The sequence below is a fragment of the Schistocerca americana genome, chromosome 2 (assembly GCF_021461395.2).
Source record: "Schistocerca americana isolate TAMUIC-IGC-003095 chromosome 2, iqSchAmer2.1, whole genome shotgun sequence".
In the NCBI taxonomy this organism is placed as follows: Eukaryota; Metazoa; Arthropoda; class Insecta; order Orthoptera; family Acrididae; genus Schistocerca; species Schistocerca americana.
This window is the reverse complement of record NC_060120.1, coordinates 368,387,144-368,459,232: the sequence shown is the minus strand read 5'-3', so window position 1 is coordinate 368,459,232 and position 72,089 is coordinate 368,387,144.

Here is a 72,089-nt window from a genome sequence, read left to right as displayed (position 1 = left end):
GCAACATACAAAAACAGCAGCTGTTAACAATACACCAACAAGCGACAATGCAAACACGGTCCAGGGAAAAAATGTCTAAAATCGGCCGCAACACTCAAAAACAGCATTTGTTAACAATACACTTACAAGCGACAATGCAAACACCGTCCATGAAAAAAAGTCGATGTGCAAACAAAAAAATAATAGAAAAGAAACCTCACTGGCCTCGGGCAATGCTCGGTTCCGGCAGGAACCAACTGATGGAAAATCAAAAGTACACACACACCACTATAAAAAAAGAGTTTCTGCTGATAGTATGCATGTAAAACACGAGGTATCTAGAAAAACCGGGATAACTGCAATCTTTCCTGAAGCTCAGAGCTTGCCGAATAAACTGATAAAACAATAATGCAAACTCGAAATATATTCGTCTGTAATGTTCATTTTGACCTAACATGGACTGAAACTGATATTTACAGGGTATATCCTTGAATTGCTCTTCAAGCTTTTCATTGCATTGCGGAGAAAAGTGCAAAATCAGCCGTACTGTGCACAACGAGATTTATAGACAAAATACGAAGCGCATTCAGTGCGTTTTTCGTTTACCGATTAAGCAGAAGGGCGCATAAAGGGATGTCACACTTCGTGAAATAATGCAAGTTGGAAAGCGTAGCTGCATAGGTAGTTCCAAACTTGCCCATACTTTCAACTACTCTGTACCAATACACAAATTTGTACCTTACTCCTTGATATTGCTAAGGATGTTATTTCAAAGGAAAAACACAAACCTTGAGTAAACAAGGCAAACATCTGCTCTGAAATGGCTGGACGAAGCTCCCGCTATCGTGGGAAGACGAGTGGAAAGGACCTCTTGGAAATCCAACCAAAATTACAACACTAATGATAGTACAGTTGTTAAATTCGAAGAAATATCGAACTAACCCTGAAGAGATCAGTGCTCGTAATTTAATCATAGCAGGTGAACAGAAGTCTTACACCTGACAAGAATCGCTAGAAACCCAACAATCAGCGTATTAACAATTTTTGAAGTTTTGTACATTGTATTTAGTTTGTATGCTTTACATTTTTCTTTTGTTTGTTGTTATATACGGAAGATAAATTTACAACCTACAACGGACAATGTTCTTTTATGAAATACATCGAGGCTGTGAACCCACAAACAGACAAGGTTATATCACATCGTTGTTTATTGTCATGTCTTCTCACATAAAGGCTTTTGCGTTTTCATATTGCCTGTCCAGAACGATACACTTTAGACGTGGTTAAGCAGATTCTAGGTTCCATCGCAATAACTTCTTCACAAATAAGTAAAATACTGCGTGCGTCAGCCCGAGAGAAGAACTGTGAAATGTAATTTATCAATCTAATTAACCTTTCTAACAATCATTGTTACCGCTGGGTGCGTCGAAATCCTTGAATTCATATATTAGTAATTTATGGGTGAAATTCAGACAAATTGCATTCAATTCCTCTATTGTTTACTTCCTAAAAGGACCATCTTCAGATAACGAACGACTAGCGTCGATAAATACACTGTACAAAAAACTAAACGATGGAAACTGAACACACAAATAAATGAATCGAGCCGTTGGTCGTAGCATAGAAAATTTCCTACCGATGATAGCCTTTGTTTATTATAGATTGGTGTAAATGTAGATGAAATAAGGAAACTGATTGGTTATCTTAAAATTACAACGTTTATAAAGATCGCTATATAATGGACACACCAACAGTAAATTTCAACTCGCACACCGCATGGTCCCTTATTTCTATTATATCGTACACACAGACACAATATTGCACTGAATGATATGTAGTAACGTAACAGTAGTGTCGATTCTCAAGTATCGCATACTGTAGTCAAGAGCTGCAAAACCAAAGCTACATTCTGTGAAGAAACTTTTTCACGAATATCATTGCTAACGAAATCGTTTATTTCGTTTTTTAGGCCGTAGGATATAGAAACATTTGTATTACTTACATGCCCGGTCTTTCTTTTTTCAGCTACAGTTCCCCAGATGTGTAGGCTGGGGACCATAGTGTAGGTTACCCTATCTGTCAAAAATGCTCTGAAAAGAATAGCTGGATTTCAGGAGACAGTAGGATCTACACCACACAAATGACTCACTAACTTTTCCCTCTATGGCATAGATCGAACTGTCAAGGAGAGACATACACTCCTGGAAATGGAAAAAAGAACACATTGACACCGGTGTGTCAGACCCACCACACTTGCTCCGGACACTGCGAGAGGGCTGTACAAGCAATGATAACACGCACGGCACAGCGGACACACCAGGAACCGCGGTGTTGGCCGTCGAATGGCGCTAGCTGCGCAGCATTTGTGCACCGCCGCCGTCAGTGTCAGCCAGTTTGCCGTGGCATACGGAGCTCCATCGCAGTCTTTAACACTGGTAGCATGCCGCGACAGCGTGGACGTGAACCGTATGTGCAGTTGACGGACTTTGAGCGAGGGCGTATAGTGGGCATGCGGGAGGCCGGGTGGACGTACCGCCGAATTGCTCAACACGTGGGGCGTGAGGTCTCCACAGTACATCGATGTTGTCGCCAGTGGTCGGCGGAAGGTGCACGTGCCCGTCGACCTGGGACCGGACCGCAGCGACGCACGGATGCACGCCAAGACCGTAGGATCCTACGCAGTGCCGTAGGGGACCGCACCGCCACTTCCCAGCAAATTAGGGACACTGTTGCTCCTGGGGTGTCGGCGAGGACCATTCGCAACCGTCTCCATGAAGCTGGGCTACGGTCCCGCACACCGTTAGGCCGTCTTCCGCTCACGCCCCAACATCGTGCAGCCCGCCTCCAGTGGTGTCGCGACAGGCGTGAATGGAGGGACGAATGGAGACGTGTCGTCTTCAGCGATGAGAGTCGCTTCTGCCTTGGTGCCAATGATGGTCGTATGCGTGTTTGGCGCCGCGCAGGTGAGCGCCACAATCAGGACTGCATACGACCGAGGCACACAGGGCCAACACCCGGCATCATGGTGTGGGGAGCGATCTCCTACACTGGCCGTACACCACTGGTGATCGTCGAGGGGACACTGAATAGTGCACGGTACATTCAAACCGTCATCGAACCCATCGTTCTACCATTCCTAGACCGGCAAGGGAACGTGCTGTTCCAACAGGACAATGCACGTCCGCATGTAACCCGTGCCACCCAACGTGCTCTAGAAGGTGTAAGTCAACTACCCTGGCCAGCAAGATCTCCGGATCTGTCCCCCATTGAGCATGTTTGGGACTAGATGAAGCGTCGTCTCACGCGGTCTGCACGTCCAGCAGGAACGCTGGTCCAACTGAGGCACCAGGTGGAAATGGCATGGCAAGCCGTTCCACAGGACTACATCCAGCATCTCTACGATCGTCTCCATGGGAGAATAGCAGCCTGCATTGCTGCGAAAGGTGGATATACACTGTACTAGTGCCGACATTGTGCATGCTCTGTTGCCTGTGTCTGTGTGCCTGTGGTTCTGTCAGTGTGATCATGTGATGTATCTGACCCCAGGAATGTGTCAATAAAGTTTCCCCTTCCTGGGACAATGAATTCACGGTGTTCTTATTTCAATTTCCAGGAGTGTATTTAATATACAGCTGGAAGCACTTCTGGTATCAGTCATCAATTTATCTCTATGGGAGGACTGTTAAAGAGTTTTATAGCTGCACATTTCAGCCCTTTCTGAGTCACAGTTGCTAGCCGCTGTGGCAGAGCGGTTCGAGGCGATTAATTTTAGTTTGTTTTATTACTTTTAAATGTCAGTTGAAAAAAGGTCCGGAACCGCGCTGCTGCTCTGGTCACAGGTTCGAATCCAGCTTCGGGCATGGACGTGTGTGATGTCCTTAGGTTAGTTAGGTTTAAGTAGTTGTAAGTCTAGGGGACTCATGACCTCAGATGTTAAGTCCCATAGTGGTTGGATCCATTTGATTTGAGTCACAGTTATAATCATTAAAGAGTAATGCAGAGCATTTTTCCTGCTAGTATAGTATCTCCGAATATGTCCGATACTCTCAAACTGAGATGATCTGTTGAAAACAAAATTTCAGAGGTGAATAAACGTTTGTTAGGCTGTGGGTAATATTTCCAGCAGCCTAAAGAGACCCCTGCATGATATGCGTGTGTGAATCCGACACATTATTCTAATTACTTTCTTTTGTGTAATGAATGCCAATTGCGTTAGTGGTGAATTATGTTAAATTATTACCCGTAAGACACCGGTGGCTGGAAAAATACGAAGTTTACTAACTTATTGACTTCCATAACTCTTAAACTGACATTTATGCGTATTGCAAAAGCAGTCGAACGTGAACGTTTTAGTAGGTATTATGTGTGGTCTTTCCAGTTTAAGGTTTCATCAATATGCACACGTAAGAACTTAGAACCTGTTTGTGATTGCTCGTTCCTATCAGTCGACCCCAATATTATCGCACCTGTGAGTGAGTGTGCTTTAGTCGGCTTATCGCCACGTTTTATCGTGATATTGCACGAGGACACGCTGAAAATCTTGACTATACGTGCACAACTCTCTTGAAATAATTCACAGTGGCATGCGTTTTCCTTACACGCCAGTGTACTTGTTTACTGTAAAGTCACCGCTGGTTTCCCTTACGGCCACGGGATGCCACGTGCAATAACATCTACTAGGTTAATAGGAGGGGAGCGTTTTTGAAGTGCAAGCTTGATGAGCAGCACTTTTTCCAAAGTTTATAGTCCATTCGTTTGTGTAAAACCAGTCAGTAACTTCCACAAAAACATCATCTACAATTTTGTTTGTTGTTTCTTCTTTACTCGGCTGCCCAAGGATGTTTTATCATCTGTAAACAGGACTAATGCAGCTTCCCGATTCATATGAAATGGCAAATCATTAAGATAAAGGAGGATCAGTTGTGGGCTAATGATCGAACGCTATAAGACTCCCCACTGCAATTTCATCCCAGGCAGGTGATGTGGCGTCCCTGTTTGTATTTCTCGAACAGCCTATGGTAACTTGCTGCGTTCTGTTTCTTATGGGCATTATCATTTTCCGTTCCTTCTAAAATTGAGGTTGAACTTAATGTTGCACTGGGGCCACGCCCGTCAGCCAGTTTGAAGTGCGTCAGAATACGTGATGCATTATTTTGTTCTCCGTTTTTTCCGTCGTTAGTTACGGATCGTTAACACAGGTGTATTCTAGAAGGCACTGACTCCCTTAACCAAAGTACAGGTTTGTGTAGAAGGCTATGGCTCGAATGTAAACAAAGATCTGAGAACATACGATTTCGGAATTTCATACGCATGTGGTTTTCCTAGTTATTGTATGTTGTTTTGTTTCTGGGTGTGTGTGTTTACTGCGCTACAAATGGTTCAAATGGCTCTGAGCACTATGGGACTTAACTTCTGAGGTCATCAGTCCCCTAGAACTTAGAACTAATTAAACCTAACTAACCTAAGGACATCACACACATCCATGCCCTGTGCTACTAACGCCGAGAGTAAATAAATTTATCACCAAACGAAAGTTTCGCGGCATCCAGTTCCAAACACAACCGAATAATACACATCAGTTGCTTCGAAAGTCGTCTGCGGAAACTGTGTCTACAGACAGTGCTTCTCAACGTAAACCTTCGCTTTTTGAATGTAAGGCCGGCCGGAGTGGCCGAGCGGTTCTAGGCGCTACAATCTGGAACCGCGCGACCGCTACGGTCGCAGGTTCGAATCCTGCCTCGGGCACGGATGTGTGTGATGTCCTTAGGTTAGTTAGGTTTAAGTAGTTCTAAGTTCTAGGGGACTGATGACTTCAGCAGTTAAGTCCCATAGTGCTCAGAGCCATTTGAACCAGTTTTTCTGAATGTAAGAAGAACAAGCCTAGTAGTATTGTGAGCAGCAATAACGACGGAGATGTTATTGTGAACCTAAATATGCTGTCAAGACTTCTGAAGAGTGCTGTGAAATGTAAGTACTACAATTGTGATGATAGCACAGACGTTTCCGAGGACATTTCAGCAAGGGAGGGTCTTTCAAGTCGGTTAGTGATCGCTTGTAACTCATGTAAAATGGACAGTGATACTATGACGTCGCCAGTAACGGATAGTCGACATTACAGTGTAAATATTCAGCTTGCTTATGCAGTGCGATGTTTTGGAAGGGGAAGGAAAGCTGCCCAGACTTTTTATGCAGTGATGTATTTGCCTCCACCTCCACTGAGGTTTGACAGATACAATAAATTTATACATATTGCTTTATGTGGTGTAAGGGAACAGATCAGCAGAAGAAGCAGTAGCCTTGTCTGAGAATGCCGACATTGTAGCAGCATTTAATCGATCTTGGCAGAAGAGGGGTCATACTTCTCTGAATGGGGTCGTAACTGCCACATTTATTGAAACTGGTAAGATACCAGATTATGAATGTCTGCCAAAGCACTGCTAGGGTTGTTCAAGTAAATTTATTGTCACACATGTTTGTGTAAAGAAATTTCGATAGCCCAAGTGGAAACATGGAAACGAAAGAAGTTCTAAACGTTTTTAGAAGATCAGAGGTCAGCCATGGTGCGAGGTTTGTAGGCTAACTTGGGGATGGAGACTGTAAAGGACATACTATTGTTGTTAATGACAGACCATATGGGGACACTGTGATAGGAAAGGTTGAATGTGTTGGGCATGTACAAAAAAGAGTGGGAGCTCGGCTGAGAAAATTATGTAAAGACTTCAGTGGAAAAAACTGTCAGACAGAAAACACATAGGTGGTCCAGGTCATCTTACAAAAAGTGAAATTGATTCTTTGACTCTATATTATGGACTAGCAAATGGTTCAAATGGCTCTAAGCACTACGGGACTTAACATCTGAGGTCATCAGTCCCCTAACTAACCTAAGGACATCACACACATCCATGCCCGAGGCAGGATTCGAATATGCGACCGTAGCAGCAGCGCGGTTCCAGACTGAAGCGCTTAGAACCGCTCGGTCACAACGGCCGGCAATGGACTAGCACTAAGGAGAAATGTAGGAGATATGGAGAACATGAGACGAGCTGTTTGGGCAACATGGTTTCACAGAGTGCCAACATTTGAAACGCCACAATATGGCTTGTGTCCAAAAGGGGAAGATTCGTGGTGCAAGTACTGGTTGAGCAATGCTATAGGCATGCAATATACCCACAAGCATTCCTTACCACTTGCTGTAATGGAGGCAATATATAGGGATTTGGCAAATAAAAATCTACTTAGGAAATGTATCCATGGTCTCTCTCAGAATGCAAATGAAAACTTCAACAGCTGTATATGCGAGAGAATATCCAAAACTGTATTTGTTGGGCTGGCAGTGCTGAAGATTGGTGTAATGGATGCAACAATAACATTCAGTGATGGTGCAATTTCAAGGATCAATGTTATGAAGAAATTGAACATCCAGACGCGAAGGAAATATGGCTTCAGTTGTAACTGCTATTGATAAGTGGCGGGTAACCGAAGCAGAGACAGCTGCAGAAGCTGCTACCATGGAGTCAAGGAAGAGAATGAAGAGAAAGAGTATGGAGGATAAGGAAACAGGAGGACAACTGGAGTGTGCAGCTGGAATGTTCTCAAAGAGCGTAGTGGTAAGTTAATATATCTGTAAATCTTCTTTTGCGTTTTACCGAAAACTTGAGTTTTCGTCATTCAGGTACACTTTTCTCCTAAATGATTGAAGTTAAACGCACAAAAATTGGTGCAGATATTTATAATGACCTCCTCTACCTCCGTTGCCTACTATTTACTGAAAAACTTATATATAACATCATGATGATATCGGTGATATTTGAGCTACATTTTTAAATATTTGCTTGTCTTTTTGACACATCATCATCAGGGAAGGAAATTGGATGCATAAAACACTTACGTGAATGTTGTCTGTACTCTGACTCTTTTTCCAAACTGTGCTGTCAGTGGTTCCAAAGAAAATTATACCGCAGTGAAATAGTGTTCCGTTTTTTATACTATTATAAGTATTGTTGTCAGTACCAAAATATAATACATAGCTCAATGAATTTTTGGGAATGCTTTGACTAATAGCCCTAATTGTTTGTAAGAGTTTTGGGCTATCCCTCATTTATAGATCAGTTGCACTATGAGGGTGAAGATAACGCTAAAAATGCAACACGTTCAGAGGCGTGTAACCTTAAATAAGAACGAAACCAGACATGTGTTAAATAACGTACTACACAAAAAGTTCTCCAATAGAAACTTATGACTGACACAATCTAACACAATCGAGAAGTCACAAAAAATTACAAATTTTGATTTTATTATCTGCTCAGTAAACGTAAAAATAGATGTCTCAGTAGATTGGTTCTTTTGAAATCCAAAGCGTGATTGACTGTGTATCCCATTATTAGGCAGGTCGATGCAAATCCTGGAGTACATTACCTTTTCAAACATGTTAGGAACTGATGGAAGGAGTGATACCGGGCGGTAGTTATTGACATATATGGGGAAACTCTTATTATATAGAAAGAGATGTGCACAAAACTAATCACCTCTCACTGATTATGTTGTAGGCGCTTAAAATGACCTCCGGTGTTACCGCTGGCGAACATTTTAGCTGAATTTAACATGGGGACGCCACGACGTTAAAACCGCAGATTTACTTCAAACTTTCTACACCTTTAGTAGGCCGTTAAAACAACATAAAGCACAAGTAGTAAGATGCACTACTCTGGCAATAACAAGAATATCGCAAGAGAAGTTTCACGCGTCTATTGCGTGCCTTATGTTTCTGTGCTTAGGTGCCGGTCGTAGGAATTCGTGGTGGTCAAGTTCGTAAGACGAATATATATAAGATGACGGTTCGACTTGCGCTCAAACTTAATTATTAATCAGTTTTTTCATCGCTGGTCACATTATTTATTTTATGTGACATTTGAGAGGCAATATAATTGTTAAAAAACGACGTGTATCTGCATTACGTTTACTTCTATTTTTAATTAAATTTAATTATTAGAACAAACATACTTATACCTGTAAACAGTAGACGAAAAAATGCATAGAGTTGTCCTGAAAATGTGTGCTTGTCGTGATTTGCGAAATCCCTCATGCTGTCTGGTAAGGTACCCGGAACTACTTTGCACCTCGACGCGACGAAGAAAGAGAAATTTTTCGAAACGTCAACGAGATGTGTTTTCCCTTAGAAACTCTGAACATTCCCTGTAGATGTGGGAAAACTGCATTCATTCGATGTAGTAGATACCGTTTCAAATTACGTTTTGCATGCCTGTATGACAAATACCATCCTGCAACGTGTGATGTCGAGAGCACATCCGACGAGTAATTGTACATTACCCTTGGGGTCTGGCACATTGTGAGTCACTATATTACTGATTGCAATTAACCGCATTCGCATCATCGAGGTTGGTCTTCGGCTTTCCAAGCCTTTAATTAAAAATAGTAAATAGTCAAGTAACATACGAAATTCATCACAACTTCATGAAAATGCACGTAGTTTTTTTTCATTATATTACCTTTCAAAGGTCATATAAATTAAATAATGTCACCAGTGCTGAAAAAAAATATAGAAGAAAAAATAGGTGCTAGCGGGATTAGAATCGTGGCCCCGTCCACAACCTTCTTGCGAAACGCAAACGTTAATCACTTTTTTTTTCCTTCCCATTTTGTTCGGTATTCTCCGTCGCGTGTGGTCTGAGCGAACGTCACATAACCTCCGTTCAAATTGGCCGCTGATTCCTTTACCCAGTTTTTTGTTACAGACGGCAGCCAGGCCTCTGACCGAACACGCTGAGCTATCGTGTCGGCTGCCACTCCTCCACAACACCTACACACAGATACGTCACATTATAGACGCGTAAAACTTCTCTTGCTATTTTCTCGGAATTGCTAGAATAGTGCACCTTACTACTTGCACATTATGCAGTTTTAATGGCCTACTAAATGTGTACAAAGTTTGTAAAAACATCCGTGATCCCAACGTCCTGACCTCTTCTCGTAAGTGTTGAGTCCTCTGTGCACTTACATAAAAATAAACAAGCTTCCTCAAACTTTGAGATTGTTTTTTAATATTTTATTCAATGAAGCTGTACCTGCGAGAAGCCTGAGTTGTACCTGTATATATTCTGGACGGTAACAATGGTATTCAGTTTGCATGACGTGTAGGTTGCACTTTGCACACTCTGCTTTAACTATACATGAATAACATATTGCGAATGCTAAGAGGTGGACGTTTTTCGGTTAACGTTTTAACATAAAGCCATAAAAATATAGAGTGTGCGATAAGTAAAAGATGCTTTAGTTGTGTCACTAAGCCGGCCGGAGTGGCCGAGCGGTTAAAGGCGCTACAGTCTGGAACCGCACGACCGCTACAGTCGCAGGTTCGAATCCAGCCTCGGGCATGGATGTGTGTGATGTCCTTAGGTTAGTTAGGTTTAAGTAGTTCTAAGTTCTAGGGGACGTATGACCACAGCAGTTGAGTCCCATAGTGCTCAGAGCCATTTGAACCATTTTTGTGTCACTAAAAAGGTTCACATATTTTCATCACATTGTACGGAGAAATTGATGTTTTTTTACCTATTTCACCAATTTTGTCCTTGTAATCCGACATTTTAAAATTATATTTGGGCTCTTGTTTCAAAATTTTTATTTAATTTAGTAGACGCAGATCATTTCATGGAAAACGTCAAAAATTGGCACATTATGCAGCGAACGAATAATTCACAAAAAGTTTCAGAAGACGACGCCAACGATGCTGCTTAAATTTCAATCCAGGCATGTTAGTTTTACACAATTCGCTTGCATACTTATCAGGTTAAGTATTTCCTTTTTCGTGTTTAGTTAGAAATAGAGAATGACACCATGAACATGACGTTCTTTTCAAATGAGGAACACCTTTTCCAGCGTTGCATCTCGTGGTTGTTGGAAGTCAATTGTCTACGAAACACTACACGTCTTATTAGTACCGGCACGACGTGCGCATCATTTGGTGCTGATTCAAAAGCGCTGTGCTACGGAAATCTTTATTGTAGCCATGGATCGGACAAAGGCGTGAGTTTCCTATTAACATTTTCCGCTCATGAACGCGATAACGTTAATGAGGGTTATGTACGATACGTGGGGAAACCATTGCATGGCGCTCTGGTGGAAAACTGTCGACATGAACACTCCAGCGAATGAGAACGTGCGACAGATTGTACAAGGCTCTATCTGTCGATCTCTGCTTGCAAAACTTGCGGTTGCGGCACTCAGGTCGAAAGTAGTGACGGTTGTGGATATTGTTCAACAGCCCGTACACACTTCTTTAAAGACTTTATTTTTGTTGTAATTGCTTCATTACCTACTTGTGTAAAAATTCCAACTGGGATAAAACTGACACTACCTGACTAAAGTTTGATGGCAATGCATTTAGAAATTATTTTTCGGAAGAGCTGGGATACGAATGCAGGACGTAGTGCATGCGAAGCAGGCACTCCACCGTTTCTTCCCCCCTCCTCCTCCACTCCCCCACTCTCGCTCTCTACCTTCTTTTTTTCTTCGTGAAAAAATAACATAACGCTTAGATTGCTTCTTCGTGTGATTTTGGATTTTGGCCAACATTGTAGCCCTGTGGCTTCCTGTTTGATGTACGTCGGGAAGACTGTGCTGAGTATTTCTGTGCCTTTTCTAATTGTGACATATTTCTAATTGTGACGTATTTGTTTCAATCAATTTACTGCTTTATTTTTTGTGCTAGGGCGAAGTTTTTTCTTAGGTTTAATACCGCTTGCATCTATATGTTGGAACTTACTTTGAATTTTCTTCTGCCCCTGAGGACATGGAAGCCGTCTACTACTACCAAAATCTGAAGAAGTAGCGTTAGGATTATCTACCACAGAGGTCACACCAGTAACCTGAGAAGATCGAGGAGGAACAGCCGTCGCCTGCTTAATCTCCGCCTAATTCGGACCATAGGAGCGGTCCGATTGTCAGCGACCAGCGATCTGAGAGGTTTGGCATTGTTTACTGGTAGTAAAATGTATTTAATTTAGCTTTTCCTTAGTTGCGATTTTCTCACTGACTAGCATGTGTCAAGTGCTGTAAATTGTACCAAGCAACAGAATAGCGCGAAGTCACTCGTTTCAAACCTAGGAAAGAGATTTTCTAGGTAGCAGCCAAAACGAATGCCATATGCCGCTTCTTTGGAAATGATTGTGAGAATTTTAGCAACGTTTTCATTTACCCAAATGAACTACATATACAAATACGTGATTAATCTGCTATTCACAATAAAGTGCCTGGTAGAGGGTTCAATGAACCACTTTCAAGTTGTAGCTCTACTGTTCCACTCTCGAACGGCACGCCGGAAAAACGAGCACTTATATTTTTCTGTGCGAGCCCTGATTTCTCTTATTTTACCGTGATGCTCATTTCTCCGCAATAGAACAAAAGATATATTTTCCTATTGACTTCCTCTTTTAAGACGACATTTTCACCTTTTCTGCGCAGTTTTAACGCACACACAATAAAAGTTACTTTACTCTTCTGTAGAGAGCTGCGCATTGTTTTACACCTAAAACTTGCCTACTCTAGATTTTTGCAATATCATAACTAAATCATCACAACAGTGGTGTAAAGCAGTCAGGTATCCCATCTACAAGCTCAAGAGTGTGACTACAGCCATCGCGAAGGAGCAAGTGTCACCAGACCGGAGGTTTGCCAGTTGGAGCTTACGTGTCTTTTCCCTGGAGACTCATGGCCCCGCTAAGCATCTGGCTGTTTGCTGTGGTAGCAGCAGCGTAGCCAACGTGTCTTTCTCGGACAAGGCAAAGAAATTCGTACCCTTTGTGTAGTCATTCGACAGTAGTTAAGTTGGTGGCGGGAGAGACCCCTCTGGTGTCTTCCGGCTACCTGGGGTGAGTTCGCTGCAGCGAGAGCGTGCTCTCGGCCACGCGGGACTAGACCTTTGGCGAGTGAAACGGTACTCCTACGAGTGACTTGGCGCTGATGAGTGTATTAATGCGTTATGGTGTGTAGCTACTGTGACTGATGTACACGTTTCATCTGCTAGTTCATTTGTAAGTTCGATAATCGAATTCTTATATTTTTCAGAGTGTAGTCACGGTATATTTTCTGTATTTAGTAAGTTGTTCCGATCCTTGCTTTGTGCGACTAGATCACCAGAACACGTGTTGTGTTGTGAGTAGGCCGTTATTCCAGCACAGATTTAAAATTCAGTTCTCTGACTTTTCCTTTAATTGGAATGCATGTGTGAACTTTTCGCGTGTGTATGTGTTTTGTTTCTCCTACTTTTAATTTCGTTTCAGTTTTAAGATTGGGTAGCTTTGTTCATGCAACATGGCGGTAATTTCACCGTGTGTAATTTCAGTACCATCTCGAATAAGTTTTATTCTTAATCCCGCGTGATATTTTACCGCTATTTGTGTCTATACGATTTACATTTGTGTTCTTGAAGTTTTCACGAGTGTTAATAATTTTGTTTGTTTATGAATATTCACAGCAGCTTAATTTGATATGCAAGGTGATGTAGATAAGTTTCTTCGTCGGAAAGTGTTCCATAGTATTGTTATTCACATTAATTCAGTCGCAGCGACAGGATGAACCTCTGAGCCTCTGACTTACTGTGATGGGCAAAATTCTTTTTACCTCTGTTCTTGTGTGTGAACGGTGTATGTTTGTGTGAACTTCTCCCAAGCGCGCCGACGATTTCCTTCTCATTCATCAGCGCAATGAGCCACAGCACTCAATATAATAATAACACAAGTGCGGTGAGTTAATAAATTAGGTAACGCACAATGACATCATAGTTTAGAATTATCTTGTGAATTGTTAGTTTGATGTTTTATTTTAGTAAACTATGTTAAACGGTGATGACTGTTTCTTGGACAGATCCATCCCCTTTTGTAAGATTATTTTTAATACATCTCACCCGGCGTTTCCGAAGCGCAAAAGGCACGCCTTGTGTTTGTAGACTTTGTCTGATTATCTTATTCTATTTGTTGAGGCTTAAGCTCTTGCTTGCTCTGAATTGAATTGTTCCCATATGTCCATTCCATATATCCACTTGGATCTTTTTATTAATGTTAACACGTTAGTTATGCTTATCAATCCTGTGATTAATTCAGTTGTTATATTAAATTTCCCCAGTTTTAATTAAATTTGGTAGCGACCCAGAAAAGTTTTGTGGCTGGGAAACTTAACAGTAGAGTGCATAGTTTCACATTGGCCAACTTCCCCCAGTTTTTCTTTGCAAATCACGCTCCAGATAACCATTTATCCGTTAATAAACATTCACAACTACCTACACTTGAGATGACCTAATCTGTGATAACAAACTCATTGTAACATAAGTCATCCAATCGATTATTTCTCTTCTTCTTATGTATTTTTCTAAATTGTTTCCACCTTACGTTCTGTTTTATTTCTCAGCTGCGGTTTTCTTATTTTACTGAACTTTAGATAAAGCAATTGCGGGACGATAAGACTAACAGGAACAGTAGAGTACATGAGATTTTTCTTTGCTGCATATGAAGACACTTATCTGAGAGGGGGGGGGGGGGGCACATTGTTCGAGGCAATGAACATAAGGGGATACTAAATTCTTTCTTTCTCCCTTCTTTTGGAGCGTCTTCAACAGTGATTTCATGAAGATATCATCCATTCTGATCTTCAAAAGTGAACAGTCTCTGGGTTCAAAACACCGTGTTCAGACTGAACATGCAGTGCCGTTCAAGTAACACAATTGTGGAGATACACGGATGATCAGTTAATCGAACACTATTTACATTGTATTCGAAGCGAATTTCTGCTTTCGGAGGCATTTTAAAATGACTTCCGACTACCTATGGCGTAGACTGCTCAGTTTTGAACAAAGGGATCTCATCATAATGAACCGAGCGAGCGCAGCGGTTAGCACACTAGACTCGCATTCGGGAGGACGATGGTTCGAACCCGCGTTCGGCCATCCTGATTTAGGTTTTCCGTGATTTTCCTAAATCGCTTCTGGCAAATGCCGGGGTAGTTCCTTTCAAAGGGCATGGCCGACTTCCTTCCTCATCCTTCCCTAATCCGACGGGACCGATGACCTCGCTGTTTGGTCCCCTCCCTCAAATCTACCAACCATCATATTGTTGGGAATTTTCACTTAAGCTCCTTATAAAGACTTGGTACATATGAATGATTTTTCTGATGATCCGTGCCTCCCATTTTCCATTTTACGTGAAATATGTGAAGTTCGCTAACCCATACCGTACATGGAAACAAATTTCCAGTATAACTGCGATAAGCGTACCTTACAAGCTACACAATAAAAAAAGCTTTGAGGGTCCAAAATAAAAAGATATGCAGAACATACAAAGTTCCGAACGATCGAGAACATTCGAAAATTATAAAGACAAAATTTTAGATTTAATGCGATTATGACGAAATTATTGTTACAAATCATTATGTTTCTGTGTCTGGCTCGGTGAACATCACCACCTATTTTTCTTCTCTCCTCTCGAGGGTGTTATCAAACATATCTGTCGTTGATATCGTGAACAAGTCTTGACATTAAGGCAGTTCTGTGGACGGAACTATAACAAGGAAGTTTGTGAGCTAAGTGTACGTAACTTGAACGTTGTTTGGTTGTGAAAAAAAGTGAGTATGGCAGCTTCGTTGGTCGTGGCTTTCTCTTCCAGTGTATGGCAGTTCAGATATTGCATCTACACTGCTAATTTTAGACTTTGAGCTACTGTATAAGCACTAAATTCTGAACAATTCCTAAAAACAGTCTCTAAATTTGAGTGAATTATGACAGATGTTGGAAATCAAATGTTTTGCGATGATGCGTTTTAAAGTTTCACTTTATTACTGTTGTTTAATTTAACATATGTAAGAAATAAGTTCTGCATATATATTGCCATTAAATGTCTTGCCAAATGGCAAAGACTTTTTTAAGTTGGCATTTCACATTAAGTGATTAATCCTTACAGACATATAGCATATTACAGTGTACAAAAATTTAATACCAAATTAATTGGCCCCAAATTGAGCAAAATTAGCTTATGCTCCACAGCACTTTTTTGGTAAAAATTGGTATTTGTATGGTATTTTTTTACCAAATTATGATTCCGAAGCCATTACAGACCCGAAACCACGTAAAATTTTGAATTCACAAAATTCCCATAAATAGATTACTGAGACTCCATATTTTATAGTGACCAAAGAATTTTTATTTTGTACTTGTACGTCTGAATGGGTTCAAGATGGTTGACAAACTGCGTTTCTGCTTCTTTTTTTCTGGATATCTGGCTGGTCAAGTTATTCCTCAGGATCTTCACTGTTACTGACTTGAGGTTCTGGTTCATGTTCTGGTTCTACTTTAGGACACAGAATGTCTTTTTATTTGTCTTTGAAATAAGTCCTGATGTTTCATTTTAAAAAGATATTCTTTTTGCTGTCTTGTCATCGCTGCCGGAATTACTGCAACAGGAAACCCAACGGGTCCATTTTCTTCGGGAAAGATGCAGTGCACAAATTCATTTTCATCAATGTCCATTTTGCAGCGTATACTACACTATCTTTGTAGCCAAAGAATGAACTCAGAAGCGGAAATGTTTATTTATGTGAGTTACTTTGTCAGCATTACTATACTACAAGACATTTAACCAGTCATATGTGTTCAAAGCAGTTTCATCCTTTTTATTTCTAGCAGCAGTGTTAATATGTGTTGTAGGTGTAGGTTTCTGTTGCTGCAGTAATATCTATCGTTTTAGGACTGCCAACTGAGAATTGGTTACAATTGTAGGCATTTATAACAGTCATGTGAAAATGGACCACTTTTCTTCTTTGGCATTATTGTATTCACAAAACATTCTTCTATTATTCAAAACTACTCTGAGCTTCTTAAAATGCGTATTCAGATTTAGGAGACACTTGAAGTTTTAAATTCTTGAACATGGCTGCGTGGTCAGTGACTGTTTACAAAGTAAAATTAAAGCAATAGTAGCCCTCTGTCGCAAAAAAGAAGTCTTTTTGAGCTAGGTTTCGGCACTGCTACGAGTGCCTTCATCAGAAATAAAACACTCAAATTGGCCTATAACCTAATTACAAAATTTTAGGAAAAAATTTTAAGTGTAAGTACCAATCTTTAAACCAATAATAGTTCGAAAAAAAAATTTATTCGTAATTTAAAATCGGCCTGTTCCACTTTGAAAAACTCTGGTGTCTATAAGATTTTTTGCGACACTTGCTCTTCTTACTACGTAGGACAAACAGGACGTGCCTTTACAGTCAGATACAAAGACATATTTTAAGAACAAACGGCACTAGCATCCAGAATTCGTCTTTTGCCGACCACCTTCTGATTACAGGTCACGCGCCGAAACCTGTTCACGATATCAACATTTTGCACACTGAGAAGAAAGGTCGTAGATTAGATGTTCTCGAAGAACTAGAAATTTTTAAACATCTTTTCGGAATGATGGCCTCATTCTTAATGAGCAGCTACAATTACGTAATAAAAGCCGTTACTTAATCTTTGATTTCGTGTTCCCTTGTGCAGTTACCGAAATATTTTTTATATCCAAGTCGACTCATATTTTTTGTTTATTAAATGGTTTATACCAACTAATTTTCATATTATACCACGTTTCTGCTCGCTGAGCTATTCAGCTGCCTTTGCATTTCTAAAATGGCCTTTAAACTGTATTTATGAGCTCTTATGTAGACAAGTTGTTGCTATGTCTGCTGCTGTCAGATAAAATTATTGCCTTTTTCTTCATGTACTAAATAATGTTAATCGTAACATTTGTCTGTCTGTGTAACGTTCACCTGCCCGCAATATTGCTAACGTCGGCGCCTCAGTCTGATGGTACCGTAGCTCGACACGTGTGAGCAGCACACAGTGGCTTCCCTTTGCCTCCTATGTTTTCTGTTTTCAAAAATTTGTGACTAAAGCTTTATCGGTTGATATTTAATTTTATACGTGACATGTAAGTACTGTTTCGTTTCTGTACTACTAGTTAGCACTCAAAATTTTTTTCCTAAAATTTTGTAACTATGTTATAGGCCAGTTTGATTGTTTTACTTCTGATGAAGGCACTCGTAGCAGTGCCAAAAACTAGGTCAAAAGACTTCTTTTTTGCGACCGAGGGCTGCTATTGCTGTAATTTTATTTTAAGAGACACTATTTTGTTGAGCATTGCATACGCAGCTGCGAGGTTTAGAAAAGAGGCCTCTCGCCCGGGCAATTTTATATCCCCATAATCACAAAAGGTTCGTTTTCAGAAGACTGACATCGATTGCTTTCGAATGAGGTTATTGAATCCTTTTGGATACAAACAATTTTCAAATCGATACGAGCGTATACAGAATGAAATAAATTACTACAATATACAAAAAATGAAAATGATACCTTTTTACTTGTCCGACGAGATGTCCCTTTTTCGCTTTCCATCTCATAATCACTGTGAAGTGCATGGCAGAGAGTATTTACCATTGTATCATACGCTAGAGTTTCTTCCTGTTCCATTCTCATACTCTATGCAACACACGAAACCAAAGAGAAAACTGTCAACGCAGCAGTACAATTTTGTGTTTTTCAGGTAAAAATTGCATTTATATACCACCAAGCCCCTCTTAGGTCAATGCACTTGTCCTGCGTTTTCCTAGTGAGTCTCCATCCCTGAAGTGCCATTGCGGAATATATGCGAAAAAGCTAATCTACTGCAACCACAATCTCTGCATCTGCCCAACACGTGCGAACAGCTGTAAAAGCAGAAGAGTGCCAAATCCTGTAAACGGAATGGCTTTCGAACAGTTATCACTTCAGGTCAGTCAGTTTACCCGTTACTGAAGCAACTTGACAGTCCTGGCGCTTTTTCAGATCCATTCCTCGTCTTACTCATTTGATCCATTTGGTCCTGAAGACTAACTTCATATTCGCCGTTCATTTTTTTCTCTTTAAAACGTAATCAGTAAGAGGAGTCGCTTCTGAATGACAGAAAACTGGCTTTAACCTTCTAGCAGAATAAGGTGACTTAGTCTTGCTTTGACGCAGGGCTACCAGCTCCCATCCATTGCTATGATCACCGTTTCATTTCTGGCGTGAAGTAGTGGACCTTAGTCCTATAAACACAAAGTGGGCAATAAAATCAGTTGCAATTTTTTGAAAAGTCTAAAAATTATTATTAGGAATATCGTTTTCGGATTTAGTCTTGGTTAGCATTAAACAAATTATTGTCTAAATCTTTTTCACGTTAATTTTTCGTGTGAAATGTACGTACCCTTTCTTTTAAAGTACCAGTGATGTATGCTACTTCTGATACCTTTAATCCCCAATAACGAAGTACCGTATGTACATTTGCTTAATGTTTTCACCTGTGGCCCCAGTTTTGAGACATGCTAGGTTCATATACAAGGAAAATAGAATAACGTGTAGTCCATTTCTTACTGATTTTAATTGTTGAATTAGAAAGTTTATACCGTATGTAAATGTTCACAAACTGTGGATGAATGTCTTTTGACCATCAATTGTCCAAACCAGCACATCAAGTTTATACGTTAATGCGTAACATTAACAACGAAAACAGAATTGCATTGTTATCGACATGATTTCTATGCGAACGTACCACTATTTACTAAAGAACACTGTCGTTACTACCTGGTACGATATACATCGAAAGACTTAATAGCTCATGTTCTGGAGTACCAGAAACAATTGAATTACTGTAGCTAAGTTGCACCTGTTGTTTAACTCAGTCATGCTTCTGGAATTAATTAATGTATAGACTGTCTCCTAACGTTACTCGTCTTTCATTGCTTTGTTGCAGAGTGGGACGAACTGAAAATTCCAACGCAACAACAGAAGACCAACACCTGAGTGCAGAAAGCCATTTACCGTTCAGTGATATCGTGATCAGTATGGAAGAGGTCCTTTACATCTGAACTCAGCACATTATGTCGGGTGAAGAAATATTAAGAAAGACATGTACTTTGCAATTACAAATCTGGATTATTCTATGTCTAAATCTGGGTGTAAAATAAATGTCTTATCTAGAAAACTGTTTAAATCATTTTATTATAATTATCAGTTTTTGCCCTAAAAGTAAAGAATTAATATATCAGCACAGGAAAACCAAACAAGACAGAAATTATAACTAATAAAGATACAAAAATCAAGGAATGAAATAAGTTAAAAACATTGTATATTGTTCCTAGTGGTGCTCTTCCGTACCAGTGGCTGTTTTAAAGTGACTTCTGATTTGCTATTTCCGAGTGGAAGACACTATACAATACTATCCACTTCTACTCCGCTGTGGTATCCAAACTGTGCTTAATGTGTTATCTCAGCACTAATAGCCGTGTAGCTTTTTCCGTGGTACAAAACTTCGAGCAATGTATAAAAAAAGGCTTTGAAGATTAGACGCATTATCCACTTTCCTATTTCAATAAGTAGAATGAACTGAAATCTAATTACGTACATTTATGTTGCATTGAACACATCTAGGATGTGACCGAACGTGGCGTCAAAGCTCATCGGCCCCCTTCCCGGAACTTGCGGAAATTAGGTGATTTGTGTATGCCAACTCCCTCCAGCGACCTAACAAGACCTCATTGCTTCCATGCCACAACGCGTTGCTGCTGTCTTCCGTGCCAAAGGTGGACATGCCGGCTATTACGTTGATGGTCGTAATATTCTGGCTGATCAGTGTGTGGCCATCCGAGTGGAGGAATGGTCCTTTCGGAGAATTGCCACACAAGTTGGACGTTGTGCTAATTTATATAGCAATAATGAAGGGTACATAAATAAAGAGATTAATAGAAATCAGTTATTTTCAATTAATGCCCAAATTTCTGGATTTTTATAGTTTCTCTCCATGGAGTCCGTTTTAACGTGAACTTCTTCCATGTAGTCGAAATTACACTCTCCTGTTAGGTGCTTCTTCTTCCGACGCCGCTAAACTTTTCATTCTTGACCGTGTAGGTAATGTAGTTTTCATTTATCGGACTTCTTCCTTATATACAGACAGCACTCGTGACATGACGTTTACGTATTGCGCGGAAAATAACTGAATAGCTTCTTGGTTTTGTTCCAATAATAATTATTATTCAGACAACACAAATGGCTACCACACACATCTTACAAAAAATACGTCTTCTCAACTCGAGAACTAAAGACAGAGTCTTTCTAATGAGCGATAAAAAAAAGATTGAAAGGAATTTTTTTATCATTTGTTATTCGCCTTCTGGCGTAGAAAAATATATCTTTATCGACGTTTACAGCGGCCGCTCTAATAATTATTATCATTGGTTTTAAATTTTTGTCATAGCTTGTTGTGGATTTCCCTTATGTACCTATACAACGTGCTGCGTCAGTTGTGCGACGGTGCCGGTGTCAGTGGTCACGTTGACATTCCCGCACCTGTAGACCAGGATTTGGACGTCCATGCAGCACAGGCGTCCACCAGGACCTTCGCGTTGTAAGGGCGGCAGTGGCAGATCGTACAGCTACCACAGGACAGATAGAGGGTTTGTGAGCCCAGACGTGTCAACACAAGCTGTTGCGAACCCGTTATTAGTAGTAGGACTACGGACACGCACGTATCTAGTCTGACTTCCGCTCACGCCACAGCATCGACATGCACGGGTCGACTGGTGCCGTCAGAGGATCACATGGAAGATACAATGGCGTACCGTGGTCTTCAGCGATGAAAGCAGACTGCCTGCACGCAAGTCATGGTCGCTTGCGCGTACGATGTACACCTCGTGAGCGCTATCTCGTAGAGTGCATTCTTTAAGACACAGCGGCCTCACCCGATCTCAGACAACACTCATTAAGCTTTGGTGTTTCTGGAGAGGACCCTAACCAGCGGTCGGTACGTGTAGAATGTCATTAGACTCGTTCTTCTGCCAATATTGTGACAGGAAGTTGATGTATCGTTCCAACAGGATAATGCTCGCCCACACACAGCCAGTGAAAATCAATGTCCTCTGCAAGGCGTGCAACAACTTAGGTACATATCAACTTGAATTATTTATATATATATATATATATATATATATATATATATATATATATACTTGACTTATATATGTAATTGAATTATATATACATATATATCAGCTTGACATATATACAGGGTGTTACAAAAAGGTACGGCCGAACTTTCAGGAAACATTCCTCACACACAAATAAAGGAAAGATGTTATGTGGACATGTGTGCGGAAATGCTTAATTTCCATGCTAGATCTCAATTTAGTTTCGTCAGTATGTACTGTACTTCCTCGATTCACCGCCAGTTGGCCCAATTGAAGGAAGGTAATGTTGACTTCGGTGCTTGTGTTGACATGCGACTCATTGCTCTGCAGTACGTGGCATCAACAGGTTAGTGTTCATTTGAAAGCTCTTGTCTACGCAACCCCGGTACCAAATGTAGAGACTATTCGAGCCTGTATTGTGGACGGCTGTGATACAATACACCATTCTCCAGGGCTGCATCAGCACATCAGGGATTCCATGCGACGGAGGGTGGATGCATGTATCCTCACTAACGGAGGACATGTTGAACATTTCCTGTAGCAAAGTGTTTTAAGTCACACTGGTACGTTCTGTTGCTGTGTGTTTCCATTCCACGATTAATGTGATTTGAAGAGAAGTACTAAAATGAGCTCTAACATGGAAAGTAAGCGTTTCCGGACACATGTCCACATAACATATTTTCTTTCTTTGTGTGTGAGGAATGTTTCCTGAAAGTTTGGCCGTACCTTTTTGTAACAATATATATATATATATATATATATATATATATATATATATATATATATATATAATTCAAGTTGATATGTGCCTTTCAAAGAACTCAGAATCAAACTTTAAGCGAGTTAGAGACATTTCATTCTTCAAATTAATTAATAACTAGTTAAACGAAGAAACTGTGTGTAACTCTGTGGCTTTCCTCGCAGGCTTTCTTGTTGACTGTAGGGAGTTTTGGAAAATCCTGGGAGAAAGTAACACCCTAGCACACATCATAAAAGTAATTCAGAACATATACAGCCAAAATGCAATTGTAATCAGAAACAGAGAATATCTGTCGGAACGGAATCACATTGAACTAGATCCACTACTGTTTGCAGATAACTGGCTGCTTTTTGCAGAATTCAAGGATGATCTACAGATTTCAGTATATTATCTGCAAACAATAGTAAAATTGTAGAGTATGGAGATTTCCCTCAATGAAATCAAAATTATGGCCCCCGTCGGGAAATCCACAAGAGAACCAAAATTTTAATGGGGCAAGTATCGACACCGAGCGAGGTGGCGCAGTGGTTAGCACACTGTACTAGTATTCGGGAAGACGACGGTTCCAAACAGCGCCCGGCCATCCTGATTTAAGTTTTCCGTGATTTCCCTTAATAGGCTCAAGCAAAGGGCACGGCCGACTTCCTTCCCCATCCCTAATCCAAAGGGACTGATGAACTCCCTGTTTGGTCCCCTCCTCCTAATCAACCAACCAACCAACCAAGTATCAACGTTTAGATATCTAGGATACAACTTCGGGTACATTCAAAAAATCGATATGCAACACAAAACCACAGACTTCACAAAAGTCAGTGGAATACTAAATACTATCTGCAGACCATCCCTTGTTCAGCATCACGTTAGAGTAAAACTATACAACACTGCTCAAACCTACTCTTTTGAATGGCAACGAAGCTTGGATACTCCGTACCGACAACGAACGGTGATTAATGAGCACCGAGATGCGGTTTATGAGGAGAAGACAGTACAGAACTACAGAACATCTTGCAAAGACCATATGCTACGGATGAAGACCAGCCTGATACTCCGAAAAATCCTCAAATACCAACCCAGAGGTAGAAGAGATGCAGGAAGACCTGTAAGGAGACGGACTGAGACCTTAATAGGCCGTCGGACCTAATATTGTTGAGAATAAGAAGAAGTTAAGGTACTTGGTTTGTACTCGTATATGTTTACTCATAGACGTATACACGTGTATGATCTTGTAAGAAATAAATCAAGTTTGTTTTGAAATCTTTCACTTCTCGGATTATGGATCTAGTTTTTCAATTGCGATGTCAATAATAATTACAAATTTTCAAATAGTTAGATTACTTAAGCACCACGAAACCAACCTGAAACGACAAATTGTGCGCATGAAGGCTAATGCGTGATGTGAAGCAACTACATTTATCTGACGACGAAATCCTCGTGAAACGCGACGTGATGAAATAAAAAGATGCAAGAAAATAATTGATTCCTGTGTTAATTGTATTTCAGTTATCAAAAAATTGTTTACACATTTAAGGTTATAGAGCGGTTATCAAACCACTGTGTTTTGTTATATAATAAAAAAATTTGCTCCCTTTGCACATTTGTAATGATTCTTAATGAAAATTACTGAATCATATCCCAACAGAAAAAGAAATGAATAAACGGCAAGGATAGACGGCGTCAGATGTCAGAGCCTCTACAAACCTACCAGTCTAAACAAAGAGAAAGAGAAGTTAGACGACCGAAGAAAATGTGATTGCATCAAGACTTCATAGGGCAGAACAAAACAAGACATTTACAGTTTTATCCTTGATACTGCTGCTGAGCTGCTGATGGTTAGTAACTGCAGCGTCTTTCAGGAAAAGACCACGTAAATCCGTTGCGGAGGCAACAAACAGAAGAGCCATTTATAGGCAGAATTCTTAGGAAGTGTAATGCAAAGCAAACAACAGGCTAAATTCGTGCACTCTCTTCATAGGTGTCGCTCAAGTGTCTGTAATGCCCACAAGACTTTTAATCTTAATAGACGGGGTTGACGGGTTCATTCGGCACAAGAGTTACGGAGATACTCAGCGAACTAAAAAGGACTCTTGTCGTGAAAGGTTGTTGGTTAACTTACGACACCCAGCAGACGGAGCAGTCTGTAGAACGACTCTGCTTCTTCTGTCGTATATTTACAGATATGGCAGCAACAACAAGATAAGACAGACAATGACGCGTGGAGACAGACAAGCAACCATTTTCTCCCTCCTTTCACAATTGGAAAAGAAAGCGGAACATCGTACGCAGAAACGAACTACTGTCTGTCAAGCGTTGCACAATCATACTTAGGGGCTCCAAAAACTGATTCATCATCTCTTTTCGCGGATGGAACTGAAAGAGCATGTCTAATAACGATACCACTAACACTTCGTCAAGCAGTTTTTCGGAATATTTAAGTAGATACAGGTCAGTTCACTGGGTGCAGTGGTATATACATACAACGACTCTGGAGTTGGTATTGGCTATGCTCACATGGAATATTAAATTTGGTTTGAAATTGCTTCATTTAGAATAACTGAATCAGTGGAAAATGTTTAAAACATTTATTTACAACTTGACTTAAAAGTAATAACAGTGTTTCGTAGTTTAGACAAATCCATGTTCTTGTTGTGGTCTTCCGTCGAAATATCGGTTGCAGTTCTCCGCGCTAGTCTATCCTGCGGAAGCCTATTGCTGTAGATTCACTTGGACTCCTACTGCACGTTTACCTCCCACATTTCCGTCAGTACCACTTCTATTCCTTGAAGGCGCATGACGCGTCCTATCAACCAATCCCATAATTTATTACTGTTTTTCCATAAAATTCACCTCCCCCCAAAGCGATGCAGTACCCGATCCATCCTCTAAGCTTCCTTCCGTAACACCACTTCCCAAAAGATTTTATCCTCTTCATGACTGAACTTCTTATCGTCCATGTTTCACTGCTGCACAAGAATATATTCCAGATAAATACTTTCAGAATGGACTTCCTAATATTTAAATTTATTCCAGATGTAATCATATTTCTCTGTCCTAGAAAATTTTATGTTGTTATTGCTTTAAATTTTTAATGCACGTATGATTGTGAAGTCAGATGGTAAAATATGCAAAGCCGAATAACTGAGAAATGTTGACTGAAACTATATGAAGCTTATTTGAAACAAATATGTGATACGCTACATGATGTGAAGTCCAGAGTAACCGGTGGCTAAAATAATACGACTGCGAGAAAGAAATCTGTTCTCAATAAAATTTACTTACTATATACTATATACTACATACAATAAAATTTACTGACTGTGACAAAATGACTTTGAGTTAAATGTTGGCCCTGAATGTTGCGGATCGTTTTAATTAATAAAACAACTGCTGTACCAGAACTAATATCGTAATTACACAACAAATGATCACTGAAATACGCAGCTACTTTATCTCTTAAATCTCATTGAAATCACATCAAATATTTCACTCGCATTAAACCTCTGAACTTTACTGATATTATTCTCGTAATGCACACTGACAATCACGGTGCCTGACGGAATATGAACTGCAATGATAATGAAGCTTATGGCTTACCTGTGCGCAATGGCTCTGCAACCTTGTTTTTTTTTTATATAAAATAATGATCTGACTGTCAAAAATAAGTTTCATCAATAATAAAAATTAAATTTCATCAATACTCACAAACGGTACAACATGCGATGCGCAATGCTAGTGTGCATTCAAATAAAACCATGAATGCAAATGAAAAGTCGGATACTAATCTCACCGACAAAGAAATAACTGAATCGACACTTTTAAGTTTTAACAGAGCTCCATTGTGTCATAGCAACAGTACAACTTCCCACACTTCTCACACATGAACTAATCCGCAAAATGTCTCCTTAGTATTTATCACTGCAGAGAAAGACATAACCATACAACTTCATTAGAAAAGCCTTAGAGAAAATCTAAATCATAATCACTGTTATAACAATGAGCGTACTAATTAATTACAGATATAACAAACCATGTTGCCTTTAAATGTTACCTTTCCTCATTCATACAATACCACAGTTCTTCTGCTTAACATCTCTCTTTAAACATCGTATTACAAAAATTGCTCCAAATAATTCTGCCTCCACTCCAGAGTAGGGCAGCTTCCCTCCATTTCAAATCAAGCACGTTACCACACAGTTGGTGTTGCCACAGTCTGACAAAGTAAGCTAACCTCTCTGACCAACATCTCTGGCCTCTAACATAGTTCCAAAGTTGTAATTATAAAGGCAATGTCGAAGCGATATTTCAAGGCTTGAGAACACTTACCAGATTTACAAATCATCTCATATTAGTGGCCCATGACACACACAGAATTATCATAGCACATAGGACAGCCACTTTTCACTCTAAGCCGACTGACGTCATAAGATACCTTCTAATATCATGTTGGACTATCTTTTGCCCGATGTAGTGGAGCAGTTCGACGTGGCATGGACTCAACAAGTCGTTGGAAGTCTCTGCAGAAATACTGAACCATGCTGCCTCTATAGCCGCCCATAATTGCAAAAGTGTTGCCAGTGCAGGATTTGTGCACGAACTGACCGCTCGATTACGTCCCATAAATGTTAGATGTGATTCATATTGGTCGATCTGAGGGGCCAAATAATTCTCTCGAATTGTCCGGAATGTTCTTCAAACCAATCGCTAACAACTGTGACCTGGTGACATGGTGTATTGTCATCGATAAAAACTCCATCGTTGAATGGCTGCAAAAGATCTCCAAAAAGCCGAACATAACAATTTTCAATCAATGATCGGTTCAGTTGGACGCAGCCTACACCGTTACGGAGCCACCACGAGCTTACACAGTGCCTTGTTGACAACTTGGGTCCTCCACAGCTTCATGGGGTCTGAGCCACACTCGAACCCTATCATCAACTCTTATCAACTGAAATTGGGTCTCATCTGACAATCCACGGTTTTCAGTCGTCTAGAGTCAACCGATATGATCACGAGCCCAGAGATGCGCTGCAGGCGATGTCATGCTATTCACAAAGACAACCATGTCGGTCGTGTGCTGCCATAGCCCATTAACGCCATGTTTCGCCTAACTGTCCCAACGGATGCGTTCGTCGTTCGTCCCGCATTGATGTCTGCGGTTACGTCATGCAGTGTTGCTTGTCTGTAAGCACTGGCAACTCTATGCAAGCGCCGTTGTTGTCTGTCGTTAAGTGAAGGCCGTCGGCCACTGCGTTGTCCGTGGTGAAGGGCAACGCACGAAAGTTGGTATTCTCGGCACACTCTTGACATTTTGGGCCACGTAATACTGAATTCCTTAACGATTTCCGAAATGGAATGTCCCAAGCGCCTATCCTCAACTAACACTACCGCTTTCAAAATTTGTAAATTCCCCTCGTGCGCCCTAATCACGTTGGAAAGCTTTTCACATGGATCATGTGATACAAATGACAGCTCCACCAATGCAATGGCCTTTTATACCTCGTGTACGCGATGCTACCGCCATCTGTATACGTGCATATTGCTCTCCCATGACTTTTTATCCCACCCTCAGTGTTGTTTGTTGTTATCTCTGCTATTGTTAGAAGCGTCTCATTTCGTAATCTAATTCCCTAACATCACATGACATAAGACGATAACGCTCCGTATTTTCCTTTTATTTACGTTGTTCTTACAACCCGTTAGCAAAACATTATCATTTTCGCTCAAAAGATATTCTAAGTCTTTTATCATCTCTGAAAGAACTACAATGTCATCGGCAAACCTTGAACTTTTTATTTCTGCTCCCTGAGCGTTAATCCCCTTTCCAAAAATTTCTTTTGCCTTCTTTTACTGCGAGCTAATTGTGCAGACTGAATAATTCGGTGGATAAGCTACAACGCTGTCTCACTCCCATCTCAACTATTGCTGCCCTTCAATGTGCTTCGATCTTTATAACTATAGTTTGGTCTAAGTACAAGTGATAGATAACCTTTTGCTCTTTGTATGTTATTCTCATCATTATCAGCATATAGAAGCATCAATTCTACTACGATGCAGCCTTATAATGTGGCATGAAATCTAAGGGACGGGGGTGAAATTGCAGAAGAAATTAAGAAATGTAGTAATAAACAGGTGAAAAGTTTTTCAGTCCCAGACAAAGTAGTTAAAAACAAAAGCCTTTCAAGTAGACTGAATCACAGGATTTACGGCGCCGCAGTTAAACGTGTAGGCTGTTTACCGTTATGGAGCGTGCACGGACACAAACGTAGACAGGCAAGAGCTTATGGGCTCTGAGAATAGAACCCTGAAAGGAGTCCACGCTGCGTTAGTGATAATGTTGCCGTATAGCAGGCAGCAGACAGGAGATGAAAGTATATAAACAGACTGTCTCACACTTTGTTGTGTAAATTGAGGTTAATGTCATGAAACTAAAAGAACAACGAACAATGCAATTATGGAACAGTGGATTCGTATTTAGGGGGAGCGTGATGCTAAGCCCGGTTTAGCTAGCACGACCCCATTTTTGAATATTTTCTAAATTGCTGTAGCCTAATTCTTTACATGGTTCTTCGAAAACAGAAACCAAATCCAAAGTTAGTTAGAGACATGTTCCATAGACCAGTTGAACGATTCTTTTATCGAAATGACGTGGAACGACTCAGTTTACAAGTTTTGTGTAAGATAACTGATTAGTTTCTAACATTAACGAACAAATTTTTTAGTCCCCATGCAATTTCACTTGAAGCCATGTTTTACAGGCTGTTAGTTTTCAAACGGAAATTCTTACGTGGATTAGAGGGAATTGTCAAGAAAATGTTTCTATATTAGATTTAAAACTCGCTTTGCTACCTATCAGACCCTTACGTCATTAGGCAAATAGTAACAAAAATGGTTGCTGTATCTTGAACTCGTTAATAATTTGCAATATAAATTATTTTTCCCTCTAGTGTCGTAGCTATGCACATCACTATTCCTCTCAAATTGTGATGGATTATTTATGATGAATTTCACTAGCGAATATATGTAATGCGTCGGTGCAGTTGAAATGCCTAACTCCTTGAATAAGTACCTACACGATGACTGCAGGTGAACACCACATATTATTCTTGCTGCTTTCCTTTGTATCTTCTCTCTTTCTAGGTGGTGAGCTATCCCAGAAAATTATGCCATAAGACATTATTGTGTGGAAACGTGCAAAATGTGTCAGGAGGTTAATTCGTTTGTGTCCAGGCTAGGAAATATACAGAGTCTGAAGAGCTCTGTAATATTGCTTCCAGTTAAAGTATTCATCCTTATGTACACCCAACAATCTGGAGCATGCTACCCTATTTACTGACTTCTGTTCATGTGCAACAACAATTGGTGATATGACTGTTTGTTGTATGTAACTGAATGTAGTGTTTTTTCAAAATTTAGGGAGAATCCGTTTTCAAAGTATATCTTAACAATTCTTTGTAAGCCATCATTATCAGTATCTGCTCCGGTTTTCCCTCTAATACGATGTAGTATAACGCTGTTACTATCTGCGAAAAGTACCCATTCCTCTTGTCGAATGTTAAGTGGAAGGTCATTCACGCGTATAATAAAAAGGAGTGGACCAAAAATTGAACCCTGTGGTACACGCTTTGTGATTTTTCTTTTTTTTAATCCCAGTCATTAAAGTTTTCTAGGCTTCCGATAATTTTTTAATTATTCAGCACGACATTTAGCATTCTTTTTGTAGGTGTTACTCAAACCAGCTGCATGTAAAACCATCAGTTCCTTAAAACATGAGTTTTTCTAAGAGTGTAACATGATCTACACAATCAGACGCCTTGGAAAGATCAGAAAAATACCAATGGGCGACGTTTTACTGCTCAAGGAAAGTAGTATTTGGTAAGTGAAAGTATAAACAGCATTCCAGGTCGAACAACACTTCTGAAATACAAACTGTGATATGTTAAGCAAATTGTTTCTTCTTAAATGTGATACTACTCATGAGTACATTACTTTTTCGAATAATTTGGAAAAAAATGTCTGTAAGGGAATTTGAAGATAATTTTTAAGACTTCCTTTTGACTTTCTTATTAAGAGATTAAACAGATGCATATTTTAGTCTATCTGGAAAAATTACCTGTGCCAGTGATTCAATAAATGTATCACTAAGAACATTGCTTACTCATTAGAGAAAAATGTGTGAATTGTGTTTGAAATTCCATCAACACCATATCCGCTTTTTCTGTACAATTTTTATAATTCTATTAATTTCAAGGATGTTGGTGATACTTAAAAGTGGTTAGAATTCTGAGGAATGACGTTTTTATCATATTGTCTTGCTTCTTAAACTGAACCATGTAATCCTATTTTTGCTGGTACATGTGGAAAGTGACTGTTAAAAGTACTTGCAACTTGTAAATTATCAGTCACGACACAATCATTTAGTGTAATTTTTAAGGTATCTGTACACTGACAGGATGTCCTGTCTCCCATCTGACAATATACCAATATAGTTTTAATCTTATTATCACCATTATTAATTTCTTTCAGGCCATACATTTTTCTTTACATTTTAATAATTTCTCTTAAAATTTGACGATATTTTTTATACATGCAAATAATGTCAGCTCTTGTCTTATTGTAGCCTTTATACAAATGGCTAATTTTCGTGGGTTAATTATCACTTAATGTCCACATTCTACACAACTGAATAAAAGAAACCTACTGGCGATGGCACAAAGCTGGCGCCACGTGCAGACAATGCATCACACATCAAAGCGGCTGCCACATGGGCTTTTGTATCCGTGCAGTGGCTTGCCTCTGTCTTTATTATTTATAGATTTTATTATTAATAATTATAAGCAATGGCCTGTATAACAAAATACAAACTTAAGAGTATTTGAGACGAGATTAAATTGCAGGTCTCTCCTACGTAGGGCGCAAAGAAAGCGAAAAAGTTTGAATTTTATATAGATTTATTCTCTTACAATGAATACAAATATACTGATCATATTCTCATTGAAAGATAAGTTTTTCCATTAATTAACCAAACTAAAGAACCAAGTAAGTAAAACTTTAAATTTTTATTAAGTATCACTATTACAAAACCTAATGAACTGAACAAATGCATTTACTGGCTTAACTGTTCAAAGCAAGGACTTCGAATTAGACGGAGGGAGAAGTACGCCTAATGAACAATTCTTGTAGCGTTTTGCCAGGATTTGTTAATACTTTATACACGCTTCGTCGCTGGAAATTCTCCCGACTTGTAATTTCTATCGACCAATGACTCTTCTGCTCATAGAAAATGCTACGTAACACTGTGTTATCAAACCTTAGATATGCCTGTAACGTGTGTTATAAAAGACACTGGATGTATCACATTTCACAGGAATGTACGCTATTGCTTCATGTGCGATACAATGCTCTACTTTTTAAGAGACATCACAGTCGCCACTAACGGTAGAAATTATTTTCGATGTTGCAACATTAGCTTTAAGGCAATTATCAAGCGATACACTGGAAAAAAAACTGTGTTCTGACCTGACGATGACATGTATACATGTCAGAAATTTTTTCAAGTTTGGCATGCGATAGGGCACAGTCTTTTGCAGTACCGGTACATGTCAGAAAATTTGTCAAGTTCGGCATACGCTAAAGCACAGTCTTTTGCAGCACACCACTTAAGGCCGAAACTGCAGTAGTGGAAATGGATAATTTCTACAGTCAGTGGCGACTATGATGTCTTTCAGATATATTACACGACTGTGAATTCGAAACAAGAGAAGTTAAACAATGTAATGCGTTCTACAAATCATCAGGTAAATCACAATCATAGGTAAAAGTCCATGTCAACTTATTCTCTTTTCGGCTGACTACTATGATCCAAGGACTGAAGCCGAAAGACGACAAGATTAATGACTACTGTTTTTAGTGACGTAATTCAAACATAAATTGAATGAATGGCGGAGGGAAAAAGGGAAAGAGGAAAAAGAAGGTATCAAATGCGGAACGATATCAAAGGAGACAAATATTCAGAAATGAAAAGACTGGCTATGGACAGACCAAAGTGGAAGAGGCTTAACCCATGACAAGACCTGCCGTAAGGCAGAACCCCATACTACTACTACTACTACCTCTCATAGTCGATTATTTGTTGCTTCTTCATCAGTACCAGTTCATTAAACACAATGGACTGAGATGTCACTATTCGTTTATTATATCTTTGTTGAAACCTGTTATTGAATTATAGCAACAAATTTTGACATGATATTCAAATAAAACTTCAACTTTCATGAATGCTTCCATTTTGAACGGCATTCCGTACCTGCGAATTACTGTTAGTATTATTTCACTTTGCGCAACGCGATGCGATGTAATTCAGATCCATACTTAATCGGTTAGCATTCGACTGCTTCCTCCGACCGACTGTTCGTGACGCCTCATACTTATAGACTATGGACTGTTGCGCTAACGCGCGTTGAAGATAGAAGAAAACACAAAACCCATGCAAAGTTGCTTTACCGCGCGTTGTCGCACTTCACAAAGGTTGAGTTTGTTCTCGTATTAATAAGAGGTGCAACGGAGACCTTGTAAGTAGGCTGTTTGGATTTTTATGTTGGTAACGCCACGTAGCGCTCTATATGAAAATCACAGACTGTGCTGTGTGAAGGCTGTGGTTGGTTTGCATTGTTGGAGTATATGCTATTGTAGTGTTGGGCAGTTGATTGTTAACAGCGCTTAACGTTGCGCAGTTGCAGGTGAGCCGCCAGCAGTGGTGGATGTGGGGAGAGAAATGGCGGAGTTTTGAGAGCGGATGATCTGGACGTGTGTCCATCAGAGACAGTAAATTTGAAGACTGGATGCCATGAACTGCTATATATATTATGACTTTTGAACACTATTAAGGTAAATTCATTGTTTGTTCTCTATCAAAATCTTTCATTTGTAGTTAGTGCCTTCAGTAGTTTGAATCTTTTATTACCTGGCAGTAGTGGCGCTCGCTGTATTGCAGTAGTTCGAGTAACGAAGATTTTTGTGAGGTAAGTGATTTGTAAAAGGTATAGGTTAATGTTAGTCAGGGCCATTCTTTTGTAGGGATTATTGAAAGTCAGATTGCGTTGCGCTAAAAATATTGTGTGTCAGTTTAGTGTTGATCAGAATAGGAAAAGAGCGAAATCTCTGAGTACGTTCAGTTGTGCTCAGCTGTTTGAAAATCAACTAATGTAAGAGGTTTTCAGCATAGTGATTCATTAAATTTTTTAAGGGGACGTTTCAACCTCACAGTAGCCAACAAAATTCAACGCGATTGGCAGTTTTTGATTATAAATTATGATGGGATAAAGCGTAAAATTTCTGCCGCGAGTTAGGCCAGTTCATACTGACCGTCACGGTATTGTCACGTCAGACTGTATTCACACTGTCCCTCATGTCACGGCACATCAATTCAAGTCACGTGATCTCAACTCGCGGGGCTGCCCTCGGTTGTTCTTTCGCGGGAACTGCGATCTTCGGAAAATGATTTTCAACTGTTTTTGCGCATAAAGTGCTCATACACAACGCGGTAGCTTAAAAATCCAGAGGGGCCCAGAAAAATGTAAATACTCTTTCATAGTACTACTGGAACGCCGGCCGGAGTGGCCGTGCGGTTCTAGGCGCTACAGTCTGGAGCCGAGCGACCGCTACGGTCGCAGGTTCGAATCCTGCCTCGGGCATGGATGTGTGTGATGTCTTTGGGTTAGTTAGGTTTAATTAGTTCTAAGTTCTAGGCGACTGATGACCTCAGAAGTTAAGTCGCATAGTGCTCAGAGCCATTTGACCCATTAATGGAACAAAATGACACATCGTTACAATTCTTGTACGGGGGAAGATTATTTTATGTGTTCAAAGTGGCCCCCGTTAGCAGTCAAACAACGTCAATGCCGCTGAACTGTTGACCGAACTATGGCTGTTAGTGTTGCCGGTGTGACAGCCGCACAGGACGCCTCGATGGTTTCTCTTAATTCGTTCAGCGTAGCTGGCTTCTGTTGATCATTTTTCGAGGTCCCCCACAGATGGGTGTACGGTCTGGAGACCGTGGTGGGTCCTCAACAGCTTATTTTCGACATATCCAGCGCTCAGGTAGATTTTCATCCAAGTAGGCTCTGACATCTCTTGCGGCAGGGGGTCGGAGCGTCATCTTGTTGTAGGCAAAGTCTTTCATCCACACACCTCTTGGATGGCAGATAAAATCGATATTTGCAGCATATGAATATATACCTCACCAGTTACGATACCTTCAAAGAAGAATGGGCCAATCAGACCGCACGATAACACATCACCTCGCACATTAACACCTGGTACATTAACATGTTTGTCCACGCGAACGTGAGGATTTTCAGAAGCCCAGTACGCACAGTTGTGGCGATTTACAGTGCCGTTGTGTTTGAATTACGCCTCGTCAAACCAGATAACCATCCCTGCAAGCCGTTCATCCTCGCGGAGCATGCCTTCAAATCACTCACAGTACTCCATCCTTTGTTCCAGGTCGCCCTCGTTCACAGCGTGCAGCGATCTTGCAATGTCCACTTTGCAGCCTTCAGAATTCGTCGTACGCTTAATCAGCTTAGCCCGCTTTCACGTGCAGCCTGATTTTTGAAGTGACTTAGTGAAATGTTGCAGCACAGCAGCGCAGGAAGCTGGAATCGATGTTTTTGGCCGGCCAGACCTTTTATTATGCTCATCCTGAACAGTACCGTCGGCTTCAAATTTATCACGAATACGATAAATTGTTGTTCGTGTTGATCGATGAGTTCCGTACACATTATGCCATTGCCGTTGTACCTCCATCATATTTTCATACTTCCAGTACCACTTCAATACGGTCTCGCGTTGTTCAACGACAACCTTATTTCATTCGTTGCTGCTGGAAAGCGCGCGCCAAGATTTGCCGAGAAAAGAACGGACTACGCTACCGCGCAAAATTCTGTTCCAAAGATAGGAACTATCAAAGAGTGTTTACATTTTTCTGGACCCCTCTGTAAATGATGAAGTCCACATTCACACGAAAATAACATTGTACGCAAATACTTTGCAGTTTGCAGCTTATAAATTCGAGAAGAAAAACAGAACTGCAAAACAACACAAAAAATTAATGTGAGTACGAAAATTGTCATTACGTGGTACAGAAGGGGAATTCCACACACTGTACAAGGAGCTCGAGGTACAGGAATTTTCACATTTTATAAATATTTTAAAAACTCGAAGCATCAGTTTTTTCGTTTGTCACGTCAATTTGCACCCAGCATGACTAAAAGGAATAGTGTTACGAGCTGCCGTTACATCTCATGAAAAATTGGTTTGTTTAAGATTAGTTCCACTCCAGCGAAAATTTTTTGGCAATAGTCAATCTGTATCTCCCTTAATACCTTTCCCTTCAAGATTTACAGATTTTCTTTACGTCTTGTATTTGGATTTTAATGGCTCAAGTGCCTTATTTTAACTGGGGTTAGCTAGTAAAGCCACATAAATATTGACCTCGGATTCTCGAAAAACTGTTTCACAAGCACTTCAGAGAGCTACTTAACAACAAGTAAGTCTGTCACAAATACACGTTTAAACAAACAACTCCTATACAATGTTGCATACTCCACAAAAACAGCATTGTTGCAGTGCCTGAAGGTTTCAGTTCGATTTATTTACAAAAATTACAAATGTCTGAGAACCTACAAATAAGTTCCACTTACTAGTCGGTCTGATTCTACCCACAGCAATTTTATCATTCGAAGTTGCGCCCATATTGCAGTTCATTTCATTGTAAAATACTAAATACGGGCCGGCCGCGGTGGCCTAGCGGTCCTAGGCGCTTGAGTCTGGAACCGCGCAACTGCTACGGTCGCAGGTTCGAATCCTGCCTCGGGCATGGATGTGTGTGGTGTTCTTAGGTTAGTTAGGTTTAAGTAGTTCTAAGTTATAGGGGCTGATGACCTCAGGTGTTAAGTCCCATAGTGCTCAGAGCCATTTGAACAAAAATCCACTTTGTAAATGTACTAGAGGGCAAGTAGTTTAGTATGCTCATGTAAAATTCAAACTGATGCTTCACTGCTTCAATTAATCTTTCGTCATTTATCAAAAAAATAATAAATTTTAACAAAAGAAATAGTGAAACGAAACAATTTATAACAAATAACAGAAATAACGAACAACAAACAATTGATATCAACCACGATGAAATGAAACATGGAAATGTGTGCATGGCCATGTATCGAGAGGAAATGCGCGGCGTGATCAAAAGCGGACGCATAATGTAAGCAGTCAGAACGTTCTTCCCGAGAAACCTAGCCGACCAGTGTGGATTCCGCCATCTGAAATGCGATGCAGAATGTTTTGACGTGACGTGATGTGACGTGAAGGCCAGTGTGAATTGGCCTTGTTTCTATTTACAACGTGTAGTCTGGAAACAATTGTGAATAGAGTTCTTTTTGGTATTTCTCCCTCTGGTCTATCCTGTCTAGAAACCATTGTAAGTAAAGCACACTGCGGTTGCCTTTCTATCCTGTCACCTTCTAACGTGTGTCCTATTTTTTCTCGTGAAACGCTACTCGTATACTTGACCGGATGCTGATTCACTGCGGGGACTGCAAGGTAGTTCCGGCGGTACCCGCAACAGTGCGGCTCGGCGCTGCGGTCGCGGCGCCCTGCCACAGGTCGCGCAGCGCGTCGGGTGGTGGGGGTAGAGGCCGGCTGGCGGGCGGTTCAGTTGGCACGCCTACCCAGTCGAGCTGCAAACGCCGTGCGCTTAGCTACTTGGCAGTCATAGCCGCAGACGCGCTCCGCGAGTGATCGTTCAATTGCCCTCAGGAGTCTCACCAGACCAGACCGCGACCCCGTGTGTTGGATCTCCTGCTGACAATGACCACCTCCGTCAAGTTCGTCCTGCTGCTGTGCGCCGTGCTACTCGATACAGGTGAGCGAGCGGCACAAATGTGCTTTCTGTGTTGTGTTGTGCCCCGGCATCGAACTCATCCTTGCAATAAGCTGACTCCCATCCACTGGGTACTTTAGCGCAGAGTTGCCTCGAAAATCTTGCCATACGGTCGTTGCAGCGCAGAAGTGGAAGCAAACAAGGATGTACCATATGGATGACTTAGACTGGATATGAGCGCGACGTAGGACGGAGACATTAGCTTATAACATTATTAGTATCAATAATGACCAACCACACGTCTGGTAAATACTATACAAAGTTCTAGCTACTATGCCGACACTTACACCAACGTTAACAATCAAATTATTACAAGGGCGATTTATGACTATACAGCGCGTCTGTTGGTACCACTCCCGAAGGGACTGTGAAAATACTTTGAAACTAATAACATTTCGCAAAAGGACAAACACGAGACGAAACAGGAACAGGAGGAATCCGTAACACATGTTGTAATTAAAACATACCCTTTGCCACGCACTTCGCAGTGATTTGCAAGGTGTACGTGTCGGAGGGGTACTTTTCACGCAAACACTTAAAACGTCAGTACAATTATGTAGCATTCTGTGCTACTGAGTACCGACTCTTCATCAGTATAAAGAGCAACTACACACTGCCGTGTTACCTTCAGTGCGATCTTCCGTTGTCAATTTTTAGAAAAATCAATTAAGGTAATGTTCAGCTAAACGTCTTAGTCATTTTCAGCTATATATATCTTGATATTCGCGAAATTTTCGTCTGGTTTCTAAATCTTAAAGGAATTCTGATAGGGAAACTCAGGTGACAGCATCATTTTTCCACACATGGAACTCATTATTCGGTTGTCTCTGTAAACAAGACTTTTTTTTATATCTGTACGACTTTAGTGCCGCACGCCGTTGAACAACTCGCGTGCTGACAGGGCGCCGGACAGCTGTTATAAATAGGTGCATACTTAATGAGATACGTGACAACCACTTGCACAATCGTGTCCCACTGCGTAAGCAAGCGACATAGCTATTCATAGGAGAAAGCGTGAAAAGAGCGATTCAGTTAGGCTGTTTACTTTTAAATGTATGACTTCAGTGATGGATGCTACGGAAGTCACCGATTAATGTTGGGTGAATATCTTGTTGCAATTCAAAAGCTCTTTCAGTGATACCTATTGGAGTCGAGTACGGCTGTGCACACCTCCGTCATAACATTTATGAAAGACATCTTTCAGGCCTTGTGTCAGATTTAACCCACGGGATGCAGTATATCTCGTGCGTTATGTTAACTTGTCTATTTTCTAGAGGTTAATGACGGAGTACTGAAGAACTAACAGTCCAGTAATTTCGAATTGTTGGCTCAGCTTCCGTGAATCTGCCGTGAAACATATCATCCGCACGTCGTTTACTGACCAAAGTTCTTGTTCTGATTTTTGACGTATGACTGAATTATTAGAGGCCAACATCGTATGCCATAGTACTATGATGAAACGTCCACTGGACATCACAGCTGTTTCTTCCTTTGGTATTTTTGCAACTGAATGGATTCATCCCGCAATTATTTGTTTCTGCAGCGTAGCAACTGGCTGCAGCAAGGGAAAAATGGAAGACTCTAGGAGCAGTCGTGCAAATATTTCCCGCATAACACAAAATAACTCTGAGCTTAATTCCAAAGATGTACATTCTTCTGAAATCCAGAATTCCGGGCGTGCGGGAACTTCTAACTTGTAGGTTCATATAAGCAGCTCGGCCATCGGAATAAAATATCACAATATTGCACTCTCTGAACTCTTGCTGAACTTCTGCGCGTTCTGCCGCAGCACCTGATTTGCAACTTGGGACCGACGCCTTGGAAAACGGGACCGACGCCTTGGAAAAAGGCGGAATATGAAGCGCAGGCTACTCGTCCAGGATACCTCTACGTAAATCGAGCCTTACCGAAGATATTATTCGGCAGGGCTCCTTACATTGTTCCTGCATATGCTGCGATTCAGATTCACTCGATTACTATGACTCTTCGGAGCTAATGAGCGCTTCTTTTTTATATTACACGACATATTAGCTGCACGTGCAAAGTGTGTAACTGTCGGAGTATGCAGTTGGGCTTATCTCGGCTGATCGATACTCGGGCCGTTCTGTATCTTAAGATGAGTTAGAAGAAGACTCCTGTCCACAAGCCCCACCTAAGGGTTTAAGTCTGGGTTAACAGTGCGCTTGCATTATGTACAAAATAATGCCATCTACACACTTCTTACATCTGCTAATTTGGGGAACACGATGATGATCATAGTCTTTAGTTGCCCTTGTGCACAAAAAAACCCACAACAAATCAATTTTTTGAAAAGTCTAATATGTTTTCCTAGACAAGAACCACTAAGAAGTAGCTTTCACCATGGGAGACCAATCAGAGTTATGCAGTAGTTGGAGGCTGTGGCCATGTTTCCGAGAGGGCTGTGGTTCTAATCCTAGTCCGGACATCCTGACTCAGATTTTCCGTGGTTTCACCTGGAAACCACTCCTGGACATCACCACGATAGTATTGGACAAGAATGGAGAAGCATTTATGTAAATTAAATTACATGAGAAGTAGCTAAGGGTCGAATATTTTTCTTTCTAAACAGTTATATAAAATATAAACAAACTTGTAACGAAGATAGGCACGGTCTGAAAACGTAAAAACGCTATAAAAATATAATAAATAAACACCGTCAGCTTTTCCAGTATAGTTGTATACTGTTGTAATGGTGCCCCTGATAGATTTGCGTATTGTTTGTGTTAACTTCTTTAGACATATCGGATTTGATCACATACCTCGAAATCGGTGATAAAAAATTTTAAAAAATTGCGATCAGTGTGTGTTTAATATTTTCAAGTGTTGCTGCGTCCAATGTGACAGTGTCATCCGTCATCAGCTGGTCTCGATGTCGACATAACCTTTCGCACCCAACCTCTCTTGTTTCAAAATCGTTAATAAATGTTGGCTTCGGCTGCTTCTATTCCTAAAATCCGTTAAATTAAAAAATATGAAAAATTAAAAAATAATATTGTGCTTAACGTAGGCCTAATGGGTATTATAAATGGTCATAAAGTACGCCATGATTTTAATTGCTGACGGGTCACCAGACGATGAGCTGGGCCCGAAACATGCTGCGAATGTGAAAATAAAAAATAAAAAACAACTACGAAATTTTTTTCAGCAACCAAGAAGCTTTTTAGAGTAGTTTTATTAGAGTACACCAGATTCCAATAAAGACACGCCGAATGCTAATATTGGGAATAATTAATTTTATTTTTTGTTTCACAATATAGACAATTTTCTTTTACGCCAGAAGTATAGATGTGCAACGAAATATTTGACACATCGTTGATTCATTCATTACATGATTTATTCGTGTCGAAAATTAGTCTGTATTTTCCCCAGGTATTTCGGTGCACACAGATGAAGGGAAGTTAGCCCGTCGACAGCGTGATCATTACCGACTATCCTACTCGGACAATGTTGGGGAAGGTTACCGACCGTGGCCTTTTCGATAGGCCCCCTTCTGCTTTCGTGCGAAGTGATTCAGATAAACTACAGACAAACTGCCTACCTACCGCGAGATAACCTGAAGAAACAGCGAGGCCGGACGCAGATTCAAGCCCTGCGACCACCGAGTAGAATTCACTGTCTCCCACACTGCTTCGCTTCGGTCCAGTGCATAAGATGAATCGTAGCCATAACGCTTGCCGCTAAGGAAAATAAATAGCGATTAATTTTGTTTTGAAACACGATTGGCTAGCATTAGACTTTATCATGACCATGAAATATTTGGCTATGTAAACGTGTGGTATTTGGTTATTAAAGAAGTACAGCGTCAAATGTTCAAAAATGTAATGATGGAAAAGTTGGAAACTTTCGCCAGTAAGTGACTATTTTAGGAGTCTGTGGATGATTAGAAAGCCTGCTTCAGTACCACGTTTTTCTCGTCTGCTACGCGTTTCGGTGATCATGCCATTATCATCAGGTGGAGTTCATTGCCTTTACATTTTATATTCCATTCCGTACACCCCACATTCTCCATAAATAAAATAAGCTGATTTACTGTTTCAGTAATCGATTGTAAGATGTGAAGTAACGATTTCATTACATGTACCACGTCAACCTTTAAATTTTTGATGCTACTATCAACATTTCTGTCTTCTGTTCTCCTTAAGACAGCATGGACATCAGTTCCCTGCGCTGTGCCTCCGCCTTAACCTGGTGGTAGCTTCGTCCGTTTTTAATGTCATCCACGATCACGACACGGTGTCTTCCTTTTTCCTCTACGGTGTGGTTACCATACTGGACTCGTGTAGGTACATCTACGTCTACATGCACACTCCGGAAGTCACCGTACGGTGCTTAGCGGAGGGTACCCTTTACCACTACTAATCATTTCTGTTCCAGTCGCAAATAGAGCAAAGGGAAAACGACTGTCTATATGCCTCCTTACGAGCCCCAGTCTCTTATATCTTCTAGGACGGCAGTTCAAATCTGCGTCTGGCCATACAGATTAAGGTGTCCGTGATTTATCTACAGTACTAGCATTAAAATTGCTACACCAAGAAGAAATACAGATGATAAACGGGTATTCATTGACAAATATATTGTACTAGAACAGACATGTGATTACATTTTCACGCAATTTGGGCGCATAGATCCTGAGAAATCAGTACCCAGAACAACCACCTCTGGCCGTATTAACGGCCTTGATACGCCTAGGCATTGAGTCAAACAGAGCTTGGATGGCGTGTACAGGTACAGCTACCCGTGTAGCTTCAACGCGATGCCACAGTTCATCAACAGTAGTGACTGGCGTATTGTGACGAGCCAGTTGCTCGGCCACCATTGACCAGACGTTTTCAGTTGGTGAGAGATCCGGAGAATGTGCTGGCCCGGGCAGCAGTCGAACATTTTCTGTATCCAGAAAGGCCCGTACAGGACCTGCAACATGCGGTCGTGCATTATCCTGCTGAAATGTAGGGTTTCGCAGGGATCGAATGAAGGGTGGAGCCACTGGTCGTAACACATCTGAAATGTAACGTCCACTGTTCAAAGTGCCGTCAGTGCGAACAAGAGGTGACCGAGACATGTAACCAATGGCACCCCATACCATCACGCCGGGCGATACGCCAGTATGGCCATGACGAATACACACTTTCAATGTGCGTTCACCGCGATGTCGCCAAACACGGATGCGATCATCATGATGCTGTAAACAGAACCTGGATTCATCTGAAAAAATGGCGTTTTGTCATTCGTGCACCCAGGTTCGTCGTTGAGTACACCATCTTAGGCGCTCCTGCCTGTGATGCAGCGTCAGGGGTAACCGGAGCCATGATCTCCGAGCTGATAGTCCATGCTGCTGCAAACGTCGTCGAACTGTTCGTGCAGATGGTTGTTGTCTTGAACCCTCCTGAACCTACCGATTCCATATTCTGCTAACAGTCATTGGATCTCGACCAACGCGAGCAGCAATGTCGCGATACGATAAACCGCAATCGTGATAGGCTACAATCCGACCTTTATCAAAGTCGGAAACGTGTTGGTACGCACTTCTCCTCCTTACACGAGGCATCACAACAACGTTTCACCAGGCAACACCGGTCAACTGCTGCTTGTATATGAGAAATCCTCTTCCTGTCGATTAAATTTCGCGTCTGTAGCACGTCATCTTCGTGGTGTAGCAATTTTAATGGCCAGTAGTGTAAATCACTCCAGGGAGCTGCCGGGATGGTTCCTTTGGAAGGGCACTGCCGACTTCTCCATCCTTAAAAGAAAGAACTCACTCACCAAGCGCCCCGTCTCTAAGGACCTCATTGTCGGCAGGACGTAAAACCCCAGTCTTCTTTGCATTTTTTTCCTGTCTCTCTCTACCCTGCAACCTTTCTGTCGATCGCTCTCAGCAGTAGATGTCGCAGCCAAGATATTTCTTCATTCTTAGCTTGCTTCCTTTACTCTTCTATTCTTAGAAGTCCCTGGTCACTCACTGTATCGCTACATTTCACTTAAGCGTTTTTATCCACAAGAATTGTAAAATGTAGATGTATGAGACTGTGTAGTAGCGGACCTATGGTGCCTTAAGGTCTCATTCTCTGGCTGATTTACATCTATACACAGTAAATACAGTTCCTTACGTAGCTTTCTTCCGTCTGGTATTATTACGATGGGATTTCAGAAAGTAAGTTACACATTATTGCCGGCCAGGGTGGCCGAGCGGTTCTAGGCGCTACAGTCTGGAACCGCGCTACCGCTACGGTCGCAGGTTCGAATCCTGCCTCGGGCATTGATGTGTGTGATGTCTTTAGGTTAGTTAGGTTTAAGTAGTTCTAAGTTCCAGGGGACTGATGACCTCAGAAGCCAAGTCCCATAGTGCTCAGAGCCATTTGAACCATACACATTATTGTAGCAAGTTAAGTTATCTTTATTGAATGCTGCACTACACTTACAGGTGCAGAAAGATACGATACTGCATGTAGTACATATATCGCCAGAACTTAAGGGTGAATATCTCTGCTATTTAGACGTTTTCTCCCGCAAGAATCGTACTATACCGTGTACTTCAACTTTGGAGTGCGATTCCAATTTCCGCGTAACTTTAGTCGCACCCTTTGATACACCTGTTATTTGTGCCGCAGCAGAACTGTCTGCAGGATACCCGGAACATGTACGCTCTTCTGACAATGTGCCACTCTTGTTGCGCATAGCGTGGGACGACATGCGAAACTTACTTTCCGAAGCCTCAACCGCCAACTACTTCTCCCTCAATCCTTCACTAAATTTTACTTTAGTCGTTTTTATCCGCGAGAACTGTGAAATGTAGCCATGTTATAATGTGTAATGACAGGCGCGTGGTACATTAAAGTGTCATTCTACGACCGATTTACTTCTATTTGGCAGTAAATACAGATGCTACATATATGTAGAAATGTATACACTGGTCATTGCTGTGTTTTAGTATTAGGATTTCACCATTAGCGCAGGACGACATACAACCCCGCCCCTTATACCTAGCTGTACAGAAACCCACCTAATATGCTTACCATATATGAAACTCCAGATGTAAAACACGACGAAATCATATACATAGTGACATTACTTACACTGATCACAGTACTGCACTGGATGCGTACAGAAATCAGATTTCACATAGCACCCACGTTATTTGATATTAATAACATCAAATAATCTGTTGTGTAAAATATAAAGTCTGCACATTTTCAGCGTTACAATGTGGTAATTGTAAATAAATATTATAAACTTAATTGCTGTATCACCAACGCCTGACAACTTTCTCATTGGAAATAAGGCGATATATGGTTCAGCACTAGCTCCTATTTTACGAAAAAAAATTAAAAAAATTATGACTACAAGTTTATTTTCCTCCATTATTAGTTGGTAGGTTAGGGGGGTCGCTGGATTACGCGCACACCAGAAAGCACCCTGACAAATGGACAGCTAATCATTTTACAAATGAAGGGAACGGGCGGAGGCGGACGAGACCCGCGCGGCGGCTGGTGACGTGCAGGTTGGTTCGCAGGGCCACCGCACCGCCGGCGTGGCGCTGGCGAGCCCGCAGTCTGCTGTCGGGTGGGACGTGGCGGGAGAGGCGGGCGCAGTTAAATTTACTTTCACCGCTGTGCGGCGCGCGTGTTTACGCTTTTTCTGGGACGGAAGCGCGGGCTCGGGTCTCCACAGCTGCCGGCCCGGTCGCGGCTAACTGTACCGACTGCCACTGGCTGGCGTACTTGCAGCGGCGCGCTGTGGGCGACGAACTCTGGCACGCATTTTCGTTTCGCTCTACGAACTTAGATGCTTCTGTTTTATCACAGGGGGTAGCTTCGCAATGCTGTAAACTGTGTATACAATAGTGGCGGGTACCACACGACCTGAAGACACACGAATTTGCTAGAGCTGCGCCTTCGCATGGAGTATCTCCCTAGGGCAGTGTTTTAATGTCTGCATTCGATCCATGCAAGTACGAAGTCCAGAGTCAAGCTGCCTCTCCGTAATGTACTGTTGAATTAAATTGAAATGTTACTTGTACAAATTAACAAGCATAAGAATGGGCTGAGATACGTCATTACATGCTGTACGTCGTTTGCAACAGCAATCGTTCCTTATATATATTTTTCGTTGCATATCTGGTGTTGATGGTTTCGAAACACGTCACGGACAAGGAAATTGACTTAAAAATGTAAAAATTGGTCGATTAGGAAAGAGAATATAATAACTGAAACTAAGTCATGTGCAATAGCTTCAAAACCAAATCATTTTTTGTCTTGAAAGTTATTAAACCATTTCAAACGACTAACAAGAGTAACTGTTAACAAATGCATCGTTACTAAAAAAAAATTGTGAATAACTTTAAAGGAATACGTTCAGCAATAAGTGTGAGTGGATTTTGTATGAAACGGCGGAAATAAAAGATAAAAACATTGATTAGGGTTTTAGAACGTGAAACGCGATTAAATCTAAGTAGTGAATTAGTAAGGTTTTACTTTGCATTAGGAACATTTATAATTTTTGCGTGATTATTTTCCACGTTAATTGGCCCTTAAATTTCCGTCCATTGCCGTCAATAATTTCCTGTTCCGTTATTAACAAATGAATTGTAGGACTAAGGACTGCTGTGTTTCGTCCTGCTTGTACCAAGACAAACAGGAAGGCTATCAAAGTCCACTGCATTGCAGTGCTGTTGCTGATGTGTGGAAGTGTATATAGAGGTCAGTTTCATGGAGCATAACGTGGCTTATTGCCCATTAATCCAAAAGTCCCTAATCTTTCTCAAAAGGTTCAATATGTTGTTTCTGATAATTGCCAGCTTGAATAGAACCAGTAGCTAGACGTGTAGTCAGTGCTTGTAACGATTGTATCTACTGATACGCACAAGAATGTATTTTTAATGGCAGTACCTGTTTTTTAAAGGTGATCCAGATGTCTTAAGAGAAGTGTTATTATGATATCTCACTTGTCATTTCGAAAAACTACGCGGGGAATGTGCTACTTGCTGTGCCAAGACAGTTGACACACCAGTTTCGCATCATTTGCCGCGTGAACATCGGGTAACGGGACCGAAACGATGTTGTGTTGGTAGTTTCGTGTTTTTATTTTTTTCCCCCTCTGGTTGCGAAACGTTTCAATGCAAACCGCAAAAACCGACATACACTGTAATTCTCTTCTCGACGTCTCTCGGATGGCGTTTTTCAGTACCATACAACAAGAGAACCAAGCATAAGCAAGTACAATGACATTAAATTGAAGTTTCATGTTGAAAATAAGGGAACCCTTTGTGACCCATCCGAAAGAGTTACTAATTCCAGTAAAGTTTGTGTCACACTCACTCTTATTAAAGGCTAACGGTTTCTAAAAGTTGGCGTAACATCGTGAGCCATCATGGACTATTATAGCTATGCGGCGTATCATGGGTTTGTATTGCATTGTATGTTAACCGGGGGCCTAGAAACGACGCAGAAGCTCCGTCCCCGCTGCAGCTGCAGTAGTCCACAACCCCACGACGAGTAACGCAGTCCACTTCACCCCACCGCCGCCCCACACCGAACCACTCTTTCAGGGTTATTATGCGGTTCGGCCCCCGGTGGTCTCCCCCCCCCCCCCCCCCCTCCAGGGTGGTAGAGTAATTGTGATGTACGCGTACGTGGAGAATTTGTTTGCGGAGCAATCGCCGACATAGTGTAGTTGAGGAGGAATCAGGGGAACCAGCCCGCATTCGCTGAGACAGATGGAAAACCGCCTAAAAACCATCCACAGACTGCCCGGGTCACCGGACCTCGACATAAGTCCGCTGGGCGGATTCGTGCCGGGGACCAGGCGCTCCTTCTCAATCCGAAAAGCCATGCGTTAGACCGCACGGGTAACTGGGCGGGCGCATCATGGGTTACCAGCCTCCTAGTGTATGGGGTGTGGTAACGGTAGGAGAATTATGACACTACACACCATGCATACGTCTCTACATGCCATAGCCTATGGATCTCCAAAACCGTCTTTTGAGACTTGTTCCCCAGTTGGTTTGAGTATGTTCTCTGGCGCCTAAACGTATCATGTCTTATACTGCTCTGTCTGTAGCAAATGAGAAAGTGCGCCATGATAAATCCAATTTCGCTCTTTCTGTTCATGTTAGCCATTGTCTCTGCAAACTACTCGTGGAGAATACTGGATTACGATTGTTATATAATCCACAGTGTATGTTGAAAAGGCAAAATTGAAGGGTACTCCCTCCAACTATTGCTGTCAAAGAAATAATTTCGTGTGTTACCATGGCCGACTGGAAGTCTTTCAACTGGCCGCCATTTCAGCGACTTGCATGTCCCTAACCTATCCCAGTTATCCCAATGGGGTAACGGGACCTGCAGTTTAACGTGTACTCCGAAGCACTTGTCGTTCCTGACGACTCCCCACATCGCTGAGAGGTGAAGGCTAGATTAACCTAAAGACTTCAGTGATCCGACTGGGATTCGAAGCCGCGACCTTTCGGTTTCCAGGCACGCAGTAAGGGAAGTATATGAGTGGAGCAGAGACGAATTGGGTATCATTCTACCGACTATACGACATTTTTCCTGTGTGAGGGCAAGCACTGTCCTCCAATGACTCCATTTCCCTAATGGTGCTATTCACACATACCCGCTATGGGAGATCTGTGGTATCAGTGTCCGGAAATCATATATTTGAATATCAGTGACAATGAATGAGATATTCACTCTGCAGAGGAGTGTGCGCTGATATGAAACTTCCTGGCAGATTAAAACTGTGTGCTGGACCGAGACTCGAACTCGGGACCTTTGTAGAGCACTTGCCCGCGGAAGGCAAAGGTCCCGAGTTCGAATCTCGGTCCAGCACACAGTTTTAATCTGCCAGGAAGTTTCAGTTACAATGAAGTCGCCCATTCATTGGCCGACTGGCCCGCCGACTCGCTCGCCGATCCGTCCGACCGTGTGTGGACACCGGCGACTTCTAGGGGATCCTACTCGTCTGCACTGACTTGGGTGTGGGTTGGCAGGTAGCTGTCGGAGCTATCAGGTAAAGGTTCGCCAGTCAAACCGACACGAACCCATGGCCCACACACAGCCGAACAAGTCGCGGGGAACTAGTTGGCTGACTGGTCCGCCTGTGTATGATGACCTTTTGGGTTTGAGTCACGTCTGGAAACTTGCTCGGCTAGCGCAGCGGTGACTGCGCGATAAGTAGGACATCTGGGCCCCCATCACAGTCTGGCAACAAATTTTCAATTGCTACTACAGGTTTCCCTAATAGTTTGACTGAATTGAATATCAAATGTTGCATCCACATTCTCAAGTGCAATCCAGAAAGTCCTCTCACGAGTCACATACAGGACCATTGAAAAATAAGATGGCCACCGAAACCTTCACCTTTCAAGTAGACTGGGACAAAACATCTACACCGGTAGTTTTAAGCTATCAGAAATCTTCCAGGTATTGTAGAGTTGTGTTACCTAAGTAACGGGGTTTCAACACCGTAATGCTTCAATATTGGCATTCTTATGGACGATATGTTCTTGGCTTCCTTCAACCTGACGCAGTTTAACCTGCAGCTTAAAGTTGAATTCGAACAGCTGTTTGACTCTATGCATGCAGAAACGGGAAATAACAACAAATGAAAGTTGTCTTACGTAACACAAAAAATATCCCTATGACCAATTGAGAATCCAACCACCAGTCACCGATGTTTCCCGAAACCAACAATTGCCTAGAGATGTCCGGATATTAATAACTGTACACTGTAATTTGATTAACTGTAAATCTTACAGGCAAATGGTTAACGAGAAGAAGACTGTTTTCACCCTGCTATCATTCACCTGGAAGGGAGGAATGGTGCTTAGGATTCAGTATCTCGTCGACATCGAGATCATCAGAGACGACGCTCTCGGTCCGACGAACAAGGAGAAATGGATGACCTTCTTAATGAAACCGCCCCTGCGATCAACGAAATCGCTTTAGAGAAGCCACGGAAAGACTAAATCACGACCTAGCTAGGGTTTGAATTCTGTCCTTTCCGAATAGGAGTCCAATGCCTTAGCCACTCAGCCATCGTGCTCTGTGGAATCTGTACAGGGTTAATAAATTACAAAACAGAACATTATAACGAATGGGACATTTCAAACATTCCTCTTTCAGTGGATGAAGACTGGGGGGGGGGGGGGGGGGGGGAGGTTCTATTGCTGCAGATCCAGTTTTCTTATGCCATCGTTTATCAGTAACTTGTTACGGCAATGGCAAACATGGATCCTGTGCAATCGTGCAGAGAGATCTTGTCCTACATTCTAACACGAAATCACTGACCGCCAGATTTGTGAGAGTTGAAAACAGTGCCAGTTCGCTTGAAGAGAGTGACGGGCTGTTTAACCCAAGTCCAACTGTTTACCCCTCCATCTGGAAGCACACAAAGCTTCCATCTGGATCCACACACACTCTTGCTCAGAACAGTACTGAATTTTAGATTAGGTTAACCCCATGTCGTTTGTATAGCTCGGCAGCGAACAGATTAAAGATAACTCGCTTAAGTTTCAGAGAGGAACAGCCGATTTTCCAATCATTGATTACAAGTTCGACGATTTTGCGCTGATGACATCAAAAATTTGTAGAAATAAACCAACGGCACAGTGCTTGCAGTCGTAGTTAGTTAGTAGGACATCGAGTAAGAAATGAAAAACTTAGAAATAATTTTCGAATATTTACACTGACGAACCAAAACATTGCTAGCACTTGCCACCTTTAGAACGCTATACAGCGGCGATTGTGCGTGTCACGGTTCAAGAAGTCCTCGGTAGATTTCCGAAGGTATCTGGTACCAGATGTCTACGCAGAGGTCACGTGACACCCGTACATTACGACCGCTGGTTTGTGGGCGTGGAGCTGGCGCTAGGGGTGGGGAAAACCGACCGTTTAAAACCGATACCGGGCTTTTAGTTCTGAGCAAACGGTATTTTCGGTATTTGTTTGGTCTCGGTTATAAAAGGTGTTAATTTTTACTAATAACCGAGATTAAAAAAAAACGAAATATGAATTAGCCGTAGCAGCTGTGCCAAAGTTTTTCGTTTTTAACTAATTTTTTTTTTTTTAAGTTGTGCTTATTCGTAAAATTTGCATTGGTTTGAAATATTGGATTATTATGGAAAATAGGAAAAGCTGTCAGTGCTATTTATAAACAATGCTGACAGAAACGAGAAACAAACAAACGACATAAGAACTGGTACTGCATTGCTGACACAATACTGTCCATTTGCTGTGTGTCATGGCTTAAGGTGCGCGTGTATATACAGTATACAAGACTTGCCCAACCTGGTATATACGGTAGTCTCTCACTGTCGTCGCCGGACCTCCGCTGTGTTACGGAATGGCACCAACCTAAGTCAGAAAACATTTTTACGAAGTGACGTAACAATGCAGTACAATGCTTCATATTCTTAAAAGCTTAAAGATGTGTCTGCCATTTCTATGAAACAATAAAAGAGGAAGGAAATTATGTTAACAATCATAAATTAAAACATTAACAACATTTCATTCATAGTATAATGTAAAAATAGAAAATAGATGATCTGCGGTCTGTGCCTACGTAATATGCCATTATCCGCTTGTAGTCCTTGAAAGCGTACAAGAAACACGAAAAACAGGGTTCTTCAACAGTGGTCTTCACCCTTTAGCACCGACTACCCGTAATGCCCAAACAGTAGTATGATCCCCGATTACGATATGATTTTTGAGCAAATTTTGAAAAATCAGAATCATTGAGAGAATATTGGTGATTTTTTGTAGTATTCAACCACTAATCACTTTTCGAGAAAAGCAGCAAATGATTGACGTACAAAGTTTTCTTTTATTTGCGTATTTAATTTAATATTTTGTTTCTGTCTATACTAACACCGAGGGAGTTGAAATTTTTTAATCTTTCTTCCATTTCTACGTTATTACAGGAAATAATAGGTATAAAAAACCGAAAATCGGTTCTTTCATAAACCGGTTATTTTGAGCGTTTTTAATAGTCAGGTTAACCTGATATGGAAACCGTTTGTTCCAGTTATAAAATAGGCCAGCGTAGCTGGGCTCCCCATGTATTCCGTCGGGTTCATATAAAAAGAATTTGGTGGCCAAAACATCAGCTTGAGTACTCTTCAAACCAATGTACCACGATTTTGGGCTTGTGATATGGACAATTGTACTGTTGAAATATGCCGTCGCTGTCGGTGAAGACATCACTCATCAGGAGATGCCCATCTTCACGCAGTCCACAGCTATCAGGGTGCCTTCGATTACTACCACAGGCCTCATGTACTGCAATCCCAGGAGTAAGTCCCCCCCTGCCACAATAGATCCGTGGCGCAATGCATGTTTCAAGCAGCCATTCGCCGAGATTAGGGCACACCTGAAAACGACCGCCTACCTGGTGTAAGAAGAAACATGATTCATCCTATCGGGCGACACGTTTCCATCGATCCACGGTCCAATGTCGATGATTTCATGTCCATTGCATTTGTAATTGACGGGGTCCCTGAGTTAACGTCGAAACACCTAGTTGTCATTTGTAAGCTCCGAAACACGAGTGTCTGCTCCAGTACTGGGCTTTGCCTTTAGATCTGTCACATCCCGCTTTATAGAGTCTTGTTCATCAGAGACGAGAGGGTACCATCAGGAGTGCCCCAGGGAAGTGTGATAGGACCGCTTTTCTTCTCTGTATACATAAATTATTTGGCGAACAGGGTTGGCAGCAATCTACAGTTATTTGCTGATGATGCAGGGGGGTACGGTAAGGTATCGCAGTTGAGTGGCTGTAGGAAGATACCAGACGATTTTGATACAATTTCCAGTTGGTGTGACGACTAGCAGCTAGCTCTAAATCTGAAAAAGTGTAAGTTAAGGCGGATGAGTAGCAATATAAAACCTGTAATTTCTTGAATACAGTATTACTCGTGTCCTCCGTGAAATAGTCAAGTCGTTTAAATATCTGGGCGTGACGTTGCAAAGCGATATGAGATGGAACGAACTGTGGTAGGGAGGCGAATGGTCGACTTCGGTTTACTGGGAGAATTTTAGGAAAGAGTGGTTCACCTGTATACGAGACAGCTTATAGGACGCTGGTGTGAGCTATCCTTGAGTACTACTGGAGTGTTTGGGATCTGTGCCAGGTCGGATGAAAGGAAGACATCGGAGCAATTCAGAGGCTGGTTCAAATGGTTCAAATGGCTCTGAGCACTATGGGACTCAACATCTTAGGTCATAAGTCCCCTAGAACTTAGAACTACTTAAACCTAACTAACCTAAGGACATCACACACACCCATGCCCGAGGCAGGATTCGAACCTGCGACCGTAGCAGTCCCGCGGTTCCGGACTGCAGCGCCAGAACCGCACGGCCACCGCGGCCGGCTCAGAGGCTGGCTGCTAGATTTGTTACCGGGAGGTCCGGACAACACGTAAGTGTTACGGAGATGCTTCGGGTACTCAAATGGGAATCCCTGGAGGGAAGGCGACGTTCTTTTCGAAAAACACCACTGAGAAAATTTAGAGGTGCGGTATTTGAAGCTGACTGCCGAACGATTCTACTGCTGCCAAAATGTCTTGTGCATAAGGACCGCGAAGATACGGTACGGCAAGTAAGGGCTCATACGGAGGCATACAGACAGCTGTCTTACCGCTATGAAACTTCCTGGCACATTAAAACTGTGTGCCGGACCGAGATTCGAACTCGGGACTTTTGCCTTTCGCGGCAAGTGCTCTACCATCTGAGCTACCCAAGCACGACTCGCGACCCACCGTCAAGGCTTTACTTCTGCCAGTACCTCGTCTCCTACCTTCCAAACTTCACAGAAGCTTTCCTGCGAAACTTGCAGAACTGTCACTCCTGGAAGAAAGGATATTGCGGAAAGATGGCTTTGCCACAGCCTGGTGGATGTTTTCAGAATGAAATGTTTTTCACTCTGTAGCGGAGTGTGGGCTGATATGAAACTTCCTGGCTGTATTTGCGAGTGGAACAGGAAAGGAAGTGAGTAGTAGTGGTACATGGTACCCTCCGCCACGCACCGTACTCTGGCTTCTGGAGTATCTATATTGATGTGGATGTTACAGAGGGGGCAAGCGTCCGACCTCCACGTTCTGCGATCAGGCGTGGGCGTCCATTTTCATGAGTCTACTCGTGGTTTCAATTCCTGCAACCACTATGCACAGAAGCTCACTACAGTAGCACGCTAACGACCGACCACCTTCTCCGAGATCCTCGTTCCCAGGCGCCATACCTTAATAATCTGTCTTTTGTCAGTGGATTTTCCCTTTTCCGGGCCGTGTCGTCACTCTTCCCTGTTCATCCTTGCTACGCTAATGCACTTACCTTTCCGCATCACATGTCCTCGCCACCAGGCGGCGTTCGTTCTCGCTGTGGGCATTGGCCGTACTGTGTCGACTCATCAGTGTATGTTGGGTATGAGCTCAGCATTGTCATGCTCAGTACGTGGTTTTTACTCAGCCCACGTTGAGCGATTCTGCGCTGCATTCATTCGAAAAGTCCTTGGTATATTTCTGGAGGTATGTGGTACCAGATGTATATGCACAGGGAAACCAATTCCAATAAGTTACCGGCCGGAGATTGGTGGAAGTAGAGTTGGCGCCCAATACCGTCTCAGATGTGTTCCATCGGTTTCACGCATTTTATGGCCTAGCTACCTTCATTGTTGTCAGTCGACTTTTGTGGAGCATCTACGGCATTTCTTTATATAAGTTCATTTTTTATTTTTTGCTTGTATTAATTATTACAACGTTTCAGAAGATTTCATAGAGTACCTTCACCATTTTTGATTTGTTCTGCCAGGAAATTTCCAAATGCTACACACGGTGCTGCACCCTGAAATAGTCATTCTCGCGTAAATTTATCCATGTCGTGCGAATCTGTTTGAGGTCAGCGAAGCTATTATAAATGTATGAAATAATTTTTACTTACTGTACAGGGTTAAATTTCGGTATATAACCTCATTGGCAACCCGGCAAATAATTCTCGGCATACTTCAGATTAATGTAATGTACATTGTGCACCTGGCGATGGCAGCATGCTCCCGAAACGTTTTGCGCTAGTAAAAATTAATAAAACGTGACTGAAGCAGCAAATATTATTTCGTAAATTTATTCTGAAAACAACGTCAAAGCTGTGGCTGCGCCATTCCTTCAGTCTACGAGGAGAACTTCTCCGACAGCATGGAGGATAGTATCTGTGATATTTGAAAGGTGCTTGAGAAACATTGGCAGGATTGAAGCTGTGAGGGCACTTTGTGAGTCGGGCATTGCGCGTGGAATGCCTGGTTCGTTTCCTCGTTCGACAGGCAGTTTTAATCTGTCACCAAGTATTAAAACAAGGTACACTCAGCTGCAGAGATAAGGTCCATTCAGATATATCTCAGTTGCTGAAAGAGTCGTCTCTAGAGCCGTAAAACTACCGTAGGTAAGTGTAGGATACGGTAGTTTTCGCAGTAGCTTTGGTCATTTAAGGCTGTGTCTGTGTTACGAATATGCTCGGTGTATTGCAAACCTAGCGAGCGTTACCTCAAGTGGAGCATTTCTTTACGTATGCGATCAGTGTCTCGCTAGATTCCTCTAAACACGGGAAGCGGTGAACCGTCTAGAACCTCACGGAGGCTATATAAAGAGCCGGGTAACTTAAAGAACATTTTTGTTCTACATGGTTATCCTCCGCTCTGATACTTAAGAATAAACAGTATGTATAGAAAACTGAAATTGTCAGTTTCAGTTGAAGTTTTATTCGAAAATTATTGATTTATAACGTAAAGCAGAAGGATGTTGTAATAAAAATAAAGAAAACAATACAGATGTATCATATAGCGCTAGAAAACGCAATTTCCTCATGAAAAAGGTAAAATGAAAATAAACACAAAACAAAAATAAATCGAACATCGCTTTATACTTCGTCGAACTTACATGAAACACATTTCTGTTATTCATAAACAACTTTCGCTTTTGTCAATAACGACAGGAAAGTGATTAACACTGAATGAAGTACAGTTCTTATTATAAGCAAAACAAACAACGAGACAAACAAATAAACAAAGAGAATTTGTCAGCCTCATTTTCTCTCTTACACATTCAGTTATGTTTCGTTAACTAGCAATTCTGTCAATACTACCGGTAATCCTACCACGCTTCAACGTCATTTATGCAGTATACCAAAACTACCCAACTGTAGTTTTGCCGGAGCGCAACTCCAGCCATCTCGGTTACTAAACGGAATTTGTTGCTCTATTCTTCGGGATGCGAATCCGGCGCCTTCACCAGTGACTCTTGGTCTGCTGAACGGAGGCAAGTTCCTTTGGTCCCTGAAACTGCGCTGTGGGAGCTAAGTGGCGTTTGCCTGAACTGCGGCCAAGAAAAGCACGCGCTTCCGCGAAAAGAGCGCAGCAATTGCCAACTGGGATCTGACGGCAGGCCCCAAACACCTGCGGCTCTAGCTGGACGCAAATACCCCCGTGGCTGCAGTTGTTGCGTCACTGGGAACACAGTCGTTGCATCACAGCCTATGGGGCTGACAGACGCTAAGTTTGCACCTAAACGTGCTCACTCCCCCAACACGTCTGCAACCTGTCAGAAACGGGTACGTACTTGTAATTGTGTTTGTATGTATGTGTGTGTTTGTGTATGTGTGTGTGTGTGTGTGTGTGTGTGTGTGTGTAGAGAGAGAGAGAGAGAGAGAGAGAGAGAGAGAGAGAGAGAAAGAGAGAATAGCTTCTATATTAGATGGAAAAAGGAAGTAAAGTTCGATATAGAAGTCCAGTCTACGGCATCGTCGATACAAGGAAGAAAGGAAGATGAGGCTTGATTTCGTGTTGACAAAGGAACAACTCCAGCCCTCACGTGATGTGATCTACGGAAAGCAGGGAAAGCAATGCACACGAACAATAAGTTGAAACAAAAGACAGCAGACGGAAATAAAAAATTTTAAATTTCTCATTTAAATATTTGCGAGAACATTGTCGTATTGTTTTCTCTCGCTCGATACTTGTATACGATAGGACAGAAGCTGCGCGGGATAAGCCGAGCGGTCTGAGGCGCTGTAGTCATGGGCTGTGCGGCTAGTCCCGGCGGAGGTTCGAGTCCTCCCTCGGGCATGGGTGTGTGTGTTTGTCCTTAGGATAATTTAGGTTAAGTAGTGTGTAAGCTTAGGGACTGATGACCTTAGCAGTTAAGTCCCATAAGATTTCACACACATTTGAACATTTGATAAGACAGAAAATCGATCATGTAGGTGCTTTGTACCCTCCGCTATACACTGTGCTGCGGGTTGCGGAATCTACAGGTAGATGAAAAATGTAAATGAAGATATATAAGTCTGCAAGCTTTGATGGCCGTTGTCATTGAAGGTCAGATCTTTCCCAATGTTTAGGCCACATCATGTTCAATTTCTTACACACGATTGACGTTTCGACCCCTCTATTGCGATCGTCTTCAGGGTCTGCTGGTGTCCACAGTTAGCCGAGTGTTCAGCTAACTGTGGACGCCAGAAGATAGATAAGATCCTAGTAGAGGGGATGGCAACGTCGATCGTGTAGAAGAAATTGAAGAAGAACAGAACGTGGCCTAACAACGTAAGTATCGACGTTTGTTTTGTGGGGCGCTCAACTGCGCGGTCATCAGCGTCCGTACAGAGTCCCAATTTTTTCACAGTCCAATTTTTTCTACACAGTCCAGTCTAGCCACTGTCACGAATGATGATGATGATGAAATGATGTGGACAACACAAGCACCCAGTCCCCGGGCAGAGAAAATCCCCAACCCGGCCGAGAATCGAACCCGAGACCGCTGGCCGGAGTGGCCAAGCGGTTCTAGGCGCTTCAGTCTGGAACCTCGCGACACCTATGGTCGCAGGTTCGAATCCTGCCTCGGGCATGGATGTGTGTGATGTCCTTAGGTTAGTTAGGTTTAAGTAGTTCTAAGTTCTAGGGGACTGATGACCTCCGAAGTTAAGTCCCATAGTGCTCAGAGCCATTTGAACCATTTTGAACCCGGGCCCGTGATCCAGAGACAGCAAAGCTAGCCACTAGACCACGAGCTGCGGACACAACGTAAAGTATTTTACCATAAGTAAATGAAGATAATTGAATGGAAATTTGAATCCATCCGACATTTTAAAAGTTACTTCCCTTCACCCAATCGAGCACTCTTCATTTCTCGCATTACGTAAACGAAATAGATCAGTAAACCCAATACCACAAAGGCCTCCAACAAAACGAGTGCTTGGAGCAACACTCAAGGGTCGCTTACGTACCCCGATTTCAACGCATTCGACCACATTCCTCAACTTAAAGCCAGTGGATAAAAAGGATGTATTGTGAGTGGGAAGAAAAACGATAATAGAGGGATAGAGGGACTGTAATGGGCAACCTTACCCCCCCTCCCCCCCTTCCCCCAACTGGCACACAGAAGACTATGGTTTACGCCAGGGTTGCTCAACGTTGTGAGTTACTTGGGCCACACTGGAAGAAGACGAGTATTTTTAGGACGCAAGTAATATGCTTAACACTACTAGCAACAACCGCTGAGCAAAAAATGAAAAATACCTGTCGTGTGATGGATGCTCACTTCTTGAGCCGCAATGACACTTGCTCTGGGCCGTGGGTTGGACACCATTGGTTTAAGCATTGCGCATCCGGCAGACGATACCTAACATCATGACAAGGATGCTCCTCCATCAGTTCCACAGGTTAGAGTTGGTGATTCCTCAACTTTTTAGTGCGATGAAACGTTTTAATGCTTCGAACAACACACACTCCCAGGCGAGTGGTACGACGAGTAGCAAGTAACTTTGTGCGGGGACTAAATATACTGAAACACCGTCTTTCTCAAAATGGTTCTGAGCACTATGGGACTTAACAGCGGAGGTCATCAGTCCCCTAGAACTTAGAACTACTTAAACCTAACTAACCTAAGGACATCACACACATCCATGCCCGAGGCAGGATTCGAACCTGCGACAGTAGCGGTCGCGCGGTTCCAGACTGTGGCTCCTAGAACCGATCGGCCGCCCGGCCGGCACCGTCTTTTTACTAAGATGACAATTATCTCACACAAAAAATACAAAAACAGATTTTTTGGTATTAAACTCTACGTAATTTGCAATGCTTTTCTTCTGGAAAACTGAGCACCAAGAAGTCGATCTTCGTGGCGTTGTGGATGAGACAGACACTGGCAGTGATGACAGTTCCAATTTCAACCTCGCTATTCCTGTTCTTGTTGTCCATTGTCTGCGTAAGCCATTCGAGTTAGTCTACAGTGGACAAGTACCCCCATTAATGTAACTTGTCTGTGAACGTCTGGAAAATTTTTCATAAAGTTTACGCGGCTCCAACTAAAGAACGTGAACTTTTAGTTGGATGGAAATTGTTGGACAATAGAAGTGTTTCTTGCTGAACATTTTAATATATAATTAATCACATTAATTCTCACTTTGACTTTGTTACAATTTTTTGTGAAGATCAGAAAATTACGTTTTTATATGCCGATCCAAGCACAGACTCTGACTAACTATCTTACTTAACTGCTCGAAACTTATAAGTACGCTTTGACAACATGTCTATCTAAAAAGAAGACTACTATCGTGTCATTTCAGTTACAAGTTTTTAGCCTTGAAATATTTACATCCGACAGTCAAAATTTGTAATTAAACAGTATATATTTCCTTCCTGTTGGTTGTGCGGTAATGTCTGTAGCCTACTTTCCTCAAAGTAATACCCTGAAACATTTCAAAACCGCGCGGGGTAGCCACGCAGTCTTGGGCGACTTGCCACGGTTCGGGGGGCTCTCCCGTCGGAGGTTCGAGTCCTCCCTCGGGCATGGGTGTGTGTTTTGTTCTTAGCATAAGTTAGTTTAAGTAGTGTGTAAGTCTAGGGACCGATGACCTCAGCAGTTCGAAAACCCGAGCTATACAAGGGAAATACAAGACTATCATGAAGCGTATCTTCTAACAGGGCTGTCAACTTGACAAACGGTTGTCTAGTGTATGTTTCTCGAGTAGAGTCTAATGACAAAGTTGGCACATGAAAGCAGCGGAAGCATGGGTGTCGAGATATCTGTAAGTTGATTTTCAGACAACGTACTGATGTCCAATTCAGTTTCTTTAACCGTCATTTTGTTGCAAAACTCTAAACATCGATTTAAGAAGAAAGACAAGAAAGGATTTTTGAAGTGGATTCATAGACATATACGTCTACGGTTAATGCTGTTTGTGGATCATGCTTGAGTTGTCGTTCAAGTGATGTCCCATATGTGTTCGACTGGAAGCAGAAGAACATCTTCGTTGCCCGCAGGATGTGTGACAGAAGAAGGCGGTCAGTGTCGATGGAAGGACCATAGCCTGGCAGCTGCGGCTCTTTCGACACGCGGCCGTTAGCATTAAGAGATGCGCGAGCTTTGTGTGGGCTGGCGGGCCAGTGAAAGTGAAGTGCTCGAGGTTTCGCAAGGCGCCCGCTTTGCCCAATGGCCCACTACTCTGCCCGCGCCACACACCGTAGCACACAGCAGACACACGGCAGGCGTGCCGGGCTGCGCGAGCCGTGCATCCATAAATACACTGACCTAAAGTAATGAAATTTCGAGAATACATTCCTCTACGTAAAATATTTGCGTGATTAACATCGCAAGATCACAGGTTAATGTAAGCGGTAGATAAGCCATTACAAATGTGAAATTCTGGTACATTAATTATCGCCAGAATGTTGAATGCAAGCACGCAAACGTGCATGCATTGTGTTGTACAGGTGCCGGACGTCAGTTTGTGGGATGGAGTTCCACGCCTGTTGCACTTGGTCGGTCTATACAGGGACGGTTAATGCTGTTTGTGGATCATGCTTGAGTTGTCATTCAAGTTTTGCCCCATATACTCGATTGGAAGCAGATCTGGTGATCGAGCAGGACAACGCAGGACGTTGACACGCTGCAGAGCATATTGGATTGCAACAGCGGTATGTGGGCGAGCGTTGTCCTATTGGAAAACACCCTCTGGAATACACCTACCACCGCCTTGATCCCCCCCATCCCCTGGTTACTCCTCTCCTCTCCAACCCCTGCCCTCTGCTGTGCTTTCATTGTTGTGTCCCCCTACCCTCCATCTCTACACCCTTCATCTCCTTTCCCAAGTTGGCTTCCGTCAACTCCCCCTCCTGGATGATGCCCTCTCTCCCTCCATTTATCCCTCCTATCAACTCTGATCCTCACCTCCCCCTCCCTTTCTCTGTCCTTTTCCTGGGCTCCCTCTCTCCCCCTTCCATCCAGTTTTTTCCCTGCCTACCCTCTCTCTGCCTCCCTTCTCTCCCCCGAGTCCTATTGCATTTCCCCTCCTCTGCCTTTCCCCATTCCCTCTCGCGTCTGCCCCCCCCCCCTTATGAGTCCTCTCACTCCGTGCCCCCCTTTCCCCCTTTCGTTTTTCCTCTCCTCCTCCCTTTTTCTCCTCATCTGTCCAGCCCTCCCCCCCCCCCCCCCATCTGCCCTTGGCTGTGGTGTGTCGTCTTTGTGCCGACTTTTTAGTACAATGTTTCCGGTGATTGTTAAGTGTTGTGCGTCTTTTCCGAAATGTTGCGAACGGACATAATACTGTCGCTGGGTGTGATTTTTATATCTCTTGCGAACAGAAACCAGACTGTCGCTGTGTTTTTTAATTGTTTGTCTACTATTTTACCTGTCTGCTTCCTGTGTATTTTATTAGTATCGCCCACTCTTTGTTTTATGTTTTAACTTTCCCCATTTTTTCACCGTTTTACAATTTAAGTCATCGTTTTATCTCCTGCTTTTATTGTTTCTTATCTTCTTATGTTTTAAAAATTCTGTAGGCTGAAGAGCAACGTACTAAGCTGCCGCCAGCCCGCCCCCTTCGGGGGGGAATCAAAATTCAATAAAGGGAAAAAAAGCCTGTGGAATGCTGTTCAAGGATGGCAGCAGACTGACGTACAAATTTACAGGCAGGATGCGTAGGATAACCACGAGAGGCACCTGTTGTCATACGAAATCGCACCCCAGACCATAACTTCAGTCCAGTGTATCTAGCATGCAGACAGTTTGGTTGTATCCCTCGACTGGCCCCCACACTGTGAAGACTAGCACCGGGCTAGAACCAACTTTCATCAGAAAATACAACAGATCTCCGCCCTGCCCTCCAATGAGCTCTCGCTTGACATCACTGAGGTCGCAAATAGCGTTGGTTTGGGGTCAGGTTGTCTCGCTCGGAGGTAGCCTTGAAGTAACCGATTTGTAACAATTCATTATGTCACTGCGGTGCCAACTGCTGCTCAGATTGTTACTACATATGCAGTACGATGCACCAGAGCCATACGCCGAACACAATGTCTTCCCTCTCCGTAGTGCCACGTGGCCGTTTGGTGTCCAGTTTTCTTGCGACTGTACATTCTCGTGACCACCGCTGCCAGCAATCATGTACAGTGGTTACATTTCTGCTAACTCTTTCTGCAGTATAGCAGAAGAAACATCCAGCTTATCGTAGCCATATTATACGTTCTCGTTCAACTGAATGAGGTGTTGGTAATGGCGTCTTAATTGCCTGAAAGGTATTCTTGCCTAACATCAAGCTGCCACGTCCAATCTCAAAGGTAACTAACGCCCACGACCGTTACAGCGTTTATCTGAAGCAAACCTGATTTGTATCCTCCTACTAGAGCTACTCTTACGCGACTGGCGCCAGATTTGAACAGACATCATTGAGCAGAGGTACAAACACCCCTACCAACGTTCGTTTATGTCACACAACTCCTTCTTGATGTTGCGATTTTTTTCCTTCAGCATATTGTTTCTCTTGATTCGTCTTATGTAAAAGCCCTTATGGGGCGATGAGGATGAAATAACAACAAAGGAAAAATAAAGAAACAGAACTTCGCATGTTGCTATTTTATTTAAAGCATACTACCATAAATATTCTCCCAGCAATGCTTCTCTACCTTTCTACAGAGAAGAGCCAAAGAAACTGGTGCACCTGCCTAACATCGTGTAGGGCCCCCACGAGCACGTAGATGTGCGGCAACACGACGTGGGATGGACTCGACTAATGTCTCAGGTAGTGCTGGAGGGAACTGACACCATGAATCCTGCAGGGCTCTTCATAAATCCGTTAGGGTACGAGGGGGTGGAGATCTCTTCTGAACAGCACGTTGCAAGGCATCCCAGGTATGCTCAATAATGTTTCTCTCAGGGGAGTTTGGTGGCCACCGGAAGTGTTTAAACTCAGGGGAGTGTTCCTGGAGCCACTCTTTTGCAATTCAGATCGTGTGGGGTGTCGCACTGTCCTGCTGGAATTGCCCAAGTTCGTCGGAATGCACAATGGACATAAACGGATGCAGGTGATCCGACAGATTGCTTGCGCACGTGTCACCTGTCAGAGTCGTATCTAGACGTATCAGGGGTCCCATATCAATCCAACTGCACACGCCCCACACCATTACAGAGGCCCCACCAGCTTGAACAGTCCCCTGCTGACACGCAGGATCCATGGATTCAGGAGATTGTCTCCATACCCATATACGTTAATCCTCTCGATACAATTTGAAACGAGACTCGTCCGACCAGGCAAGATGTTTCCAGTCAGCAACAGTCCAATGTCAGTGCTGACGGGCCCAGGCGAGGCGTAAAGCTTTGTGTCGTGCAGTCACAAGGGTACACGAGTGTGCCTTTGGCTCCTAAAGCCCATATCGATGATTTTTCGTTGAACGGTTCGCACGCTGACATTTGTTGATGGCCCAGGACTGAAATCTGCTACAATTTGCGGAAGGGTTGCACTTCTGTCACGTCGAACGATTTTCTTCAGTCGTCATAGGTCCCGTTCTTGCAGGATCTATTTCCGGCCGCAGCGATGTCGGAGATTTCATATTTTACCGGATTCCTGATATTCACGGTACATTCGTGAAATGGTCGTACGGGAAAATCCCGACCTCATCGCTACTTCTGAGATGCTGTGTCCCATCGCTCGTGCAATGACTATGACATCACTTTCAAACTCACTTAAATCTCGATAACTTGCCATTGTAGCAGCAGTAACAGATCTAACAACTGCGCCAGACACACAGCAACAGAACGTACCAGCGTGACTTCAAACACTTTGTTACAGTAAATGTTCAAAATGTCCTCCGTTAGCGAGGATACATGCATACATCCTCCGTGGCATGGAATCCCTGATGCGCTGATGCAGCCCTGGAGAATGGCGTATTGTATCACAGCTTTCCACAATACGAGCACGAAGAGTCTCTACATTTGGTACCGGGGTTGCGTAGGCAAGAACTTTCAAATGCCCCCATAAATGAAAGTCAAGAGGGTTGAGGTCAGGAGAGCGTGGGGGCCATGGAATTGGTCCGCCTCTACCAATCCATCGGTCACAGGATCTGTTGTTGAGAAGCGTACGAACACTTTGACTGAAATGTGCAGGAGCTCCATCGTGCATGAACCACATGTTGTGTCGTACTTGTCAAGGCACATGTTCTAGCAGCACAGGTAGAGTATCCCGTATGAAATCATGATAACGTGCTCCATTGAGCGTACATACTGACGAAACTAAAATGAGCTCTAACATGGAAATTAAGCGTTTCCGGACACATGTCCACATAACATCTTTTCTTTATTTGTGTATGAGGAATGTGTCCTGAAAGTTTGGCCGTACCTTTTTGTAACACCCTGTATACAAAAATGAACATGTGAAATTATATGTAGTACACTAGTTTGGAAACGGCTCAGACTACACTCGGATGTTGATGGACTCGATACAGCGGAGTGCCTCGTGGGATGCTTGATGGAGCTTCTCAAAGCCACCAGGGAAGCGTCTGATTGGACAGTCATTCACAGTGTGGCTCATTGTGTGGATGTCACCACAGTCACACACTATTTGAAAATCTCCACTTGTGCATGTTGTATTTGCACATACCCTCTTTGGTGCGATATCTGTTTAACTGCACCCACACCTCCCTTGGTTGGTGGAAGCCTGGAACTAGAACTGTTGGATTGTCTACAAGTTCGTGGTTTCGGGTTCTTGTAGCTTACCACTCACGTTTCCACCCTGCGTCCTGGTCGAATCCTGTGGATATCATTTGGACTCCCATTTCATATGCTGGTCTTCTAGATTTGAGGCGTTTCCTGGGCAGTGATAGCAAATAGTCACGGAGAGGGATCGAGTTGTTATCAGAAACTTGGTGACAGAGGTTGTAAAGAGCAGCCTTTCGACGGAGGTCTGGTGGACAGATGTTTGAAAGCACTGGTAGCCAGCAAGTAGGTGTAGACCGAACTGTACCACTAATTACTCTCATAACTGAGTTCAGTTGGACGTCTACTTTCGCTACGTGGGTGCTCCGGAGCCAAACTGGTGCACAGTCCACGGTAGCTAGACACAGGAAGAAGGTGCTAGGAGGAAAGTACGGTTGTCCGGCGTGCGTGGCCGGCGCGGTCGGGTCCGCCTGGGGCAGGAAGTGGTGAGCGTGGGCGGCGGGCCCCCCGCCCACCTGGTGTGCGAACCTGAGACCCCACGGCGCCCCACCTCGCCTCCTGGAACCGCCGCCACCTGCTGTCAGCGCTGATAGGCGCCGGCCGTCCTTCCTGCACCCCTTCTCGGAATCCGCCGCCTCTCGGTGGTTCTGCGTCTGATTACGTTCAGTTTCCTGCCGCTCTGAATATGCATTCGAGCGCCTCTGCGATTTCCGCTTGCCCACTAAAGCAGGAAAAGTTCTCCGTGCGGTACGGTTTTTTATCTTTCAGGGCGAGGCTAACTTCGTAGAAGTACAGGTAAAGGATTTTATCGCCTCATTAACTGTCACCGACTCGAAATTTACCGCCGACGTTTGCGTCACGCAGAGTAACTGGAACTTTTGATAAGAGTGGACGAATGTTCTGAAAAAACAGGGCGTGATAGCAGAATTTTTGAACAATTTATGAATTTCTAACTTTGTCAGTTATAGCTATGTGTAGAGTAATCGTGGCTAACAAGGGGAAGACCTCAGACAAGACCAACCGATTCAGCTCAGATTTGGCAGGTCGCTTGTGTACAACCTAAAACGAAGAAATCTAAGATTTGTGGGTCAACAACCCCGCAATTTTGAGAAAATCGCCCCTAAAGGTTATGACGAGCAATCGACTCGAAATTGGCGGGATCGATAGGTAATTGTAAATAGAGCATTTTTTATCATCAGGTATAGGGTCCGAAAATGCATACTTTTCCAGAAATCGAGGTAAGAAACATTTACAACTGCCGCTTTTGTACCCACATGGTAAACGCTTTTCGCCGACAGCACCGATAGCGCAACGACCAAGGTAACTGGCTGGGCCTTGGAGAAGCCGGGTTCGAATTTCGAAGAAACCTAGCGCATGTTGTTCTTTTCGTTTGTATTTTTCCATATCTCAATTAATAGGGATAGGAGAGTTAATAAGGTAAGTATTATTATCATTTCTTATTGATTTACTTACCTTATTAACCTCCTATCCCTATCAACTGAGATATGGAAGAATACAAACGGAAAGAATAACGTCCGCTACTTTTCTTCGAGATTCGAGCCCGGGTTTTCCGATTCACAGCCAATTACCTTGGCCATTGCGCCATCGGCGCTGTCGGCGAAATGCGTTTACCGTGTGGGTACAGAAGCGACAGTTGTAAAAGTTTCTTTCCTCGATTTCTGCAAAAATTTTGCGTTTGCGGACCCTATACCTGATGATGAAAAATGCTCTATCTACAATTATCTATCGATCCCTCCTATTTTCAGTCGATTGTTCGTCATAACCTTTAGGGGTGATTTTCTCAAAATTGCGGGGGTGTTGACCCAAAATATCTTAGAGTCCTTCGTTTTAGATTGTTCAAAAGCGACCTGCCAAATTTGAGCCGAATCGGTTGGCCGTGTCTGAGGCCTTCCCCTTGTAAGCCCGTTTCTCGTCTTTTTAGTACCAGACTAACAGTCATCGTGTCGCAAGTGGTGTTATTCTAGAGCGGGCTCACTCAGCTGGTTATAAAGAAACGTAAAATTCAAGTTGGTGTCAAATCATTGTACTAGTCGAATTTTACGCATTTGCAAAGCGTTGCCGTAAGTGGACCTTTTCAAACAAATGTAAGAAAAAGTTCTACACACACTCAGAAACTGAACCTCGAACTTTCGGGTTCGTTGTTCGAGTTGTACGCATGTAGCCAGAAAATTATCAGTACATTTAAATGTACAAGTGGTTGGAAATATGAATCATTAACAGTAAAGTATTCCATCATTGCAGCACTTCGACAAAAAAAAATCCACCTCATTAGTTTAGTAATGTTATCTTTCAGTCCTGAAAGAGCTGTTTTTCGACAAAAGTTTTCATTTTGTTTAATGTGTATGTGAAGATACAGCTTATTTTTCACATCATGTGGGAATGATACTAAAGATGACGCCACAGTTCGTGCTTGGTTACAGAGTCTGTTGTTGTTGTGGTCTTCAGTTCTGAGACTGGTTTGATGCAGCTCTCCATGCTACTCTATCCTGTGCAAGCTTCTTCATCTCCCAGTATCTACTGCAACCTACATCCTTCTGAATCTGTTTAGTGTATTCATCTCTTGGTCTCCCTCTACGATTTTTTCCCTCCACGCTGCCCTCCAATTCTAAATTGGTGATTCCTTGATGCCTCAGAACATGTCCTACCAACCGATCCCTTCTTCTAGTCAAGTTGTGCCACAAATTTCTCTTCTCCCCAATTCTATTCAATACCTCCTCATTAGTTATGTGATCTACCCATCTAATTTTCAGCATTCTTCTGTAGCACCACATTTCGAAAGCTTCTATTCTCTTCTTGTCCAAACTACTTATCGTCCATGTTTCACTTCCATACATGGCTACACTCCATACAAATACATCCTGACACTTTAATCTATACTCGATGTTAACAAATTCCTCTTCTTCAGAAATGCTTTCCTTGCCATTGCTAGTCTACATTTTATATCCTCTCTACTTCGACCATCATGAGTTATTTTGCTCCCCAAATAGCAAAACTCTTTTACTACTTTAAGCGTCTCATTTCCTACTCTAAGTTCGTCGGCATCACCCGATTTAATTCGACTACATTCCATTATCCTAGTTTTGTTTTTATTGATGTTCATCTTATATCCTCCTCTGAAGACACTGTCCATTCCGTTCAGTTGCTCTTCCAGGTCCTTTGCTGTCTCTGATAGAATTACAATGTCATCGGCGAACCTCAAATTTTTTATTTCTTCTCCATGGATTTTAATTCCTACTCCGACTTTTTCTTTTCTTTTGTTTTTTTTTTCTTTTACAGAATCTATACTGATTAATTACAGCATGTCACGAGTTAGCTTACTTCTGCAGCTTCACGCCGAGGTCACCAATTTCACTCGGTGTTACAGCACTGGTATCGTTGCACTTAATGTCTCACGTATGATTGGTCCATGAATGACTTTAAAATAAAAATACCACAGGTAATAGAGAACATTGTCAAGTCTGTTTCGCGAAACATTGAGTGTGGAATCAGTTCGATTTTCATTCAAAAATATTTACTTCTTCACAGTTTTCCTTATAATTGCAAACTTTATTACAAACTGTTTGGTTGCGTTTGCTTAAATAAGATCGATTCACCTAGAATGGCTATCAGCCATGATGTATGCAAAGTGGCCCAGAGGTTAGGGGCTGCACAAGTTAGAGGTAGCGTTAACTGCTTCCTACCATCGAATTATTCGTCGTGCTGACATTGCGTGGTAATACGATCGGTTGCAGACTCGCTAACTGTAGCTTGCACGTTTTGCGAGATATACATTTGTGCATAAGTCTCATCTGTCGAACTGCACCTCCCCCAGCGCGCAGGCGTCGTATACAACGGAAACCCCACCACGACCCTTGTCGAGATTTCCCCTTCGTTGCGGATGAGACCCTAAGGCATTGCCGAAACCTTTCCAGTGCATTTTGGCAAATCGTTTCCAATGACCCTCTTGTCGCTCGGACGTTAAACCCTATCTTCCTTTTTTTCTGCATGTGACTTCTAGTGGCAAGCGATAATATTTTTGCAACACATTGTACTGCTTGAAAACCAAGTAATAGATAAATAGTTTACAATATAGAAATTAATAATTTCTTCCCTCTAAATAGCGACGCTGTGGTAGCTGGTAGGCCAAATAGCGAACTTCTGAAATTAGTGGATGTCTCGTATTTTTTTAAAATTCATTTCCCTTTGTCCGAAAATACTCATGACGCCATTAGAGGCGTTTTTGCCGTTAAGAAGATGAGTCGCTGCTTTATGACTCGGGTAGCGATACGAAGGGCGTCTGCGAAAACCAGCGGCTCGTCACGCGACACAAATTTCGCAGCGCGCGCCACACTGCCCCGGCAAAGTAGCGCCGTCTCCTCCCATTATTACGCGGCCGCTGTGGAATTGGGTTAACGTGTAGTGGCGCTTAACAGCCTAGCGAGAATGCGGCTGCTTCCCGGCGCTGTGAAACGGGAGCGGAGCTGGTCGCAGCAGTTGCCGGGCGCGGTTTCAGGCGTGTTCTGCGGGTAGCAGGGCCGTGGCCGCTCGCTTTTGATTGTGTAGAGATTCCTACTGCGCCGTGGAATTATTGACCGCTAGTCATCAAAGACGGTGACTGATCATCAGAAATAACTGTAACTCATGACTACCACAAAAAATCCTCTCGACACTTCTCTTATAATGACATACACCTGTTGAATGTGACAGGATAATTGGATCGTGTGATAAGAAATGATCTCACACGCATAATTTTTTAACGCACTTGTTGGACACTGTATGTGAACATAATCACGTACGGGCAGATTATCATGGACAACGACAGCGGTATCCCGTACAGCCTCCACTAGAGACAATGTTTTGTGAAAAGACGCTTTCACACTATTCGTCCTCTTGTAGAATATGGCCAGAATATTTTACGATAATGCAGAGCGCTCCCTCGATGCCCTACTCACTCTCAATGCACTAGTCTGGCAATCGCCTCGGCTAGTGCGCCTTACGTTTGGGTGCAATTCTACGAGTTACAGTTTATTCAACATGCGACCTACCTTACAGATTTTGATGCAGTATTTACCTTATTTTTGAGCGTTTCAATGAGAAAATACGCATTGCCTTCTTTTTTAAGAAACTTCTCCTCATTACTGTGGCTCGTACGTGGAGGGGCCAAAAATACAGGAACACCAAAAACGCAATACTTCACGATTTCTAATACGGCGCAGGAAACCATTGGCATTCAAAACAACTTCCAGTTGTCTCGGTATGGATAAATAGAATTACTCTTGCAAAACAGTGGCAAGTTAAGGTAACGTTTATGGAGGTGTTCAGTGATCACGCATCCTTCTCTCGACAGTAGGCTACAAAGCCTCAATAACATTCAGATCTGGTGGTTGTGGTGGACCTGCCAAACTTTATCTTCGTGCTCACAAAACCAGTCCTGGATGATGCATGCTGTGTGAACACGGTCCCTGTTCTCTTGGAATACAGCCTCACCATTGGGGAACGATCCCCGTACCATGAGATGGAGCTGATCAGCCAAAATGATCACATAATTGCGACCTTGCAGACTACCCATGGAATACCACGATACGGCTCCCCAAATCATCACCGAACCCCCGCAACGTTTGACTCTTGGGACGTAAACTCGGCAAGAAGTTGGAAACAATGTGAAAAAAGACTCACTCGACCAAATGACGTTCTTCCATTGCTCCACAGTCCACGTTTTATGGCTTCGGCACTTCATTTTCTTGTTACGGAAATTTGCATCACAGATGGGTGGTTCTGGAATTGCATCTTTCCCTGCAGTCCTCTGCTTATGGAGCACGCTTCGTGTTGTTTTGGTGCGGACAGGGTTCCCGAATGCGACATTGAGTTCTGAAGTGACTTTGCAGCTGTTATCCTCTTATTTTTCGACAGAATTCCTCTTCGGTGACCGCCTGTCACGGTCACTCAACACAAACCTTCGTCTGCGTTGTGTCTCAGCGGATGATGTTTTGCCGCTTACGCTGTATGCGGGATTACAAGTCTTCGATATGGTGTCTCTTGAAACACCAAACACCTCGGCTGCCTTGGTTGCACAAGCACTCACCATACGAACACCAACAGTTTGCCCACGTTCGAATTCACTTAGATCCGACATAATGCACTCATAACCACCCGGGACAGCGACGTTGTTCTGAGCACGACTGACGCTTGAGGCGTATTGAGAGCATCGCGTAGGTGCTGTTAGTGGTTAAATATAACAGCGAAACATGCACGCTTCGCTAGCATCTGCGTTGTTTTCCAGCATGCATTTGTCGCGGTGTTTCATATTTTCGTCCAACCACTGTATGTTTCAAGCCATGCTGTTACCTCCACTCATTCAACAATAAAAGGACGTATATCAAACAAACCTAGACGTATGAAAATGTGTCGATAACGGTTCAAATGCATCACGCAAACTAAAAAGTTGCATGAGACTTCGATACTACTCTATATATTTTATGAATAAGAATTACAGACTGTAATAAAGTTTGCAATATGATTACGTTACATACGTTGTTACTTACTTACTTTGTGTTCTGCCTTACGGCAGGTCTTGTCACGGGGGAAGCCTCGTCTGAGAGGTCCACCGCATGAGCGTCAAGGGAAGTGATTCCAGTGGTGGTTTCCAATTGCCTTCCACTTATTATGATGAAATGATATTGAGGACAACAAAACACCCAGTCCCTGAGCGGAGAAATTCTCCGACCCAGCCGGGAATCGAAGCCGGGCCCCTTGGTGTGACGGACCGCCGCGCTGACCACTTTTATTTTTCACTCACAGCAATTTCATATTTCTTACCACTCAGCTATCGGTGCGGACACTTTTTTACTTATAAATAGCTAAAGGTTACCTACCAGTGTCGGTTTGAAGTCATTGCAGTACAGCTTCCACTACCTGGTTCACGTCTTCTGCCAACAGCAGTTTTTTCTTATAAATTGTTCGGAAAGAACGACAACTCGCTGTGACTCACCAACTATTTTGCAACATAGTAGGCAGAAAAAGTAAGTAATTTTATGGTGTCACGAGTCGGGGTTTTACGTTCACGTGACGAGATCATTTCCACAAACTCGAAAGTAAGAGAAGTAATTTGCGGGGCACCCGACGTTTTCATATGAGCTTGAAGTGCGTCTCTTTACAGTTCCAGCTAAAACGAGAAAAATCAGAGCGTCGTCCATATTGGATACTTTTTACGATAGGAAACCAAAGATTAGAAACTGCTGTTTCAAGTTGAACTGAGAAGGAATGAGAAATAGAGGGGAAGAACATACATAAGCATTGTTTATCTTTCATGGGCGATAACCCTTGACAGAAAAACAAACATAGTAACATGGTTTCGGAGGCGTCGTTCAGACTAGAAGACATTGCCTGGTGCCGGTGTGAGGCCGCGCTAGCGCAAATCTCTGATTCCG